Here is a 72089-nt window from a genome sequence, read left to right on the forward strand (position 1 = left end):
GGCGCTCAACGCTGAGCCACCCAGGGATCCCCCTGTATTTCATTTCTACTGAGTACTTTGCAATTTCACTCAAAATGCCCTCAGTTCCCGTCTTCATTAGCCCTTAACTATCTGCTCCGAACTATGTGCTACGATAAAATTAATTTACGACTTCTACCCTCCACTGGTAATTTCATTGCAAAATTTTACTCAATAGTATGATCTTAGTGGTGTTTATATTTGTGATTGGTCACTATTCCAACTACTTGATTTCTCAGCCGTAAGTTGTATCCATTGAATCTTGCTATCATAGCTGATTGCATTTTGCACCTTCTTTTTCCTTTGCTTCCTGATTTTTGTTAGTTGTTTCGTTTCTACATTGACTGAGCATATAACAAAAATCATTCCATTCTGTTGCCTTTATTCTCACTTCTTTTCAGTCTTAAATTCTCAGTTAATAACATTCATAGCTCCAATCAATCCTTTTCATGTTTCTCTTTTATTACTTGCATGTTTGAAGATTCTCGTCTAGGATCATGTACATTCAATTTAAGATTTCTGATATTTTTAAAAAAGATTTCTGATATATTGGCATAAAATGGTAGCAAATGTGCTCTTATTATCCTTGTATCCTGTATTCTTATCTCTACTTGTGTCTTTTGGTAGTGATTATTTTTGTCTTCTTTATTTGTTTTTATTTTGTTAATCTTGCCAGAAGTTTATCAGTTTTATTGATATTGTTTTTGTTTTGTTTTGCTTTGTTTTTGAGAAATAAATTATTAAAAACAACAGGTCTGCAATGCATTTGCTCTCCTGGCCAGAGGAGGAGATGCCCTGGAAATAAAAGAAGGCAAACACCCTAGTTTAATCTCCTTGTAAACATACCAGTGACAGACTTCATAGCAAACAGACTAAATGGTTTTTTAGAAGGAGAGGCCTTGTTATGAAAGGCTTTTTAGCAGGTGTGCCTGGCTATTTAGAATTGCATAAGGAACCTGGAGTCTATAGATTTATAGGATATGATGGCCTGAAAAATACCGTGTAAGCTATAACTATCTGAGTATAAAGCACAGATGATTTATGACCTAAGAAGCTCCTTCAGTATGGGTGCTCTGGGCCAAAGAATTTCCGATATAGTTTTTTAAAAAGATCTGAGAATGCCCACTGAAGAAGAAGTGCTAGACTTTTCCACAGATTGACTATGCTTTTTTATTATTTGCATCCTTGATATTTTTAATAAAGTTTGATCTCTTGTGTCAGTCTTATTTGACAATCCGATCCTTTTTTAAAATTATTTTTTGTAGAAGTATAGTTTACAATGCTATACTAGTGTCAGGAGCATAACACAGTAATTTGACAACTGTATTAAGTTACGCTCACCATAATAAGTGGGTCACCATCTGTCACCATACAAAGCCATTACAATATTTTGGACTATATTTCCCATAATACATCTTCATCTCCATAACTTATCCATTCTGTAACTGGAAGTTTGTATCTCTTAACCCCTTTCACCTATTTCACCCATCTCCTTAGCTATCTCCTCTCTGGTAAACACTAGTTCTCTGTATTTACGGGTCTGTTTCTGGTTTTGTTTGTTTGTTCATCTTGTTTCTTAAATTCCACATAAAATTGAAATCTGATGGCATTTGTCTTTCTCACCTGACTTATTTCACTTAGCACAATACCTCCTTAAGTCCATATGTATTGTGGCAAATGGCAAGATCTCATCCTTTTTATGGTTAATATTACATTGTATATGTATACTACATCTTTATCCATTCATCTATTGATGAACCCTTAAGTCGCTTTCATATCTTGGACAATGTAAATAATGCTGCAATAAACATAGGGGTGTTTTTGTTAGTGTTAGTGTTTTTGTTTTCTTTGGGTAAATTCACAGTAGTGGAATTGCTGGATCATATAATATTTTATTTTAATTTTTTGAAGATCCTGTATATTTTTTCCACAGTGGTTGCACCAGCTTATATTCCTACAACAGTACAGGAGAGTTCCTTTTTTTCTCATATTCTTACCAACACTTTTTTTTTATTTTAGTCACTCTGACAGGTATAGAGTGATATCTCATTGTGGTTTTGATTTGTATTTCTCTGATGATGAGTGATGTTGAATATATTTTCATGTTTGTTGGCCATCTGTATTTTTTCTTTGGAAAAATGTCTATCAAGTCCTTTGCCTATTTTTAATTGGATTGATTTTTTTATGTTGAGTTGTATAAATTCTTTATATATTTTGCATATAGCCCCTTATCAGATATATCATTTGCAAATATCTTCTTTCACTCAATAGATTGCCTTTTTGTTTTGTTGATGGTTTCCATCATTGTTCAAAAGCTTTTTATTTTGGTATACTCCCAATAGTTTGTTTTTGCTTTTATTTTCTTTGCCTGAGGAGTCCTATACAGAAAAAATGTTTTTAAGGCCAATGTTCAAGAAATTACTGCCTATGCTTTCTTTTTTTTTTTTTTTTTTTTGCCTATGCTTTCTTTAAGGAGTTTTATTTTCAAGTCTTACATTTAGGTCCTTAATCCATTTTGAGTTTATTTTTGTGTATAGTATAAGAAAGAGGTCCAGTTTTATTCTTTTGCATGTAGCTGTCCAGTTTTCCCAGCACCACTTACTGAAGACTGTCTTTCCCCCTATTGTATATTCTTGCTTCTTTTATCATAGATTAATTAATCATATAAGTTTTTTTTTTTCTGTGTTCTCTGTCCTGTTCCATTGATCCTGACCCATCGTGCTAGTACCATATTATTTTGATTTCTATATCTTGGTAGTATAACTTGAAATCTGGGATTGTGATACCTTCATCTTTGTTTTTATTTTTCTTTTCTCTTTTAAAGAGTTATTTATTTACTCATGAGACACACACACACACACACACAGAGAGAGAGAGAAAGAGAGAGAGAGAGAGAGAGGCAGAGACATAGGCAGAGGGAGAAAGGGAGAAGCAGGCTCTTTGCAGGAGCCTGATGCAAGACTCGATCCTAGATCCAGGGATCACGACCTAAGCCCAAGGCAGCCGCCCAACCACTGAGCCACCCAGGAGTGCCTGTTTTTATTTTTCAAGCCCAAGGCAGCCGCCCAAATACTGAGCCACCCAGGCGTCCCTGTTTTTATTTTTATTGATTACTTTGGCATCAATCTTCAATTCTTAACTTGGATGTCAACTAAGTTAAGCCTTTTTTTAAAAAAAAATATTTTATTTATTTATTCATGAGAGACAGAGAGAGAGAGAGAGAGAGAGAGAGAGAGAGGAAGAAGCAGGCTTCTTGCAGGGAGCCCCATGTGGGACTCAATCCCAGGACTGCAGGATCACACCCTGGGCCAAAGGCAGGTGCTAAACCACTGAGCCATCCAGGGATCCCTAAGTTAAGCCTTTAACTTGGATGCTCAAATAAGTTAAGCCTTTCATATTTTCTAATATATACATTAAATACTAACCTTTTTTTCCTATATACATCTTAGTTGCTTTCTACAAGATTTGATAGGTATTTTCATCATTATTCATTTCAAAATATTTTTAAATTTACAATTTCTTTCTGACTCAGTGTTTCTTTAAATTTTCAAACAAAAGTGATTTTTTATTTAACTTTTTATTGCTGACTAACTTAACTGTATTCTTTTCAAAGAATGTTACTTATATGATATCAATACCTTAAAGTTGGTTGAATCTTGCTTTGGTTAGGTGGTAATATTCATTAATGTATGCTTTAGAACAGAGATCAGGAAACTATGGCACACAGGCTAAATCCAGCCAGCCATTTGTTTCTCTAAATCAATTATTGGAATACAACCAAATTCCTCTGTTTATATGTTTTCTGTGGCTGTTTTACACTACAATGGTAGAGTTGACCAGTTGTGGTAGAAACTGTATGTCCTGCAAAGTCTAAAATATTTATCATCTGGCCTTTTGTAGAGAAAGTTTGGTGACCCCTACTTTAAATTCTTGTGTATTCTGCAGTTTGGGGGGAGGGTCCCTGGTGTCCATTGGATACAATTTGTATTAACTTTGAATTGTTTAAACAGTCTACATATCCTTAGTGATTTTTTCTGTTTTGATCTAGCAATTATTGAGAGAAGTATATCAAGATTTCCCCTATAGTATATTTGTTCATTTATCCTTATAATTCTGTTAAATTTTTCAGTTTTGCTATAAATAAATAAGGATAGATAACCTGTTCTTAGGTACCAGTTTAGAATAGTTACATTTTCCTGCTAAATTTATTTTTACAATTTCAATAGTGGATGGAATTTTGGCCTTATATACTAAAAAGATATACTACCTAAAGATATACTTTCTTTGGAAATAAAACTGCCTGGCATGTATTTCAGTTCTTTTATAGTCAATCTTTCTATTTATTTATGTTTTAGATTTGTCTGCTGAACAGCAAAGAGCTAGAATTTATTATTTATTTCAGAAAGATAATGTTTATCTTTAAAGTTTTTTCCAAGTCCACTTAATGTAATAACCATTAAATTTGTTTTTATCAGCTTTTATTATGCTTTCTATTTGTCTGGCTTTTGTATCTTTTGACTAGTTTTTCTTCTTTTCTTGCCCTCATTTGAGTTATGTTTCTAATTTCATTTTTTTCCTCTTTGATTATTTGGAAACCAAACACTATATCTTTAATTTTTAGTAATTTCATTTAACCTAACAAAAGTAAATAACTTTAAAGTAAATAACTTTAGTTTCTTAGACTATTTTCATTGCAATCAACTTCTTTTCCATGTATATAAAATTTTTCAATTTAATTCTATTTTATTTTGACCCCTCCTAAGATTAGTATTGGGTTTTTTTGCATGAGTTTATTTGAATTTAACCACAGATTTATACTTTTTCAGTTCATTTTCTATAACATTTCAAATCTTCCATATGAAGCCATTTCAGCTAAGAAAGAAAGTTATGTACTTACAAAAGCAAGATGATGAAATTAATAAATATGAACCCCAAATTAATTTCTTTGGATACAAAAGCAGTATAAATTTTAGTTGAAAAATTGTTCATTTAAAAATCTAACAAAGTAGGCAAAGTCATAATTAAAGATAAAATAATGAAATTCACTCCTAAAAATATATGACATAAAATGTAATATTAAAAAATTTTAAAGCCTCCATAAAGTTACTTTAAAGGAAGATTTTGATTACTAAAATCAACCCAAGAAGATATAGAAAGCCTGAATAAATTAAAAGTCATAAATAAAATAGAAAAGGTTAAAGAATTTTCTTTAACAGCGTGCTATGCGTAGACAATTTAAAGTATGAGTTATTAAAATGCTCCAAAAATCAAATAAATAAACCTTATATTATGATTTTAAAAATCACAGCATTGAAAAATGATAGAACATTTTAAAATACACTTTTTTGTCTGGCATAACGTTAATGTCAAAATTTGACAGAGCATTAGAGAAAATTAGATTTAGAAAATTAGATTTAGACCAATTTTTTTTAAAAGTACCAAATAAATTCAACACTATACTTAAGTTTTATTATTCATAAAAGGCTTATATTTTAGAATTTGTAGATAAGTCTAAATTGATATATATTATCATATCAAAGTATCAAAGGAAGAATATTATATTTACATGCTGAAAATCTGTATAACTAGATCCATGATGTATTCTTGATATAAGGAAACCTAGTAAATTAGGAAGATGACTATACTTCATTAATCCGATAAATAATATTAATTTCAAACCTGCAGTCAATGCCATTATTAACTATAAAATACAAAAAATATATTGATAAAAGTCAGAAATGAGCATAAGTACTTTCCTTGCTATTAGGTGTAACTGTTTCTGAAAATTTCAGCCAATGCAACAAGGCAAGAAAAAGAATAAATTGTTTAGATATTGGCAATAGGAGATATATTGATTATTTGCAAATTTTGTGATTCACTCTGTGGAAAAACTTTAACACTCATTTGTTATGATATTATTTCAGTTAAGAAAGATTTAGTATTTGATTAATCAGAAAATAACTGATCCTAAAATCATAGCTTTTCTATTTAACAGTAATTAACAGTTAGAATATATGATTTTAAAACAGTTCAATTAATACAAACAACAAAACTTTAAAAAATGAAAAACAAATTTTAAATAGAAAAGATTTAAATGAATCATGATGTACTAAGGAATTTTTGGTTGTTATTCTAATATAACACCCAACCAGAGAGATCCGTGTACATTTCACCCCTTTCTTCATCTTTAAGATAGTCAAGGGTGCTCATTTTTGAAAGAAACAGGCTGATATTTAGGATTATCTTCCCTAATAGGAAGTGAGATGCATGGATTTATAGTAGCTGTCCTTGGAATGTTGTATCTACCACCATTACACGAAAGAGTTTTTTCCTCCTTTTATTTCCATAGAGTGTAATACATTATAGAATTCTGAGGAATTACTGGCACAGGCAAAACAGCCAGGGTTATATACATACCAGTTGAAACATGCCTGATTCCTTTCAGATGGCACCTCCAGGGAACACCTTCCAAAGAAGGTGACTGTGAGTGAGTCAGTAAGGCCTGGGTGTGCCTGAGTAATATATTCCTGACTCCAGTACTACTAAGCAGGATATGGATTCAGTGTGGGCCTACATTCCTTTGTAGGACCAGTTGATTTGGACAAGTGGCAAAGCAAAACAACCCCATTGTAGCACAAAGGAGCAAAGCAGAGTGCAGATGTTTGTTGATAGTGTATCCTGTTCCATAAAAGCATAAATAGGGCCCATGTACAGAGAAGCAACTTATCCCTGACTCTAAAGTTAAACGTCTAGAGTTATCATTTGCAACTGAAGAAGCCTCTCAGCTCCCAATAATCTTAAATTATCCCAAGTTAAGGGAAAGAATTTTCATAGGTTAGTATTGCACCTTCCACCTGTCTTGATGGAAGGTTCTAGAAAAACATCATAATACAATTTGATAAAATAAAGAAGATGGGAATATGACCCTAACTATATCCTTTATGTTATATATACTTATATTTTATGCAAATCCACTTAACGGTATGGGATTATTTTTAACTTGAAGAACACATTCTAAAATTTAAGAACTAATGTGTGCAAATAGTGAAGAAATTGCTTTTAAAAAGAAATAAAACAGGGGCCCCTGGGTAGCTCAGATGGTTAAGCACCTGCCTTTCACCTCAGATAGTGATCTCCGGCTCATGGGATCCAGCTCCACATTGAGTTCCATGTCAGATTCCTGGCTGAGTAGAGAATCTTCTTCTCCCTCTGCCTCTCCCCCACTGCTCATGCTCTTTCTCTTCGTCCCTCCCTCCCTCTGTCTGTCTCTCAAATGAATAAAATCTTTTTTAAAAAAAGAAATAAAACACTGTGATATTATTGTAAAACTTTATACAAATCCTTAGGAAAGAAAGTCAAGAAATAACCATTTATCTGTTTTTTAAGAAGGACAAATACCTGGCCTTTAGTAGGTAAATGCTTTAATACCTCTTAGGATTATTGACTTAACTTAGAACTATCCTTATTTTTAAAGATAATTGTCTCCTTGAAGCATAACACTTAATATTAAGCTAGCCTTGATTAGTAGTTATGAGAAGTGACATTTACCTACAAAGGTTGATTTTAAAAAATAACATTTTACCACATTTTATTATAGATAGCAATGTTTGTTCAAAAGTAGTAAATAGCTTTGGTGGTTCACTTAAAATTGTAGACTATATTTGAAACAAAAGTTTGTTTTTAGCAGGTAATAATTAAATTGATGAAATACCATCATTCATCTAGCTCCAATAAACTCAAGGAATATAAAAGGACTGAAGATGTATTAAAATTATAGCTGAACAACTCTATTTTTTATTCCTGTAAAAAACAATGTGTTTTACAAGTTATCTGAAAAGATTAACTTTAAAACACAATGCAAAATATCAATTTGTCATGAAAAATTATAGTGCTGTGATACAGATGAAAAATTTCCAGGAGAGGATGGCTAAGAACAAAGGGCAGACCTCTTCAGTATCAAGTATCAAAAGAATCATCTAAGCAAAACATGTAAGATTAATGAAGATTAACCTCCATTTTAATCTCAGAGGGGAACTGCTGGGCCTCTATTGCAAAACTCTAGTCTAGGACTATATCAATTTATATCTTTGCTTAAGAATCTATTAGCATCAAGTGCTAATAAATAATAATGATAATAATAATAATAATAAATAAGCTAAAGTTACAAATGCATTCACGGGTTAAGGAGCTTAGGTTCTGAAGGTAGTGTCAATATATAATTTATATTCTGTTTGCATTAAAAGATATGAATATAAAAAATAGGGTTAAAACAGAAAAGGAAACTATGTGGTTTTGAAAAGTTAAAATATTATTTCAGTTTTAGCATAATATTTTGGATTTCATATTTCCCTAGGATAATTCTTGATACTTAAATATTAACCTTTCCACACACCCTCCAAAGACTGTACAGATCCATAGAAGATCTAATAGAACCACCCAAAACTTACATACAGAACAAAACTAAGAGAAAGGATATGCAAATGTTCATTTACAGGTAACCGGGGAAATAGTATGAAGATAATACAGGAGAACAGAATATAGTAGTGTTCTGTAGCTGGTGAAACATGATAATGTTACCCCCCAAAAAAGAGGGCTTTATGTCAACAGGAATCTGAGGCCCCATGGATCAAAGCCACAGCCATTGATGGAGTTGGGAGAGAGAAGAGACGGGAAGTTGCAGAACCAGAAGTGGCTGTCTTGGAAATGTGAAGCTTAGGATGGCAGTGTGACAGCCCAAAGTAGATATCCTTTGAATGGAAGAAGGAAGAAAACTATGGAAAGCAAGAATCTCAGAGAAAGTAAAATAATCACAGAAAGTAGAAGATACATCATCATGCAAAACAGGCCTCATTTACTTCTGAGTACCAACAGAAGAGTATGTTCTTGAGCTAAGGAACCTAGTAGAAGCTCAAACCCCTCATAGTTCTCCAGAGAGATGCAGATTGTTGCTGACTTAGGAAAATCCAAGACATTTAAAAATGGTCAGAAAGTCAGACAACATCCTCACTAAGCTATAATAAAAAGAAAGGAAGACCCAATTTTTTCACTGGATGAAAGTATTCCTAAAAATGTAGCAGAGAAAAATTGTAACCCAGTGTTAAAATATAAAATCCATCATACTAAACTAGGAATGGCAGATAGGAGAATACACCATAAAACAAAGACTGAGAAATCAAGAATAAGAAATGACCTGAAGAAGAAATTAAGAATTGAAATGACAAAATGTAGAAGGATGAAAAACAGAATTGGTCAAACTCAGGAAAGAAATGGGAAAAAAATCATTTTAGAAATAAAGACAATTAGAAATTTTTCAGCAGAAAATAGCTTCAGCAGTAAAATAAGGGACATTTGAACAAAGAATGAAAAAAGCCAAGAGAACATGTACAAAATAGGAGGTGGGGGGGTGGGGAAGACCGAAAGAGAGAGGTATTCAAAAGAACAATTCTAGGGCAGCCTGAGTGGCTCAGCAGTTTATCACCGCCTTCCACCCAGGACCTGATCCTGGAGACCAGGGATCGAGTCCCAGGTCGGGCTCCCTGCATGGAGCCTGCTTCTCCCTCTGCCTGTGTCTCTGCCTTTCTCTCTCTCTTTCTCTCTCTCTGTGTGTGTGTGTCTCTCATTAATAAACAAATAAAATCTTTTAAAAAAAGAACAATTCTAGATACAGAAAATAAGCAAAGCCAGTAGTGTGTGTGTATAAATATATGTTGCAAGAAGAAAAACAGCTATGAAATTTGAATTTTGGTCAATTATGATATATTATCTAAAATTAAAGAAAAACCCTCTAGGGTTCCAGGCAAAAAGACTGTCAGAGAGGGAAAAATATCAGCAATATATTTCTGTTAAGTTTTTATTTTAATTCCAGTTAACTAGTTGGTACATTAGTTTCGGATGTACAATATAGCAATTCAGTTTTTCCATACACCACCCAGTGCTCTTCACTAGTGCACTCCTTAATCCCCATCACCAATTTAAACATCCCCCCAACCTACTTCCCCTCTGGTAACCATCAGTTTGCTCTCTGTAATTAAGAATAGGCTTCTTGATTTTTTTTCCCTCTCTCTTTTCCCCTGTTTTGTTTCTTAAATTCCATATTATAAGTGAAATCATATGGTATTTATGTTTCTCAGACTTATTTCGCTTAGCATTATATCCTCTATCTCCATCCATGTCCTTGCAAATGGCAAAATCGCAATTTTTTTTAAAGATTTTATTTATTTATTCATAGAGACACAGCTAGAGAGAGAGGCAGAGACACAGGCAGAGGGAGAAGTAGGCTCCACGCAGGGAGCCCGATGTGGGACTCAATCCCGGGGTCTCCAGGATCACGCCCTGGGCTGCAGGCGGCGCTAAACCGCTGCGCCACTGGGGCTGCCCAAGATCGCATTCTTTTTTATTGACTTAACATTATTTCATTGTATGAAATACACATCTTCTTTATATCTTTTCTTTATCCATTTCTTCTTTATATAGAAGAAATATATAAATTATATTTTTATATATCACATCTTTATCCATTCATCTAGGGATGAACACTTAGACTGCTTCTGTAATTGGCAATTGTAAATGATGCTGCTATAAACATATGAGTGCATATATCCCTTTGAATTAGTGTTCCTGTATTCTTTAGGTAAATACCCAGTGGTGCAATGCTGGATCATAAGGTGGGTCTATTTTTACTTTTTTGAGGAACCTCCATACTGTTTTCCAGAATGACTTCACCAGTTTGCATACCCACCAACAGTGCAAGAAGGTTCCTTTTTCTCCACATCCTCACCAACACCTGTTGTTTCTTGTGTTGTTGTATTTAGTCCTTCTGACAGGTGGGGGGTTGGATATCTCATTGTAGTTTTGATTTGCATTTCCCTGATGATAAGAGATGATGAACATCTTTTCTTACGACTGTTGGCCATCTGTGGATTTCCTTTGGAAAAATAACTGTTCTTCTGCCCATTTTTAATTGGATTATTTGGGGTTTTGGGGTGTTGAACTTTATAAGTTCCTTATATATTTTGGGTACTGGCCCTTTATTGTATATGTCACTTGCACATATCTCTTTCCATTCCTTAGGTTGCCTTTTAGTTTTCTTGATTGTTTCCTTTGCTTTGCAGAAGCTTTTTATGTTGATGAAATCCCAATAGTTCATTTTTGTTTTTGTTCCCCTTACCTCAGGAGACCTACCTAGAAAGAAGTTGCTGCTGCTGCTATCAAAAGAAGTTACTGCCTGCCTATGTACTATTCTAGAATATTTATAGTTTTGGGTCTCACATTTAAGTCTTTAATCCATATTGGATTTTTTTTTAATTTTTATTTATTCATGAGAGACACACAGAGAGAGGCAGAGACATAGGCAGAGGGAGAACCAGGTTCCCTGTAGGGAGCCTGATCCAGGGCTCACTCAATCCCAGGACCCCAGGATCACGACCTGAAGCAAAGGCAGACACTTAACCACAGAGCTACCCACGCACCCCCATACTGATTTTTTTCAAATTGTTTTTGTGTATGGTATAAGAATGTAGTTCAGTTTCATTCTTTTGCACGTTGCTGTCCAGTTTTCCCAACACCATTTATTGAAGAGAGTGTCTTTTTCTCATTGCATATTCTTTCCTACTTTGTCAAAGTTTAATTGACTATATAATTCTGGGTCTACTTCTGGATTTTTTCCATTTCTCTGGGTTATCTTCAGTTTCTTTCATCAGTGTTCTGTATACAGGTCTTTCACCTCTTTGGCTAGGTTTATTCCTAGGTATCTTATTATTTGGGGCGCAATTGTAAGTAGAACTGTTTTCTTAATTTCTCTTTCTGCTGCTTCAATATTAGTGTATAGAAATGCAACAGATTTCTGTACATTTATTTTGTATCCTGTGACTTCTGAATTCGTTTATCAGTTCTAGCAGGTTTTTGATGGAGTTTTGGCTTTTCTATGTACACTATCATATCATTTGCAAATAGCAAAAATTTTACTTTTTTCTTATTGATTTAGATGCCTTTTACTTCTTTTTGTTGTTTTATTGTGGCTAGGACTTCTGGTACCATGTGGAATGAAAGTGGTGATAGACATCCCTGTCTGGTTCCTGACCTTATGGGAAAAACTCTCAGGTCATTAAGGATGATGTTAGCTGTGGGTTTTTCACAGATGACCTTTATTATGTTGAGGTATGTTCATCCCTTTTAACCTACTTTATTGTGAGTTTTTATCATGAATGGATATTACACTTTGTCAAAAGCTTTTTCCACATCTAATTGAAATGATCCTATAATTCTTATCTGTTGCCTACCCAATAATATAGCTTCAAATTTTCTTTCTTTCCTATATCAGCCCTTTATTAGATCATTCCCCTCAGGGTATAAATATCTGTTATTTCTCCTAACATGTAAAAAAAGAAAAATGCTTGATCCCACTTCTAGGTGGCATAACTTTCCTTCACTCTCCTTTGCATCACAACTCCTTGAAAGAGATGTCTATAGGAAAGTCTCGAAGTGTGCCTTTTTCCTTCTCTTTCAAATTCACTCCATTCAGATTTGCATTCCTTCTATGTCACCTAAACTGCTTTTTCCAAGGTTATCAATGGTATCCTCATTGCTAAACTAATACTCAATTTCATTCCTCACCTTACTTATCAATGGTATCTGCTGCAGTTAATCATGCTCATCTCCTTGATATACTTTTATTATTTGGTTTCTAGGGAATAACACTCATTAGTTGCTCCTTCTCAGTTTCCATTGCATTCCATTGTATTTCCTTTCTTCCTTCTCTGAGGAGAAGGACTCAGAACACCTTGATGTGATAGTGCACCAGAGATCCATCCCTGCTTATATTCTCTACCTAGTTATTCCCTTGGTGATGGCATCCACTCTTAAGGCCAAAAACGTTGCCAGTCAACAGGTTCTCCTAAACTCCAGGTCACTAATACCAATTACACACTGAATTGGAGATCTAATAGGTTTCTCAAACCCAGCATGTCCAACACTGAACTTTCAATCTAACCCATAATATATGTTCCACCTATACCCTTCCCTTATCTCAGTCAATGATAATGCTATCCTTCCAGATTCTAGGGTAAAAATAAGAAACAAAACAAAAACCAACAACAAAAAACTTGGAATAAGTTCTAACTTATCATCTTGCAAATCTCACATTTGAACCTGTTTTTAAAAATATTTTTTCATAATGCTTTTTGAAACTGAGTTATAACTTACATACAGTAAAGTACAAAAAGTGTTTTTTTTTTTTTACTGATTTATGTCCCTACATAACCACCATCCAGATTGAGATACAGATTATTATCACCATCCCAGAAGCCTACCTCATTTCCTTTTAAGGTTAATACACTTTCTTCTGACCTTTATCAAAATAAAAAGTAACTACACTTCTGACCTTTATCATAATAGATTAGTTTTGCCTATTCTTGACCATTATATAAATGAAACTAGACCATATGTATGTTTTTTGCCTCAGTGTTATGTCTGCTAGATTTATCTACGTTGTGTTCAGTAGTTGGATTTTTTTCTCCCATTACTGGGTGTTATTTCATTCATTCACTATCAAGTTGATAGATAGTTGGAATGTTTCCAGAATTTTACTATTATGAATAAAGATAAAATGACTATTTTTACACATCATTTGATAGACATGTGCAATCATATTTCCGTTGCACATATACTTAGAAGTATAATTGCTGGGTAATATGGGTACGTGTATGGTCAGCATTAGTAGATTCTGCCAAAGAATTATCCAAAACGGTTCTATCAAATTGCATTCCTTTCAGCAATGTATGATATCCAGAGTTGCTGTACATCCTTGCCAACACTAGATATTATAAGTTCTTTTTCTTTTAAGATTTTTGTTTTGTTATTCATGAGAGACATACAGAGAGAGAGGGACAGAGAGAGAGAGAGAGAGAGAGAGGCAGAGACACAGGCAGGGGAAGAAGCAGGCCCCCCATGCAGGGAGCCTGATGCGGGACTCGATGCCGGGTCTCTGGGATCAGGCCCTGGGCTGAAGGTGGCACTAAACCGCTGAGCCACCCAGGCTGCATAAGTTCTTTTAATTTTAGTCATGCTTGCGGGTATGTAATGTTTTATTATGGCTTTCAAATGTATTCCTGATGGCTAATTCTGTTGATCACCTTTTCATATGCCTATCTGCAATTTGTACGTTCTTTTTACATAAAGCCTGTTCATATTTCTGTCCCATTATCTTTTTTATTGCTTTTTTCCCTGTTGATTTGTTAGAATTTTTTATCGTCTCGATAGGAGTTCTTTGTGTGCTATATGCACTGAAAATAACTTTTTCCATTGTTCAGTTTATTTCTTACTTTTAAAATCTCTTGATGAATAGAATATCTTTTTATGAAATACAATTCACCAATTATCTCTTTTAGTATGTTTTTTATTCCTGGTCCTTTGACTACCCCAGGTTCTGAAGATATTATCATACACTTTTTCCTGAGAGCTTTATAGTTTACCTTTCACATTTCAGTTCTTTTATTTTTAAGATTTTATTTATTTATTCATGAAAAACAGAGAGAAAGGCAGAGACATAGGCAGAGGGAGGAGAAGTAGGCTCCATACAGGAGAGGGATGTGGGATTCAATTCTGGAAGTCCGCGGCCACGTCCTGAGCCAAAGGCAGACGCTCAACCACTGAGACACCCAGGTGTCCTTTATGCCCTATTTCCAGTTGATTTTTGTTTATTGTGTAAGGTAAGCATTAAACTTCATTTTTTTTCACATGAATATTCAGTTGATTCATCACTGTTTATTTAGGTCTTTAATTTCTCTCAGCAATGAATGTGGTCTTCAGTGTCAAGTTCTTACACATTTTGTGTTACATTTATTTCTAGGCATTCAATTTCTTGGAAACTTATATATTGCACCTTTGCATCTCATTTCCTAATTGCTTGTTCTTGGTATGTAGAATACAATTTGTTTTTTTATATTGATCTTATATCCAATGACCTTGCTAAATTCACTTATGAATTCTAATCATTTGTAGATTCATTTTTATTTTCTAGATATTCAAGTATGTTACAGAAAATTATGATGGTTTTACTTTTTTCTGTCTGAATTTTATAGATTTTGTTATTCTCTTGAATTTTTATAACGTTTAGGAGTTCCAGTAAAATTTGAAAAGAATTGATAGCTTTGGAACAATTTGTCTTATTCCAAACTCATAGGGAAATTGTTCAATATTTATTTTTTTTTTTTTTAGATTTTATTTATTTATTCATGAGAGACACAGAAAGAGGCAGAGACATAGGCAGAGGGAGAAGCAGGCTCCTCGAGCAGCCTGATTTGGGACTCAATCCGGAGATTCCGGGACTAAGCACTGAGCCAGAGGCAGATGCTCAACCACTGAGCCACCCAGGCATCCCCAATATTTCATTATTAATTAGGGTATAACCATAGGTTTTTGTGGTCATCTTTTTCAGATGAAGGATTATCTCTTCTATTCCTATCTGTTGAGATTAGTTTTTTTTTATTATGAATTGATGTTCAATTTTATCAAATGCCTTTTCTGTATCTACTAAGATGATTGTATGATATTTGTCATTTATTTTGTTAAGGTGACCAGTTACAATTATTGATTATTCTTATGTTGAAAACCATCTTATGCCACTGGCATACACTTCACTTAGTTATGAGGTATTATATATATTATCAGATTTTATTTGGTAATATTTGCTCAAATTTTATGCATCTATTCATAAGGAAGAAATTGGCCTGTAATTTTGATTCCTTGCAATGTCCTTTCCAATTATTACTTTATGAGAAACACAAAAAATAGTGTTCCTTTTTTATTATTTGCTAAAAGTGATTTTGCAAATTAGGATTATTTCATGTTAAATCTCTGGAAGGCTGAAAATCGTGGCTTCAGCTTATTTAATGAATATAGGAATAATAAGAATTTCTATCTATTTTTATGTCAGTTTTAGAAGCAAGACCTCATGGGTATAGAGCCGAGAAGTCACATGCCCTTAGGAATGTCTTACATTTAATTTAATGCTTTATAGTCACCATATTTAAATTTTTTTATCAATGTTTGAACAAAGAAACTCTCATTTTGCACTGGACCCCTCAAATCATATAGTTATTCATGTCTTGTCATATGTGGTTTTATAAGTATTTGCTTATTTCATTTAAGTTATGAAATTTATTGGTATTAATTTGTTAATAACTGTTAACTCTGTTTTCAGTATCTTTCAGATTTGTTAAGTCTTTTTTTCTACTTATGATATTGATAATTTATGTTCTTTATCTTTCTTTCCTTTATTATCTTGGTATTAACAAATTATTTCATTAATCTTTTTTGAGAAACATTTTTTGCCTGTGTTTATTTTCTTTAAAATTATGTCTGCTTTCTGAATATTTTAATTACTGTTATCTATATTAACTTCCTTCTATTTTTTTTAACTTCCTTCTACTTTTTAAGGAGTACTTAAATATGTTTAATTTATAGTTAATTTTCTAGTTTCTTGAGATGGTAGATTGGAACATTTATTTTTCAACCTTTTTTCTTTTTCATTTTACTAATTTAGAGCTAAAAATTTCCATTTGGTCACCATTTTAACTGCATCTCAGAATTTCTGATATGTCATATTTGTTTCATTCAATTTAAAATATAATTCATTGTAATTTCTTTTTTGACACGTGTTATACAGTAGTGTGTTTAATTTCCAAACACCTAGAGATTTTCCAATAATCTTATTTTTTGATTTCTAGTTACATTTGTATTCAGAGAATATACTCTATAGGATTCCAATTCTTTGGAATGTACCCGTGTACATTACCTGCATAGATAAACAGACGATCCATTTGGTAAATATTCCAAATGCCCTTGAAAATGTTTATCCTGATTATGTTGAGTGTAGTGTTCATTGTGATGTTTAAATTTTCTATCTCTAATTTCTTTTTGTTCATTTACTAAAAAGTTTTAAAATATCAAATTACAATCATAGATTCGTGTGTATCTTTTTAGTTCCCTGTTTTCCTTCAGTTTATTAAGCTTTTTAAGATGTATAAACGTTTATAATTATTATTTCCTCCTGTTGATTAAATTGAACCTTTTATCACTGTGAAATGTTCTTCATATACTTTGTTACTTCTTGTCTCAAAGTCTTCCTTTTCTTCTGTTGATAAACAACAGCTTTATTTTGATTTTTGATTGCATGGTATGCATTTTTGCCTTTATTTGCTTTCAGATACTTGTAACTGTATATAAAGTATGTCTCTTGTAAACAGTATTGAGTTAGATTTTGAATTTTTGTTTTTCTGTTTCTTAATCTAACCTGACCATTCTCCCTTTAACTGGAATGTTTAGTCAATTTACATTTAATATTATTGAGATGATTGAGTTTAAATCAATCATCTTGCCATGGTTCTCTAATTGTTTCATCTTTGTTTCTTAATTTATCTTTCCTGGCCTTCCTTTGGATTAATCATTCTTCCATTTTTTTATCCATTATTTCCTCTATCAGCTTTTTAGCTATTTTGTTACTCTTTCATTGATTACTCTTAAAATCACTATATGAATTCTACATGGTAAATTGTAATGCTTCCCAAAGCACAAAAGAAACTAAAATAATTTAATTGTATTAGCCAAAACACCTTTGGTGCCATCAATTTCATTGTATTTTAAATATAAAGTTTTATATGCATAAGATAGAATAGTTAATGCTTTTTTTTTTTTTTTTTTAGTTAATGCTTTTAAACAGAATGTTCATTTATAGTTTTGTTGGGGGGGTCTTACTGGAAACAACAAACTTTATAGGAAACTGAAAAAGACGCAGAGTGAGAATTTCTCATGACAAATGAAAAGAGCATATACAATTATATCTTCAAGAATTTTAATGGAATTTTATGACCCATCAAACTAAGTTATCCCCATTCTCTAACAGAAATAAACTGAGAAAGAGCAGTATGAGAATATTCTAATGCAGGGCTGCCCAACATAACTTTCTGTGATGATGGAAATGTTCCATTATCTTTGTGCTGTCTAATATAGAATCTACAGGCCACATGAATACTCACAAAGTAGCTAATGTAATTGAGGAACTGAATTTTTAATAGAGTTTAAATAGCCACGTGCAGCTAGTGGTTATCAACTGAACAGCACAGTTCTAATGCCTCATGGCTCAAAACCTGTGGTTTCTTTCTTTCTTTCTTTCTTTCTTTCTTTCTTTCTTTCTTTCTTTCTTTCTTTCTTTTTTTAAAGATTTTATTTATTTACTCATGAGAGACACAGAGAGAGACAGAGACATAGGCAGAAAGAGAAGCAGGCTCCATGCAGGGAGCCTGATGTGGGACTTAATCCCGGGACTCCAGGATCATGCTCTGAGCCAAAGGCAGACATGCTTAACTGCTGAGCCACCCAGGCATCCCAAAACCAGTGGTTTCTTTGGGGGACTTTTCTAATCACTGCTAAAGGATGTAGAGGGTTGGAGATTGAAAGAGAGAAAAGTTAACAGATCTATTTAGCTACTTCAATAAGTTCTAAAACTCCACAGCTTTCAGAAGCAGGGGGTGAGGAAAGGACTTTAAGAGAGACCTGAGTATGCCCTTGAACTCCTAGCTACTGCCAATGGGAGTAAAAAGCCTATGATTTGGCTCACTCACATAGGAGGAGGCCTGTGGTGCCACACACAGAACCTGAGGCTTGGGCCATCTGTGTATGGAAAGCATTGCTGTGAGGAGATAGGGATGATCATTTCCAGACACTTTCCAGGACTAGAAGAGGATTTAGAGGTGGAGGGAGGGCCTGAGGGCCCTTTCTGGCCACCTGCAGGTTGGATAGGCCCTCTCTTTTTGGGGAGTAAAATCCTGTTCTTGCTCTTAAACTCTTTGCTGGGATCCAGCTTGTTCACAAAGGATTTGGTCTATTCTGCAAGCAGGTTTGGGTTGTAGGTGATAGGTTTATACATGTTGAACCATTGCTTGACCTGTGAGCTAAACCCATAGCTGGTGAAGGCATACTATAGCAGGCCCAGGTACATGATGAGCAAGTGATAGTAAGTGGTAAAGGTATCTGTGAGAAAATGCTGGTGTAACATTCTGTCTAGGAACCAGATCTCAGTGTCTTGTGAATGCTGGGTTTCCCCTATTATAGATAAAGCCAACCTTCCTATTCCCATTGCAAGGATCCAGTTCAAATATCACACTGTGAGAATCAAAGTGAGGCTTCTCTGGTTGTTCTCACTGGGCTTCAAGTGTATCAACTTCCAGGTCTGCCAGAGTTGGTGTATTAGGGAGCAAATACACAGAAGACTGGTTGAGTTGAGTCAGCTTTGAGATGCTGCTAATTGCCATGCTGCCCAGTTGGAATAGTGTGCTCATTCAACTTCATACTCCATGTCGTGTGGAAGCCATTGGTCATCGGGTAAAAATTCTGTAGCACAGGTATTTTTTCATTCCCATGAAGACATTATATGACATTCAACGGGTGACTTTTCTGTGATAGTGACTTCTGTCACACCTGATGAAGACTCTAGGATGCATGTGATCCTCAAAGTCAGCTTCTCCTGGTGCAGCTTGCTGCAGCCTGGGGGCAGCATCTCCTTCATGACTCGTGTCCTCGCTCCAGCTTTATTTACAGTTTTTGATGTTTACATCTTCAACTGCTCTCATTGCATTTTGCAGTTACGTGCTTCCATCTGGGATCAATTTCCTTCAGAACTCCCAATAATGTTTTTTTGTAGCACAGATCTGCTGGCAACGAATTCTCTCAGCTATGTTTTACTGTAAACATCTTTACTTATCCTTCAATTTTGAAGGATTTTTTGCTGGATATAGAATATTGGTTTGTAGGATTTGTTTGTTTTCTTTTTTTTAAAGATTTTGTTTCTTTATTCATGAAAGACCCAGAAAGAGAGGCAGAGACACAAGCAGAGGGAGAAGCAGGCTCCCCATGGGGAGCCCAATGAGGACTCAATCCAGGATACCAGGATCAGGTGCTTAATCACTGAGCCACCCAAGCGGCCCTGTTTGTTTTTCTTCAGTGCTTTAAAATGTTAATCTTTCAAAAAGGGTGTTGCCTGTGCTCTCCTCTAGGATTTTGATGGAATCTTGTCTCACATTTAGATCTTTCATCTATTTTGGGTTTATCTTTGTGTATGGTGAAAGAGAGTGGTCTAGTTTCATTCTTCTGCATGTGGATGTCCAATTTTCCCAGCACCATTTATTGAAGAGACTGTCTTTCTTCCAATGGATAGTCTTTCTTCCTTTATCGAATATTAGTTGACCATAAAGTTGAGGGTCCACTTCTGGGTTCTCTATTCTGTTCCATTGATCTATGTGCCTGTTTTTGTGCCAGTACCACACTGTCTTGATGACCACAGCTTTGTAGTACAACCTGAAATCTGGCATTGTGATGCCCCCAGCTATGGTTTTCTTTTTTAAAATTCCCCTGGCTATTCGGGGTCTTTTCTGATTCCACACAAATCTTAAAATAATTTGTTCTAACTCTCTGAAGAAAGTCCATGGTATTTTGATAGGGATTGCATTAAACGTGTAAATTGCCCTGGGTAACATTGACATTTTCACAATATTAATTCTGCCAATCCATGAGCATGGAATATTTTTCCATCTCTTTGTGTCTTCCTCAATTGCTTTCAGAAGTGTTCTATAGGTTTTAGGGTATAGAACCTTTACCTCTTTGGTTAGGTTTATTCCTAGGTATCTTACGCTTTTGGGTGCAATTGTAAATGGGATTGACTCATTAATTTCTCTTTCTTCAGTCTCATTGTTAATGTATAGATATGCCACTGATTTCTGGGCATTGATTTTGTATCCTGCCACGCTATCAAATTGCTGTATGAGTTCTAGCAATCTTGGGGTGAAGGCTTTTGGGTTTTCTTTTTTGTTAATAAATTAATTTTTTATTGGTGTTCAATTTACCAACATACAGAATAACACCCAGTGCTCATCCCATCAAGTGTCCCCCTCAGTGCCCATCACCCATTCACCCCCACCCCCCGCCCTCCTCCCGCTTTTGGGTTTTCTATGTAGACTATCATGTCATCAGTGAAGTCAGCCACAGTAACTTCTTGCAAGATACATCCACAAAGGCAAAAGAAACAAAAGGAAAAATGAACTATTGGGACTTCATCAAGATAAGAAGCTTCTGCACAGCAAAAGATACAGTCAACAAAACTAAAAGACAACCTACAGAATGGGAGATGATATTTGCAAATGACGTATCAGATAAAGGGCTAGTTTCCAAGATCTATAAAGAACTTCTTAAACTCAACACCAAAGAAACAAACAATCCGATCATGAAATGGGCAAAAGACATGAACAGAAATCTCACAGAGGAAGACATAGACATGGCCAACAAGCACATGAGAAAATTCTCTGCATCACTTGCCATCAGGGAAATACAAATCAAAACCACAATGAGATACCACCTCACACCAGTGAGAATGGGGAACATTAACAAGGCAGGAAACCACAAATGTTGGAGAGGATGCGGAGAAAAGGGAACCCTCTTACACTGTTGGTGGGAAAGTGAAATGGTGCAGCCACTCTGGAAAACTGTGTGGAGGTTCCTCAAAGAGTTAAAAATAGATCTGCCCTACGACCCAGCAATTGCACTGCTGGGGATTTACCCCAAAGATACAGATGCAATGAAACGCCGGGACACCTGCACCCCTATGTTTCTAGCAGCAATGTCCACAATAGCCAAACTGTGGAAGGAGCCTCGGTGTCCATTGAAAGATGAATGGATAAAGAAGATGTGGTCTATGTATACAATGGAATATTACTCAGCCATTAGAAACGACAAATACCCACCATTTGCTTCAACGTGGATGGAACTGGAGGGTATTATGTTGAGTGAAGTAAGTCAATCAGAGAAGGACAAACATTATATGGTCTCATTCATTTGGGGAATATAAATAATAGTGAAAGGGAATATAAGGGAAGGGAGAAGAAATGTGTGGGAAATATCAGAAAGGAAGACAGAACATAAAGACTCCTAACTCTGGGAAACGAACTAGGGGTGGTGGAAGGGGAGGAGGGCGAGGGGTAAGGGTGAATGGGTGATGGGCACTGAGGGGAGCACTTGATGGGATGAGCACTGAGTGTTATTCTGTATGTTGGTAAATTGAACACCAATAAAAAATAAATTTATTATAAAATAAATAAAAAATAAAATGTTAATCTTTCATTTTCTGACTTCCATAGTTCATTTTGAAATGTCAGTCATTAGTCTTTTTGATGCTCATTTGGAGATATTATCACTGTTTTTCTAGGCATGTGAATATTGTTTTTAGCTCTCAGAAGTTTGACTATCATGTGCCTATTTGTGTTTTGTTTGTTTTGTATTCTGTTTGGGGTATATAGGGCTTCTTGAATGCATAGTCACAGGTCTTTAATTAGTTTGGAGAAATTCTTAGCCAATATTTCTTCCAATATTTCTTTTTATATTCAATATAATATTTTTTATAGAGCATAAAATCTTCCTTATCTCTTCGTTAAAATGTCACTGTGTTTTACTGAGGAAATATCTCCTGATCTACTGGGCTTTGGCACAAATATCATAATTTCTGCTTTCTTGCAATGAGGTCACATAATCAATTTAGGAGTTGAGAAAGTGTTAAATTAACCCAGCTTTCTGACATTTCATACAATGATGCAACATCATAATCCAACAGGCAATAAAAACTTCAGTAATGCATAATGTCAAAAACTTGAAGACGTTTAATTCTTATATATTGCTGGCTACAGATATCTGTAAAGCAATTTGACAAAATAGAGTATGTTGAGTGAACATATCTTTAGCAGTCTCATTTTCATGTATATATATATATATGTATGTAGAATGAGCTATGTATATAAATATTGTTGTTTGTAATACCAAAACTAAATATCCATCAACAGAGAAATGAATACACTGTGCTATATTTATGTAATAGAATAATATAAAATATATGAAGCCGATCTTCATGAACAATATGGATTTATAGGGTATATCCAAAACATAATAGTAAAAATACATGATGGCAATAGATACACATGGTGTGACACCATTTAAGTAACTTTAAAACACATAGAACAATACTTCATATTGCTGTGGGTTATTATATGTATAATACAAGCACTAAAATATGCACATAATCCACTCCAACAACAGGGGAGCAGCTGCTTCTCATGAAAGTGAGAGGAAATAAGAAAGAGGTGCATTTTGAGTCTTGAGCTCTATTAAAATAGAAAAAGCACCTGAAATAAATTAGCAAACTCCTATCATGTTTTTTAAACTAGGTTGATTATACTAGTTTCTGTAATTTTCTAATTCATTTGAAACCTTTCATGATTAAAATTAAATTGTAAAATTTCAACTATATTTTTATGTTAAAAATTTTAAGCTAAATTTAAAGGGAAGTATTAACCTTTAATGAAAGAAAATATATAAAAATTTTAAAGATTCAACCTTATTAATAATCCTGGAAATGCCAATTAAAATAATGATGAGATATAAATTTATTATAAGAAAGAAATGAGTTGTTTTTCTGTTCATTTAAAACCCAATGACTTGGGCATTTGCATACATTCTTAGATTCTTAGATGGTGGTAAGCTGATATAACTTTGTAAAGTAATTTTTCAGTATATATTGAGACCATTAACATGTTCATACCTCTTGACTAAGTTATTTCTACTTCAAGGAAACAGAAAGGTAGTTGATTATCACTTAGTGGTGAAATTCTGGATTATTTTGTTTTTACCCTTTTATATACTTTTAATTTTTTATTCAGTATACAATATGCATAACTTTTTTAAGTCAAACTAATAAAAATAAAAATATAAAATATTTACAAATATTAAAAAAATCTATAATTGTAAAAATATAAAAATAAAAAACTAAAAGAAAAAACCACCAGCATAAACCAGCATTTCTCAAAGTATGACACACTCAGTGTACCTCCTAATCATCTGGAACCACTGTTTGTAATATACATCTATGCCAACTCAAATCCACTAAGTCAAAACTCCTGGGCATGGGGCATAGGAGCCTACCCTATCCCTGGCTCCCTGAATGGTTCTCAGGCACAAAATTTGTTAACTACATTACAAAAAAACAAAGCAGTATGACATTCTTTGGAAATTGACTATAATTTAGTGCAACTGAGTTGTAGCTTACAGGTGATGGTGGAATGGGGAAGATAAATCTGGAGAGGAATGGCATGGTCCTCTTGTAAGAAGAAGTCTTAAATGGCACACTAGGAACTTGGACAGTTAACATGAAGATTCAATAGGAAACCATTGAAGAGTTTTAAGAGAAGTAACCTGATAAGATTTTTTTTCAGAAAGATTACCCTGGCATCAGTGTGCATGACTGGATAGGGAGCAGACAGGCAGGAAGGAAACATGGGAGAATGTGTTAATTTTCGTGGAATAAAGCAGTAGTAGCATAGACTTGAATACATATACTTGGTGACCAATTGAATACTGAGTGAAGGGAGAAATAATTTGTAATGACTCAGATTCCCACATTTGCTTGCCTCCATTCCAGGCTTATAACAGAATACCTAGACAAAGAATATCTTAAAACTACAAACTGTACTTTTCTACCTTTCCTTATTTTTATCACAAGACCTGTATTTTGGGACAGTCCAGGTGGCTCAGAGGTTTAGTGCCGCCTTCAGCCCAGGGCCTGATCCTGGAGGCCCGGGATCGAGTCCCACGTCAAGCTCCCTGCATTGAGCCTGCTTCTCCCTGTCTGTGACTCTGCCTCTCTCTCTCTCTGTGTGTGTGTGTGTGTGTGTCTCCCATGAATAAATAAAATCTTTAAGAAAAAAAGACCTATATTTTACTGGAAACATGAAGCCTATGAAGATAAGCTTGTGCAGCCACTATAGTAATACAAGGACAGACACTCCAGAGGACATTCCCTTACTGAATAATATCATTAGCTAAATGTCTACAAGACTGTTGGCAGGGACAGCATGTATACTTGGAGATCCTGTGATCCAGGCAATCTTAAAGTTTCCATTGCAGTTTCTATGGTTAAACATGTGACGGTGTGTATGCATAGAGGAGGAATGAGTGAGTGGTGATCCAGAATAATTTCTTTTTCAATAAAAGACTATGTTATTAAAAGCCAACCCATTCTTTTTTGTGTCTTTTTGTGTCCCCGAATGAGACATTCCTTTTAATCAGTCTGTCTGGTGAAACCACAGCAGTGACTTGTCTTCAGGCTGATTGTGGCAAGAAGGAATTTCCCTTAGACTGTAGGATGACCTATGACAGCTTTATACATTTCTTCATTAAAATAAAATGGCAGAGGTTTGGGGGGTTAGAAATTTGTTTTCTAAAGGATCTAATTCTTGCCCAACCTGAACAGAGAGCTGCAGCTGGAGGCTGAATGTAGGCTGAGCAGTCTCCTGAGGGCTTTTGGCTGCAGGGGAGTTAAAGGCAGCAGCCACCAAATCAAGCTTTCCTGTAGCACTAGGAACCCCCAGAATTCCCAAAGGCTCTGGATCACATACCAGACAATCCCAGAATACAGAAAATCCTTCTGCAATAATCATTCTCAAAAACTACCAAAAGTAGTCACAAATACAGGCCTTATTCAGCCAAAACCTCTTAATGACATGCTGCTTTTTGTTACATCTCCTGTAAAAGCTATAAAATCACTGCCTCCTCCCCCCATTCCTTCAAAAAATTTCATTGGTTTCTTGAAGAACCTAAGCTGTTTGCCCTATACAGCAGCTAACATTATGGATTTGGCTGACTGACCTTCCCTGCATTCTTGTAACTTGTACCTTTATCCCCAATGTTGTCTCCTGATCTGGCAATATGATAGTGAGATTTAGAGGTTTGATTAACTTGAGGTTGAATTTTTTTTTTCTTCCTGCAAGATTCCTTCATGGGGTGGAGGTATGCACTACTTATTGCGTCATATCAAAAAGCAAATAATGTCTTCTGGTACATTTTTAGTAATGTTAAAATTATCCATGGATTCAAAGACATAAGCCTAATTCCTCCATCAACCATTCATTCCATCGCTTCAGCCTCCATAGATGATCATTACCCAGATGTATACTTTCATTTAGAGGTATCTTCTAACATTTTCATGTGTGTATTAGGTGAGATTCTTCTGTGAATAACTTTCACACATTATTTCATTTCTTGGTATAATTGTAAGGATAAGCAAAAAGGGATAAATGCTTTATTCTTTCTGTTAATTTATCATTTTTCAAAGGAATGAGAGAGTGCCCTAGGAACCTCCAAAAGTGATCAACATGTGTGTGTAATTATTTACTTGTTTCATATTCATTCTTATATATTTATATATATAGTTATTATTTGTTTTGATGTTCATATTGCCTCATTTTAGATCGCTGAAAAGCCCTTACTGTTACTCTATTTTTGTGACATAATTCATTAGTCTTTAATAGCTTCCTTGCTATCTGGTATAAGATGGCCTAGGTTCGTCTTATCTATTTCTTATCTATTGTCTCAGACCTGGATTCAATGATTTCTCTGAAGAGCCCTGTTTCCTTTTAATGAGAAATCATATTTACAGACCACAATCTGAATGCGAGGTATACTTACTGCTACTAGTTTGTCATTGCTTCAAGGACTTTTCAATGGGCAGGTGGAAATTCCATTTTTTTTTTTTGGAAGAGAAAATTTTGAGTTCATGCTAATATTTATATCTCAATTTAAGAGTTAAAGGTTTTTTTTCTAAATTTCTTAATTTTGTATTTATATTTTTTCTCTTAACATTGAAAATCTTGACTTCTAAAGAGATATAAATTCTTATATTTTCTTACAGAATATATAGTATAATGTAGCACTCTATATATGATAGGTTCAAAAATAACAATATCAATATTACTAATAAGTGTACCAAATGCAGGGGCAACAGGGTGGCTCAGTTGGTTAAGTGTCTGCCTTTGGCTAAGGTCATAATTCAATTTCCTGGGATCAAGCCCACGTAGGGCTCCCAGCTCAGTGGGGAGTCTGCTACTCCTTCTCACTTTCCCTCTGTCTTCTCTCTCTCTCTCAAATAAATAAATAAAATCTTAAAAAAAAAACCTACTAAATGCATTTTCAGATTTCTTCAAAATTTATTTGAGCCTTAGATTACATCTGTTAAAAGATAGTCAAAATATTGGCTTTGAAAGTCACCAGAAATAGTCATATTCTTTGTATTGTTAGGCCTCTGTCCTGCGATAGGTAACTATTTTTAATATCTTTATGTCCTTTGTGATATGTGTTTATTCATGTTCTAGACCCTGTTTTTTTTATTTTATTTTATTTATTTATTCATAGAGACAGATTGAGAGAGAGAGAGAGAGAGAGGCAGAAACACAGGCAGAGGGAGAAGCAGGCTCCATGCAGGGAGCCTGAGATGGGACTTGATCCTGGGTCTCCAGGATCATGCCCTGGACTGAAGGTGGTGCTAAACCACTGAGCCACCCGAGCTGCCCTAGACCCTGTTTTTAAAAACCTATTCTGAAGATCAGATGATATCCATATATAGATATTTTGCTCGTTTGTCATCCATTTCTTCAACCAATTCTCCTATTGATAATTTTCAACCAATTCCCTATTGAGGATTTGTTTCTAGTTGTTCCAAATAATATATCAGTGAATGTCCTCAGGGATATACCATTTTGTATTTTTGTCACCATACCTTTAGGATAGATTTTGAAAAGAGGGATTGCTTAAGCAAAGGGCAATGCACTTAAAATTTTGCTAGATTGGAGGCATACTTTTAAACATATTAATCTTGCCATGAAAATGTAGGAATTTTAAAAAATATTTTTATTAAAGAGAAGAAAACCATTTAACTGGAATGATCATTTTATCAAGAATAATTCAGTAGTGGAATTTATATTATTAAATTCATGCATGCTCTCTGGTGTAATATAAACAAATGCCTTGAACACCTCAAAAATGTTAACAATTTTAGTGGTCTCCAACCTATTATATCTTACAAAGTAATGTAAGATCTATATATATAAACAAATATATACATGTGAGTGGGGATAGATGGGTGGAAAAGTAGATAAAGAAAAAGAATCTTATCCCCAGAATAAAGCATTTCTGGTTTTAATAAATTTACTAACTTTTTATTCAAAAAATATAGTTTATTATCTTCCAAATGACACAGTACAAACAGAAGTTAGTCATGTCTGCATAATAGCACTTATTTCTAAAGTGTTTGTAAATTTGCAAGTTTTAGGTCCTTGGACCTAAAATATAATCCAACCGTTTATATGCAAAATGAAATGTGTTTGCTGGTCCTTTTTATGATCATGTGTTAAGAGAACATGATTATATTGTCTTATGCTTTTCAGTTATTATCACCTTCTGAAGTCAGGAAAAGCAACCCCAAGAACTGGGTGAGTCATATTTGCTTGTATACCTTTATGCACAGCAAGAATTCAACTTCATAAAACATAGGTGAACAGTAAATTAAAAATAGTAGATTCACATTTGAATAGCAGCTAGTTATGTATAAAAATACACAAAAAAGTAACCTGTAGCAATAAAAACTGGTGAATAAATCATTAATGATTTATTTACCCATGTTGCCATATTATTCTTCAGATCTAATCATAGAGGCGATAGCATTCACAAGATGACATATAGGGGAAAAAGTTAAGATTGCTTCTTCCAATTTTTCAGCCTTCTATTCACCAAGGAAAGCTTTGTCATCTTCTTATTCCTTTCCTTCTTCAAAGCTTAAAGTCAACAAAATAAAAATAAGTATATCTCCAGTCTATAGACTCCCTTTAAATCAACATTTCCAATATGCTTACAAACTCACCTCAACAATTTTTAATGTTCATAAAGTCAGTTTTACTCACTCTCCCCTCAAGTTAATGACTTTCTACCTTTAAAATGCAAGGATACAGCTACAGTCTGTTGTAGCTAGTCAGTAGAAGCATTAAATAAAACAGTTCAGTACTAAAGTGCTATTTATGTACAAGTAGTCTAGAAATGGTAATCTGCTATTAGGAAAATGGATACATAAAATATAATTGTGCTTATGAATTATTTATAAAATTAGTTTAAAAATGGAATATGAGAAAATCCACTACCTTTTACACAAACATTTTTGCAGTCCTTCATGCTAACAAAGTTATTGTCATTCCCTCCACAGCCAGTATAGGCGAATGCCTCACAGGTTCTATGTCTGGGATTAAAATAGTAGCGAGTCAAATTAGCAGAGCACAGTCCCTCATCTTTTGGACTGTAGCAAAACGATGGACCTTTATGAAAAAGAAAATAAAATTAGAAATGCAATAAATACCAAAATTAATAAACTGTGATGATTACTGAACTGACTGAAGAAAATCTAATCCCAGTGAAGCTTCATTCTGAATTCTAAATATCATACTAAACCGTTTAAAAAGTGTGTCTCGATTCTCAAGAAAGCTTACATGCCATAGTTTGCTGATTCTAAAATTTTTATAAACTGGAGACAATTTCTTCTGAAGCTATGTCCTTGTATCATTCGAATGTGTAAAGAAATTAAACCCAAAATCAGATATGGTCAGGCAGAAATCGGCGATGTATCAAGGGTCGGTATATGACATGCTTCAGTAAACTTGTTGGTAGGTTTATTTTCAATGTTTTTATCAGCTCTCCTTCCATCATTAGTTAAGGATACATGTATCTAAATTCCAAGTCGCCACTAGGACATTTACCTTTATACAAAAAAAAAATTTAAGGAAACACCAGCAACAACCACCTCCTCCTTAACTCAGGATTTTGCATGTTGACCACAGAGGTACATACAGAGCTTCCTCAAGTCGCTGCCAAAGCAAGATTCCTTGTTTGTTAAGATTTTCCTTATTTCTTGATGTATGTGTCTCTAATATGCCTAGAGAAAATGCCTGTATTATGTCTCTCTGCAAAAATATTGCCCAAGTAACGCATCATTTCAGGGACTGAGGGTGTGGGGATGTGGGGAAAGAAATCAGAGCAGAAAAGAGAAGAATAGAGATCTTTGTCCTGCAGTTTATAATTACTAAAAGTTGTAGAAATCTAACCAAAAACTTTAGAGAGAAATTTTCAAGATTCACATCTTACATCTGTACACAAGTGATTCCATACAAACCTGAGGTCATGGCATTCAGAATACTGTGATTTTTTTTTTTTTTTAAGATTTTGTTTTTTATTTGAGAGAGAAAGAGAGAGAGCAAGCAGAGGGGGGAGGGCAGAGGGAGAGGGAGAAAGAGAATCTCAATCTCCATGCTGGGCATGGAGGCCACCTTGAAGCTCAATCCCAGGACCCCGGAGATCATGAGCTGAGCCTAAATCAAGAGTCAGATACTGAACCAACTGAGGCACCCATGCACCCCCAGAATTCTGTAATTTTTGTGTGTAAATTGAGTAGATGAGAAATAGCTCTGAAGAAACCATATAGAACAGGAAGCAGAAACTTAAATCATACGTGGCTTTATGACTTTCCAGCCCTGAGAATTTGGCAAGTCATTAACTTCTGGTAGCCTGTATTCTCATATGTAACATGAGAATAATAATAATAACACTCCCTCACAGGGCAATAGTGTTAAGATTGAATCCTCCTATATGTGAAATCACCAGAACACAAGCCATGTCAATTACACATAAAATTATTGACTTTTTTTCATCCCAAAATCTTAAAGAAATGAAATAGAAGCCCCATAAAAAATAGTACTTACTTTTCTTTGGTGCACAGAAGTTCATACAAGTAGCCTCATCTGGGAACCTGTTCTCATTGCTGTGACAACCGCCAGATAGGAATTTTTCACATGTCATGGATGTTAGATTGAAGAAATACTCCTCTTTGTTCTCTCCACACTGCTCCTCATTGACTTCCAACCTGCAAATTTTGGGAACTTCTAGAAAAAGGAGGGCATAAAACAATGTCAGTCAAAAATTAGCTTTCTTAGTATTACTTCAAAACTACTGTATTTTCCAGAAACAACTGGGGAGATAAGAGTATCACATTTTGTCCTGGGATAGTAAATCCCCAAAAGACTTTTCATTAATCCAGTTATTTAGCTCTTTTTTAAATAGTGGCTCCAGACCTGAGTCAGCCAGATACAGTGGAAACTCTCTGTTCTCTCAGGGTCTTCTCATTTTTCTACATGTGAAGTTAATCAAACTTACTCACGGGAATACACATTTTCCCTTGGCTTAGCTCCTTGAATGGCAGAGTCTCTCTCATGTCTTGTTACTGGCCTCAACAGATACAGTAAATATGATTTAAATGAAATAAAAACCATGATCATGAATCTCCACTATATCCCTCTACTAACCCAAAATATGTTTGGGCATCGGGACAAAAGGAAAAGTGACGGTTAAGCTAAATCACACTTTAACAATAAAATCCGCTGACAGTATTTCAGAACGACGGATAATCGGCACTGAGGAAATGGTGCTCTCAAGGAGGCACAAAAACCATCAGCTCAGAACTAATGATAAAGACAAGTACTTGGGCAGCACCTAACACATTATGTGCCCCCTGCAGTACTGTGCCCTACAGTGAACCCTTGCCCTGAACCTGCACAGACCCTCTGAGTTATGATAAAGGCCACTTAGGCGAGAGATTCCTTAGCCCCTGTCAACTTGTGATTGCTTTCTGGAAATAATGAGTGAGCCTTACTTAATGTCTGGGAAGGATGCAGGCTAAAGCTCACTGCAGAAAAGGGGATCTGGGAAGTGGGGTTTAGGAGCAGCCCTTCTGCGGAAGGGGCCGCGCAAGAGCCGGGAGCTGGCCCACCGCGACTTACTCTCAATCCTCCTGCAAGCCTCATCGCAGGCCTCCCAAGTTTCGAAGTTGTTGGCGTTGCCCCGGCAGCCCCCATAGGTGAAGGGGAGGCAGCTCTGCGTGTACCTGTCGTAGTAGTAACTGGGGATCAGGGCCCGGCAGGGCCCCACGTCGGGCGGCAGGAGGCAGGTCTCCGCGCCGTTTCCCCCTGCAGGACCAGAGGGAGAGCCTGAGGGACGGAAGGGCGGCCGCCTGGCTCCGGGAAGGCAGCTGCTCCCCGGGTCCCCGGGAGAGCGGGGCCAGGCAGCGGGCGCAGGGGACCCCCGCGGCCGCAGCGCCCTCGCCGCGCCCCCGAGACGGGGCCCCGACCCGGCCGATACCTGGCGCGCCCGCACCGCCGTCGCCCAGCGCGGTCCCCATCAGGAGCAGCGGCAGCAGCAACACCCCGAAGGGGCCAGCGGGGTCCATGCGGTCGGGTCTGCGCGGCCCTCCGGGGGGGCGTTCCTGGAACGTGCCGGCGGGAAGAGGGTGCACGGAGTCCGGCCTCCGGGCAGCCTGGGTGCCGACGGGCTGGGTGCCTGCTTTATGTAGGGTGAGAGCGTCCGCCGACCCCGGACGGGGCGGGGCGTGCCGGTGCCGAGCCCGCCAGGCTGATTCATGCCCCACAGGCTGTGACCCGCCGCAGCCCGGGGTTGGGAAGCGAACGGGGGAGAGGAGTTCCCCGCCAGGTTGACCTGCCTCCCCAACTTTCTCCTGTCCCGGGCGGGGATGACTGGATGGGGCGTTGTGTCAGGAATGGGAAGTCAGCGAGCTAGGGGGAAGTGACCTGGGGGTGATTGCACAAGGTTCCAGCTTGCAGCATCACCCTGAAGCCTGAGTCCTCATTTGGAAAGCAGGACGTCCAAGTATTCCAAGGGCAGGGAGAAAATGTGAAATTCAGTGCGCTGCGGGGAGCCTGTGTCCTTGCAGTTGATCCCTTAATTAGATTAGAAATTTAAGTGCGTGTATTTATTTACAGTTATACATATGTGCCTATTTCGGTGGAGATTTAATTTACATTTAATAAAAGACTCATCATGTATCTTTGCAGTCAAGTATTAGAACACTTGCAGCACCCCAGCACATTCTCTCATACCCCTTCCCAGCCCATCCTTCCAATACCAGGCAGGGGCAACCGCTTCCGATTGCCAGAGGTTAATTTTGGCTGTTCTTGAATCTCATCCAAATGGAATAATAAAGAACATATTGGGGCAGCCGGGTGGCTCAGCGGTTTAGCGCCGCCTTCAGCCCAGGGCGTGATCCTGGAGACCTGGGATTGAGTCCCACATCCGGCTCCCTGCATGGAGCCTGCTTCTCCCTCTGCCTGTGTCTTTGCCTCTCTCTCTCTCTCTCTCTGTCTCTCATGAATAAATAAATAAAATCTTAAAAAAAAAAAAATAAAGTACATATTGTTTCTACTTCTTTTGCTCCACTACTCTTTTTTTTTTTTTTTTTTTTTAAGATTTTACTTATTTACTCAGAGAGACACAGAGAGAGAGGTAGAGACACAGGCAGAGGGGGAGAAGCAGGCTCCATGCAGAAAGCCGGGTGTGGGTCTCCATCCTGGGACTCCAGGGTCACACCCAGAGCCAAAGGCAGACGCTCAACTGCTGAGCCACCCAGGCGTCCCTGCTCCACTTTTTAAGACACACCGTATTATTGCAAAATTCATTTCTTTTAAATACTGAATCCATTCTTCCAATATGTGAATATATTACAAATGCCCTATTACTGGATAGTTCTAGTTTGGGACTGTTAGGAATAAAGCTGCTTTGTGCATACATACAGCTTTTATTACCCTTGGGTAAAATATTTATAAATGTTAAAAACTACCATCTTTCCGAAATGATTATACCATTTTATTTACCCTTCCTCCCATCAGCCGTATGTAAGTATTGTAGCTATGTTTTTTTGAGCTGGAACATGAAAATCCAAAGAGAAGTGGCCATGCAAGATCCCAGATCAACCCCTTCCTTCACATTTCCTAATCTTCAGTGTGTCTGTTAAAGTTCAGTTCTCCTCTGACATTTTAGCCTGATTCTACCTTTTTATTTATACAAAAAAAAAAAAAAACTGCCTATGCTCAGATTTCACATGAAATATTAAAGATATTTTTGGAGAACATTTTAATGGGTTCTCTTGATGAATGTGTCTTCCTTTCCTCCTCTTTTTCTTCTGTAATATTCTCAGGAGAATAATTATTCCTGGCTTCCCCTGAGGATCCGGAAGGAGTTTACAGGAGTTCTCTTGAAAGTTTCTGAGAAACCCTATGCTTACAGTGAGTTAATAGTCTGGAACAAAAACAACAACAACAAAAAAAAATAGTCTGGAACATTTTGCACACTATATCTTCTGTGCCAGTTTTCAGTTATACTGATGTCATGACATAGAATCATACTTCTAAGAAAACTAGCCTGGCTTGGACATATTCAGTGTTACTGATGCTGTTAGATTACCAGATATCTATGATTAAGACCAACAGTCTAAGATGTAAGGATAAATGTTTAATAACCAGCTCTCAGGAAGGGGGAAAAAGGAGGGAGCATGCTGATTTGTTTAGTTTACTGACTTCCATGGTGTCAGTACTCCCACTACAGCCTATTTCAAACTACCAGAATTGGAAATAGATAGGTACAAGCAGTTCACCGGAGCCAGTGTGAACTGGCTCTAGCACGCCAACCACTGAAATAGCCAGCTAGTTTTGGAAAGACACACTTATAGAAGAATCAGATTAGACCTTCCCAAACATTGATAGGGTAGGGAAAGTTTTATCAAACAGCCAGTATCACCTTCAAGATAAAAGTTAATTCAACTTCAAATTTTCATTCTTCCAAATATGATTTTCATTCTTCTGAAGATTATTAAGTATATCTCCCATATGGATTTAAATAAATTCAAGGACTGATTCAGACTTGTCATTCAGCATTGACTATTGTCACTTCTGTCCTTTGTTCTCGGGGGCTGGTACTTTCTGATCATCTTTTGCTTCATAGAAAAGTAGGAATCTCTTGAATTAGAGCAGGTTATTTTGGGAAATTGCATGACACAATGAGAAAATGAATTTTATTTCTTGCTCCTTTGGACAGTCATGTAAACTCTTTCTCTGAGCCTCAGTTTCCTTATCTGTAAAATGGATATAATGACTGTACTTTATAAGTGTTTGATGAGGACTATAGGACTAAGTACTTAAGTGCTCAAAGGGATGGGCTCTAGCTCCTTACACACAGGAACAGAATGCAGCCAGATTATCCACCTTCCGATTGCCATTGAGGGCCTTGGCACAAAACTTTGAGATGGACTATCAATGAAAATCAGGAAACAGCAACATGAACTGGCCTCGGGCATTGCTCTCACCAGCTCTCCTCTTTGGCTGAGCTCAGAGATCACCTCTCTGCCTAGGAAGGTGTCACCCAATCAGATACAACTTCATGATGGTTTCTTCTGGGGAAATGAGCTTAGGGTTCTTTCAGCCAAAGCAGAGTCCTCCATCCTAAGTGCTCAGGATGCAGGATCACACATGGAGGGGAAGGGGAATGGGGACAGGGCCCAAATCAAGCTTTTCACCCCTCTGTGGTGGGTGAAATTCATGTTCGGAGGTACTCCATAAATGTTAATATCCTTCCCTTATTCTCTGCCACCTAGGGTACATCTTTAACACCCCTGTGACCACTGAGCAGAGACAGGGAAAAAGAAATGAACAAGTGGGGACAGTTAGAAGTTTTGAGATTATCAAGCCAGGTTATCAGGAAGGAAATTACTCCTCTTAATTGAAAAACATTGAGTATCTTTCTATCCATGAAAAGGAAATCTTCCAATATACGGGGAATCTGAATTTTCTGGGACTACTTTAAATTACTGAATTTATCCTGAGGACCATGTGGACGAAGCCATGTGACCACTACAACCAGCCTCCATAGGGATGTCACAGTAGTTCTATATCCTGAAACCAGTATCTTACCCAAAAAGTTACCACATAGCAAAGGAAAAGAATTCCTTTATCCAAAGTCACAGGAAGTACAAGACTGGAGGCAAAGAATAGTCATCCAGATTGATTTGTCATTGTTATACCAAGTAATAGTTTTAGTGACTGTGACTAAAAATAGAAGTTCAAAAGAGTTTGGAGTTCTGTTAACTGAAGCATGGAGTTCTTATAATTTAAATGTTGCAGGAACTATAAATATTATCAATTCCACTATTTTCAATTTACAGAATTATAAATGGAGACCTAGTCATGTTTACTTACCTTAGTTGTCAGCAGAGCTGAGAGTAGGACCCAGGTTCCTGATATTCAGCTCTGTGTTCTTTCTGACATTCCCATACCTGGACTCTTTCTACTGTTCAAAGACCTGAGAGTAGAACATGAAATACCAGAATTAAAACCCAGTGACTTCAGAAGCACTTGTGCATGTGTCAGATCCTTATTTCTATTCTTTCTCATCACCCCCCTCTGGGCCTCATTAAAAAAAAATTAAAAAATGGATACAAAGTTGACTTGGAACACATTACTCCTTGAATTCCCCAGTCTTGAGTATGATGTTTTAGCTTCTAAGAGCCACACATGCTTGGACAGCGATCATGAATTTAAGTCAGACACCTTAGAGAGAAGTGGCATATTTAGCTCATGAATGAATGAGGAAAATTAATTGAGCCCAGTGACTTGGGGATATATATTATATAATACAGTCACACAAGGAGTTAGTTACATTGATAACTTCTTAATAAAATTCTAGCTGCCTGTTAGCTTAGGCCCTGTCAAAATAAAATCTGAAGTGAATCCAACTGGCACTAACAAGAACTTTAACATTTGATAAGAAAGGCAGTTAATCTCTTCTGAGAGATTAGGGATCACAAGGATTTTGTTCAAGTTTAGGCAACTCCTTCACCACCACGGAGGCATTCTTCTAGCGAGTTGGGTCATGTAGGAAATGTTTGCTCTAGTGCGCCCTCTGTCTGATATTCAGTGCATCTGTGAGCATTGGATAACAAGGTGGGGTCACATAAGAGGATGAGATATTCCCTATGCCTAATATTATTATTCTTGTTCTCCTTAGGAGGAATGAGATAATGGGATAATTAATGTGTCTCTTACCGTGGTCATCTTTTCATCCATATATTTTAAAAATAAGCAGAATTAATATTTAATATGTGCCAAACCTTGTGCTAGGATTTGGGATACAAAGATAAATACATTTAGGGATCTCACAGCGTAGTAGGGTAGACAGATGAACATCAAATAAGCCAGTTGCAGTGCGGTGTTTTTAGTACGATATTAAAGATATGTGCTTGGTTTTATGGGATCATGGAGGAGGAAATAAAATTTTAACAAGAGCTCAATTCAAAACAAAAACCAATCTACACAAACATATCTAACATATCTTCTATGCCTATGGGACACAGAGACTCATTCCTTCAATAGCTAGTTGCCTTGGTAGGTTTTTAAAGTTGCTTTGGTTCTAGTAAAGCATTGCCTTCTGCAGGAATGCAGAATCTGAGATGTCTGTTCTCTTCTACCTCGATATGTGTTCACTCAATTACCATGCCTACTTAAGAGTCAGACCATCTTTTCTCTTACTCAGATTGCTGTATACTTAACTATGCAGGGCACCCAGAAGGTTGGGACAAATTTTGGACCATTTTATCCAAGATGTTTTTGGCACAGTATAGCCTCACCACCTGCCCAAAATTCTAGCCTGGGCTACCAACCCACCAGAGAATGGCATGTCAGGAAGAGGGGAAGACCGAGAAAATTGCCTCTAATTCCTGCATAGCATGTGGGAATAGTAATAACTGTAATAATGAATTTGATGCTTATTGAGAATTTACATTGTACTTTGCATACATTAACTCATTAAATCTCCCACAGTAACCACTGATATAATACCTTAGTCTCCCCACTCTGCAAATGAGCACTGAAACTTTAGGCGAATGTGTGACTTGGCCAAAGCTACACAGCTAGCTCAGGCAGTCTGAATCCTGATCCACTGGTCTTACTCACTGTACAAATTTCTTCTTCTTACACATTAGTGGGGACCTAAGTCAGGCTAATTATTTATAACATGTGCTCATGACCTTAGTTCAGTACCTGGACAGCTATATTACAGATTTCTTTTTTATTCAAATATAAAGTATGTAATTGAGAACAAACACATTGAATGCATTGCTATAATGCTCTAAGAGAAACATCTGCCAATGTTAATAATCAGATTAGAGGATTGAGAGAGTTAATCACTAAAGTCCTTATTTTCAGGGTTATATTTAGCAGAAGGTAATGGACCTTGACCTTTTGAGTATAAAGACACTCTTTCATACACAAATATTGTCATTTTTATAACCGAGCCCAAATCTCATGTTAGTTATACATTATTTACTAAAGTGTCTGTCATAAACCCTCCATATGTTCATTTGTTCTAGTTTTACATGGAAAAACTTTCATATCTTAAATCACACAGGAGAGACAACCTGCCATTTGGGGGGAGGGGAAGGCCGTAGTTGCAGTTTGAAAGGGCAGTACATCTCCTAAGACTCTCACTATTTCACTGTTTTTTCCTCTCTCTCTCTCTCTCTCTCTCTCTCTCTCTCTCTCTCTTGACTATTACCCAAGGAAAAAATGGAGTCACACTAAAAGGTCTGTATTAGAAGAGAGTTGAGTACACTATATGGACTAGATATACTGAATGAGCCAGAGAAGTGTGAGTTGTTCCTACTGATCAGTGGGATCTCTGACATTCTCTTCCCTTCTGTGCAATAGAAGTCATGCTCTGGTCCAATCAGACACTAACTCCATAGCTACTGTTCTGTGTCCTTTCACCTCATGCCTTCTCAAGAACTTCACCCCTCTCACTCCTCTGCAACATCAGTTCTTTCAGTAGTTTCCATTTGGAGTGCTCCATCTCTGATTTTTTCTGTCTCAAACTTTAAATTCATATTTGACTCTCCATCCCTTTCCTGTTAGAGCCTTATTTCACTGCTCGCTTTTCCAGCAAAACTTATCAGAAGTGTTGTCTTCACTATCTGCCTTCCACTTCTTCATCTCCCCCTCCCCCCCTTTTTTTCCACATGGCACTCCATTCAACTTGCACATTGGGAAGAGGAAGAACAGAAAGTGCTCCCATCAAGGACACCTCATCCTGTTGCCACATCTTACTGGACCTCTCAATTCATATGACACCCAAAGCAGCTGCCTCTGTGGTCTTCAAGGACCACATTTTTCCATCTCAGCAGTATTTAACAATTTCAAATTCTTCCCTATTCTTGAAATGCTTTTCTTTTGGTTTTTACTTTACCATATTCTTCTGGTTTTCCCCTACTTAGTTGACTATTCTTTCTCAATCTCCTCAGCATGTCCATTAAAGGTGGGGTGACTCAAAGCTCAACCTTGAGTACTCTTGTCTAACTATATTTTATTCTTAAGTGATTTTAAGTATGTACACACACACATATACATACACATATAAATATATTTGTTTATAATCTTGACCTCACCTCTGAATTCCAAACACTTAACATCTACTTCATATCTCTACTTGGATATCTAACAGACATCTCAGATATATGTCTTAAACCAAAGTCTTGGTCAAATACTCCAATCCTCCTTCTTTCTGTCAATGACCCTTCTACTTAGACTTTCAAGCCCCAAACTATGTAATCACTCTTGATATCTCCCATCCCTTCATCACTCAATCCATCAGTAGTCCTGTCAATTCTACCTCCAAATCACATATTTAATCTTCCTAAATATCTTTATACCCATGGCCACCAATATTGTTCAAATCTATCTGCTCTTAAGGGACCATTATGTTAGGTTCTTACATAAACTCTCAGTTTCTACTTTTGTTCCCCTGCAACCCACACAGCAGAGTATTTTTAACCCATCAGGCCCTGTCACAACACCTCAATTCTTCAAAATAAATCAAAACCCTTCATTAGCACTTCATTTTATTCCTCACCATTCCTCTGAATGACTCTATGTGATTTGACTGTTGTCTCCCTTACTGACCTTATCCCATCACTCTCCCTTGATCTCACTATACTCGTTATACTGTGTTTACTATTCTTCTAGTACAACAAATTTGTTCCAACCTCAGGTCCTTTGCATGAGCTGTTCCCTCTGCTTAGCCCTTCTCCACACACGAAATGCTCATCTCCTGACCTTCACTGTCTCCTTCATGTCAGTCTTAGTACCACTGGCACTTCCTCCAATCAGTAGATGATGTTGCTTCACATCCTAGTCACTACTTATCATAAACTATAGCATTTGTCATTTGAAATCACTATGTTTATTCATTTTGTTTTACTTGTCTGACCCTCTCACTATTATATAAACTCTGTGACAGCAGGGAACTTATCTGCTATTTCCCAGTGCTAAGAGCAAGACTTGGAAAGTAGGATCTTATAAGTGACTGTGGAATAAACAAATTACTTATTATGCCTCCTCTAGCACTTATCACAATATAATATGTGGTACATTTTATCTTGTTTATTGTCTTTCTCCCTCATTAGAATGTATGTTCCTCATGGGCAACATTTTCTGTATTTTTCTATGCTCTACCCTCAAGCATCTAGCATAGTGTCTGGCATATAATAGCACTCAGTAAATATTTGTTGAATGAATGAATAAAATGTTAGCTATTTTTATAGTCCCAAGTATAATGTCAGGATAAAAAAGAACAGTACAAGATAAGAAAATTTATAGCTGTATGATTACAAATTTATTGTGCATAAAACAGTGGATTTGTTTCTGAAAATGTCAAATTAAATGTTTATAAATCAAAATATTCAAAGTGTACTAACAATATTTCTATTTCAAAGAATGTGCGATTGATCCTCTGTATAAAACAGAGGACTTCTGAAAATAATTTCAATAATTTTCCCTAATATAGCCCTTATAAGTTAAATATTTTGTCAAGTTGCCTTACTTCAAAATATGCTTATCTATAATATGTAAAAACAGAAAGCAGGTACCTTTTGAACTTCATACTAGCCCACTTTAATTCTAGAATAGATTAGCAAGAAAGCCAATGGAAAAAGTTAGTGAAACATTTAAGCTGGTCTACAAAGTTCTATCTTCCCTACATCCCTTATCCACACTAAAAAAACCTGAAAACCATAAATAACCTGACATATATTCAAAGGGCCCTGGAGGGGGCAGTATCGCCCCCCACAGAGAACCACTGCTCTATGAATGGGGTACAACTCTGAGATGCTTTCTCCCCATCCTCTTCTCTTTGCAATTTTGGACCTTACCTCCTCTGATAGTAGTGCAAGATGGAAGCAGTAAAAGGGCAAATATTTTCTACGTAAAGCGGTATGTTTCCCTTTGAGTTAGCTGTAATTGCTACCTTAGCTTGTTGGTCTGAGTCTTCAATCCTCCCCTCTTAACATTCTGCTGGAGCCAGGGTCAGGATGCTTGGTAATAGGGCCAGTAATATGATCTAGCTCCTCTTAGAACTTCCCATGGAAAGGTGGCTCAACTTGGAAGCTTTGAGCTGCCCAGGTATGAGGAGAAATATGGCACAGTGGCTTCGTGCCCTTTGGTTTTTTCATACTTTAGAATTACATAGAAAGAAAACAATTTGTTCTTTGACACTAATTTGAAAAGGGTAACAGAGAGAAGTGTGCTGAAGCTGGAAATACTCCAGACCAAAACCCAAACACCTGTGTTGTAACCCCAGCTCTGTTTCCATCTGTTTTATCATTTGGTCACTTCAATTCTCTGGACCACCTTTACCTCATCTGTAAAATGGGATAAGGGATAATTAGATTATGCCATATCTGGATTCTTTTAAACTTTTCAGGGCAACTCTGAGCCTCTAGACTCCATGCAGACAATATTCACTGCCCTTCTCTGTGTGTCTGGCAATCCTTGAGGGCAGTGAGAGTTTTGATCCTCACTCTCTGAATTTTCTCATACAAGTCCTGTGACATCAAATTTGGCAAGCATTCTCACATCTTCTAAGATTCACTTCCACCAAATGAAATGTGCTTTACTTAAGATATTATTAAATTTTAGAGTTCAGAAATCATTTGTTAATAAAGTTAGATACTTTGCACTTTTTTCTATGCCTAGGCGAATATTTATTACTTGCAAGTGACTTCATCCACACTTCATGATTCTGTTTTATGCATTGAACAATAGGCAGGAGTAAGGACTTAAAAGTTATGAAAGATATATGTGGTCTTATAAAGGTCCTTATAACCCACTGTGTCTTAGATTTCTGAGAATCAGAGCCTAAGACGGGGATCCTTGTCCAAGTGATTTATCAAGGGTGAGCTCTCACAAGAAATCTCTGAAGGAAGGTGGAAAGCAAGATGAAGTGGAAGTTAAGCAAAGGTGTGGTTTCAGATGTCTAGCTTATCCTGACCCTGTAGGGAGCTTTGGAGAGTTCTCAATTACAGGGTTTTTCAGTCCAAAGGCAGGTAGATCTGAGCTATTAACTATTAGGCATTATCAGCCAGCCATATGCTATACAGGTCACCCACAGGGGCCACCTAAAAGCATAGCCTCCTAGACATTACCAGTTGAAGTGGTTCCCATCAGCTAAGAACAAATCTATGCAGAAAGCTTGTCCCTGGAAGCCAATACATGTAGCTGCTGGGGAAATGAACACCCCACCCTGGAAAGGGGGATCTAGACAGGGGACCAGCAGTATCTGTTATGCATGACATTAAAGGAGCCAAATCATGCCCAAACGGTATCCCTTAAGAGCACTTATAAAGCTTTTCAGCGAGTGACATGTAAGGCAGCCACAGTTTGAAAGTCTAGAGGTACAGAATAAGTGAGTAACCCAGCTAACATGTACTGAACACTTGTTCTGTGCTACATGCCATTGTGTAATCTTTATTCCTCTCAAGAAATCTACAATGTAGGTAATCAAATTGCTCCTATTTCCTAGTAAACTGAGAAGTGAAGTAACTTCATCAGGGCCACACACCTAGCAAGAGCAAATGAGTCATCATTTTATTAGCAATAACATGGTAGGGAGTCTCTAAAACAGAGAAGTGAAATTCTAAGCCCTATTCCAGATCAAAACGTTTAGATTATGCTTATATTTTAATAAGTTCCTAACATGATTCTTATACACACTGAAGTGTCAGAGCCTTTGCCAAGTGGAATTAGTTTTCTGAGACGGAGAAAAATTGTGCAAAGGATAATGTCAACAACTAAAAATGATCAGCAAAGGTAGATATGCTTGTGAATGGTTACAGATGGTCTGAAGGCAGTGAGAAGGAAAGGAAGGATACACCTGCACATGGGCTCTCCAATACTACAATATATACTAAAATGTCTATTTCCCCATGAATATCAGTCCATTATAAGATTGAGAAGGGAAATAATATTTCCTCAAAGGTTTTGGAAATGATAGTATGATATAAATACAAGGAAATACATTAATTTCTGATAAGTTATTAGCAGAGTATTTTTAGGTAAATGTGTAATGTTTGCTGAAATAGCATGTGACTTAAATATGTCTACTTTCATAAAAATATGTCATTATAAAAATTGGACTGGGGAGACAAAGGAGAAAAACAGAAGACCAAAAAAGGAGAGATTATATGTGTGATGCCACTTGGCTACAATGAAATATTTTCCAGACAATTGCATGTGGGTACCACCAGCTACTGAACCATCTTCCCCCATTGATCTAATTAAGAAGAAGAGATTGCTGAGAGTGAAAATCTTTCTTTTACAATGTACATCAGTAGACCAGACCCACTGTGTCACATTTAACCTGCTACAGTTGCTCATCATTGCTTTCCAATGCATTGTGACAGTTATACACAACTTCCAGGTATTGTTTAGAGACACATCCTAAGTAAATATGCTAGTTTATTTCTGATTAGTGAGGTTGTTTGCTATATCTCCACTCTATTGGTTCATATTTCATAAAATCTATTATTTATAGAGAACTTACAATGACAGTTTTTGTATAGTTCTCTGTTAATACCAGATTAAATACTTTAGCGATTTAGGGGATTAATGGCCAGTCCTCAAAATGACCTCAAACTAACTTAAATGGCATAAATCATATGATGGAGGGGTTTGGTGTTGGAGATGAGGGTCAGAAACCCAAACTTTTACACCATGCAAAAAAAAAAAAAAGCAAGGAAGAGGAGAGGCTTTGGATGTTTAAGATTATATACTGACTAAACTGACCTCTCCCCACAAACCTACTAGCAGGTGTTTAGAGTCAAATGCTTGGTTTAATCATATTAGTGAAGATTATAAAGAGCTTTAAAGTTGCAAGGCTAGTGTGCAGTGCTAGAATCGTTCAGAGACCATTCATAAGAAATCAGTTATCATAGAAAGCTAAAGCAAAGAAACAGTTCACTTAGTAAGTTAAGTGCTGAGGGAAGGGTTGGCTAATATTGACTGAAGCATGCCCAGCAATTTGGGTGTATGAATTGTCTATTTTTTTCAGCAGGCAAAAGATGCCAGTGATTAATATTGAAGACTTGACAGAAAAGGACAAATTGAAGATGGAAGTTGACCAGCTCAAGAAAGAAGTGACCCTGGAAAGAATGCTGGTAAACTGCTGCTCTCTTTTGAATTTTATTTTAAACTATAGATATGGTAGGACTACCAGGTCAGAAACTGTTGCAGGGGAGCAGAATTTGCCACCCCAACATATACCTCCTTGACATAGGTATTATTTTAGGCTGATTATTTTTAAGAAACAGCAAATATTAGAGAATATCTGGAAATTAAGTAAAAGGTGCCCTTCTGTAAGAGATATTTACAATTATAAGACAAGTCTCCATTTATAAGGGTATCTCCCTCTCTGTACCAGGAAGAGAAGAATGACTCTAAATATTTAGAACCTCTTATAATTAGAGAAAGCTAAGACTTAAATATGGTTGATATAAGTGGAATTTTACTGACTACTTTTCCTGAAAACCTCCCATAATTGGCTTTCCCCCACCCAAGTTCCCAATATCTTTTGTCTTCAGCTGGAGATGATGTTTAAGGGGGTGTCTTAGGCCATTTCAGAGAGTTACTTTGTTTTCTTGGGTATCTCCTATGTACACAAGAGGTACACATGCTATTAAATTTCTATGTGTTTTTTTCTCCTGTTAATCTGCCTTTTTTACTAACAGCAGTGTCTCAACCAAAAGCCTAAAAGAGTAGAGGGAAAATGTTTTGTCCTCCCCCATGCCATTCACTGGAGAGGCTCAATGTAGTTAAAAATGAGTGGTTCAGGTAAAAAATTCATCAGGTATTAAGAAAATTAATCATATAATTATCTCTTGACTTAAACTCTAGAAGTTTGGCAAATTATTTTCCATGGGCCAAATCCAGCCCTTAGCCTGTTTTTTTTTTTTTTTTTTTTTTTTTTTTATGACCACTAAACTAAAAATGTTTTTCCAGTTTTGTGGAGTTGTCTTAAAAGAGAGAGAGAGAAAGAAAAAGGAAATGAAGAATGACACCAAGACTGTATTTTAAGCAGTAAAATGAAGCAATGCATATAGGCATTTTGTTTTTACTTTTCTAAACTAATAAGCTTCTCTTTATTTAATGCAATACTTTGATGTTTAAATACTTTTAGCCAAGACCTCATCTCCTCCAGCACTATCAGGGCTAGTCTGAATGAGTACATTCTATTCCTTCTTTGCAAATAAAAATGAGTTCAAGCACAAGAACTCCCTCATTCCTCCTAAAAACATCTAACAGATCTTGGAAATGGTTACCAAGAGTTCTCTGCCATTAAAAGGAGAGAAATGGCAAAGGAATAAGCTTCCTCCAAACAAACAGTGACAGAAGCTTGGAAAATAAAGATATGTATTTTAGATCTCTTCGTTTTAGGAAAGTAAGTAGAACAAAAACTCCTCCACGAGTGATAAGAGTATCTCATATATTTTTTCAAAAAATCATTTTATTAAGCCAAAGCAGAAAAAAAGGAATTTGTATTATCTTCATACTTTGCTCAAGACTCTTACTCCCAATAATAATTGGAATTTTGGCTTCTTTTCTATTTATGATTGTCTCAAACTTCCCTGTTGCTCTTTCCATACAGGCAAAACATTTTGATGTAAAAATAAAATTAAATATATACACAGCACTGGAAGCTTGGAACGCATAACAAAACAGTTAAAATCATTATCTTTATAATTTGGGAAAAATAAACTTTTGGGATAAATAAAGGAAAGTTATTTTTTTCTTCCTGACTTGAAAAATCCAAATGCTGTTTCATTATTTATTTACTCAGGATTGTTGTTTTGAAGGCAATTTGATTATATTCATGTTTATTATTCATTTGTGGCAAGCTTATCTGGGAATTTTTATTCTGTGTAAACATCACATACATCACTACCTATCAGTTTGAGGGTCCTTTTCCCTGCTACTCAAAATCTTCTTGCGTTTGGAAGTCAAACTAACTTAATACCAGACTGCCAAAACTACACACACACACACACACACACACACACACACACACACACACATTTTAGGTCCTGAACTTATAGTTCTGATGCAGGATGGCATAGCGTCCTTATAGTATGGTCCAGGTAGACACTGGAACCGTATCCCTGGTTCAGATTCTACTTCATAGCTTTCTCCCTGTGTAACACTCACCTGAGATATATTCTGCAAAACGGGAATAGTAACAACATCTAAGTCAGAGAGCAATTGGGAGGAATAAATGGAATAATATATACAAAGCTCCGAGAACAATACTTAGGACGTAGCAAGTACTTTCCACTATTATTATTACTTTTTAATTATTATTGATATATATATATCATAGTTCATACTATGCCTCAACTTATTTTGCTATTAAGGAACTAGTACTGTCAGAGTAACACATCTCATTGCATACAGTTTTTAAAGCTGACAGATTTACAATGAATGCATGTCAATGCAATAGGCAAAGACTAAAGATAATCTTTGTAGTAATAGCCAAAAATAGCTACCATTTGATCTAGCATTTGTTGTATGATAGGCACTTAATGCAACCAGTGTTGTTCTTCCTTTTTCATAGACAAAGTAACTAAACTGTAGAGGAACTCTCTTAATAAATGATGATAAACAGCCGATCCAACATTCAAACCGGGGATGCCCTGAATCCAGTGTCCATGCTTTCCACCATGCCATGTAATCCTACATTAAACTATAAATACTTATAATAAGCCTCACTGAAGTAATTTTTGAACACACACTCACATAGAATTTTAGGTAATTTATTGCTCCGTATAGCCTCGGATCCTAAGTAGACATTGTCAAAACCACCCCTCACTGACTGTAGAATTAGGACAGCAACTAAGCCTCTATTCCTGACACCTCGCTGGGGCCAAAGCAGTTGGTGTTTGGAGAAGTGGGAAAAAAGCAAACCTAAATCTTAATTTTGAATTTTGAGAAGGAAAAAATGTGAATCTAAATTACTGCATATTTCAGAATTGTGTAAACTACAAGTATCATCATATGAAGAAGCCGCCTAACCAATGCCTTGCTCCAGTTAGAAATGACGTTTCCTAATATGTCGATAGTGAATTTGCAGAGTTATAATCTTATGTTTAATGTTCCTGGAAATGTGCATACAAAAATTGCATAAATATTTTATTTAAAAAAAAACAATAAATCAGTTAGATAGCTTATAGAATGGTCACCTCGTGGACTGCCAGAAGTGAATTAGTTTCACGTCAATGTCATGAATCATAAGTTAAGTGAAAAGTTGAAAGTTAAAGGAAATGAATTATTTGCTCTTATGTGTATATACACATTTATATTTATGTATGTTATAGAACCTTGATTCTTTCTAAAACGTGTGTTAAGTAGCACATGGGCCATTTAAGCTCTGGCTGAGTCCATTAAAATACTAAAGCCTGGTTTTTCATGAAGTCATTACTACAATGGTGCAGATGATTGAGGAGCAAGTTCATAAACACAAATAATGATGTAGTTCAACAAATACTTGTTTACTGAGCACCAGCTGACTACAGTCTCTCTTCTAGATGCCTGGGTACATGTGAACAAATCAGCCAAAGGTCCTTGACCCATTGGAGCTCAACTTCTAATGTACTGTCATGATCAATCATTGTAAAAGACTTTAAAATAAAATTACATGTATATACTTCTGAGAATTCAGGAGTGGTGATAAGTCTGGAATTCAAAAATTATTCATTCCTTCCACCCTTACAGGTCACATTTTTGGAATGAGGAAAAAGATTTCATCAATGTTCACTCTGGTGACACTGTTGACTTCTGTTGCCAGCTATGTTCTGATCCATGTTCTGATCTCCTTTAGACAAGCTGGAGGCTGTGTCTACTGAGAGCCTTTAGCTGGAGTGTGACCAGATGGTTATCCTTTGCCTGAAGATGTCCAGGAGGACAGAAAGAAGAGCAGCTGTTTCTTCTTCTCTCCTAGAAAGTACATATGCATTGGTGGAAAGCAGAACCATGATTAAAAAGATCACAGAAATTATAACACGTTCTTGGATGCTATAGTATTCTGTATTAAACCAAATGTGTCATTTCTTTCTCCTTTCTTTTAAGGTCTCCAAATGTTGTGAAGAAGTAAGGGATTATGTTGAAGAAAGATCTGGGGAAGATCCACTAGTAAAGGGTATCCCAGAGGACAAAAATCCCTTCAAGGAGCTCAAAGGAGGCTGTGTGATTTCATAAGAAAAAAGAAAAAAAAGTTCCTTGGAATAGCTTGAGTTTTAATGACAGTACTAATTTTTGGTCATCTATAATAATACTATTAAGCATGTACATAACCCTTTAATTTATAAATATAAACTTTTAATAAAAATTGGGATGTGATAATGCACAAATCTATGTTTTTTCTTAAAGTATTTAGCACAGGGTTTAACACATAATTGACAATAAATATTGATTGACCCCTTTCTTTAAGAGTAACTACTATGGGGGCAGCTGGGTGGCTTAGTCAGTTAAGTGTCTGACCCCTACTTTTGGCTCAAGTCGAGATCTTAGAGTTGTAAATTGAACCCCACACTGGGCTCTGTGCTGGGTATGGAGCCTGTTGAGATTTTCTCTGTCCCCTTCTCTCTTCCCCTTCCCAGCGCTCTTTCTCACTCTCTCAAAAACAAGCAAAAAACCCACCAAAACCCAAACAAACAAAAACCAATAACTACTATGTTTTATGAATGAGTCTGTATTATTCCAGTTGCCAACATATAGTTAATGGTTCATGTTTCTTAACTTCTCTTTCAGCACTACTAATATTCCAGCAGGATATGTCATGGTTAGCCTTATATTTTTTCCAACCTTTCTCTTACTCAGAGAATTAGGAAGTCTATTCTTTTGACTCATGGAAGACCTACCTTGGCAGAATGTGTGCTCTGAAGATTTTCATTGTGGATGTTTTGCTTTCTGTTTCCCTTGTTCTCTCAAACCTCAGTCAGCAGTGAGGGTTTTAACATGACCTCTTCCGACATTCTTACCATTTTTACTTGTTACCGATGATGTAACTTTTTACCGAAATACCAACTGGATTAAGAGTAGGTCTGCGGTCTTAGGGCACAGTCGGTTTACCCAGCACCAGAGTCAAGGTTATAAGAAGCCAGAGAGTTCTGGCTCTAGCATTTTATTGCCTACCTGACTTTGAATAAATTACTTAATCTTTCTAAATCTCAGTTTCTTCCACAGTAGGATAGGAATAATGGTTCTATCCCCTTTTTCATAGGGGTTAAATATTACCTAGGGTGATTATGGTACTTAGCATATTGCATGACACAGAGGAAGACCCAGTAGGTGTAATTAGTATTGTTACCAAGAAAGAACCTGGATAAATAGCCAGAATCCTTTGAGATAACATGCTGTTCCATCCCATCCCTAAGAAGATCCTCATCAGTACTATCCTTTTTCCTACAGCAGTGCAAAAGCAAGATGATAGAAAAAAATAGCCATCTTCTGCATCATCCGGCTAATCAGTTTCCTCCTGGTGTCTTATTGAGTTGACACAAGCCAAAATTCACTACCATTGCACTAATGACTAAGATATTTTGCCTCTGCTTCTGTAACAAATGATGAGTACCAATTACCCCAACTCAGAAACTGTTTTTGTTGTTAGTGTTTCCTTGTTGCTAGTTCACATTTACAGTGCTGGCTGTGGATACGTCAGTGATCAGAATACAATGAAATGCTAATTGCTTGTCATCCTTTTTAAAAAGAAGAATTATCTAATATTTGGTCTGGAAGGGAATCTCCAGGTGGTCCCAAGTTTGGCTCCCAGCATAGTACTTTTGCACCCTGGCCGTAGTAAATGCTCAACAAAGATCTACTGACCCTTGTCCAACCCCTTTATTTTGAAACAGAAAATCTCGGCTCAAAGAAAGGAGTTGGCAAGTTTTTCAGGTGTAGACTCTGAGTCTCTGGCTGAGTGGTTAACAACACACTCTACCATATATCAAATGTGCTTTTAACAGATTCCAAGATCAACTTGGAGCTTCTTATTTTTTTCCTCAGGAGATGCTCTTTTCCCCTCTTTCAAATGACAAAACTCCTCTCCAACCATTCCTTAGCACTTCCTCTCTCCCCGTTCCACTCTCTTTTCTTCCATAGCACCCATCACCATCTAGCGTACTATACATTTTAGTTGTTAATTTGTTTAATTGTGGTCTATCTCAAAGATATTTCTATGTGCAATTTAGTGTTTATTAAGTGTTCCCTTTATTTTCTTTTTCCCCTGGTTAAAAAAAATACAGTCTTTGCCAGCATTTAGTAACATGTATGGTCCTACCCAAAAGCTCTAGCTTTTCTCTAACACTGGATAGATTTGGGAAGCAGATGATTCTAAGTCAAAACCCTGACTTGGCCATTTTTCTACTTCAACCCTGGGAACATCAGGGTGTTTTTCACATATGAAAAGAGAGAATAGAATGGATTCTTACATAAAAATTTAAAATCACTTAGGACAGATATAGATAAAAACCTAATAAATGTCCTCTATTATAATAAACCCTGGAGACTTTCTATAGTCAACAAACTTAAGTGTCAAATATCCTTGACTTGACACCTTATTTCCCCACCTTCTTCCATTTAGTCAGACTGACCTCTCCACCTGAAATGTCCCTCTGCTCTAACTCATTTCAGCCTTTTGAAATCCTACTCCTTTTCTGAGGCTTGCTATAAACTATCTCCTCTGTCCCTCACTCCATCCCAAGAGTATTCTGTGTATCTTGTAACCCATTTAACATTGCTTTGCCTTCTTTCATTATCATCTGTGTGGCTGTCTTACTCTCAATTCTGTATTGTAAATTTCCCAAGCCAGAAGCTCTGTTAATCTTTGAAATTGCCATATCAACTAATAAATTGTCTCTACAATTGAATTGACTTAGTAAGTGTTCAATTAAAAGCAGGAAAGGACAGTACTTTTTATATTAGATAATTCAGAATTCTTATTAGCTTAACTAGGGAATAAATCAAAAGTAGGATAACATTCCTGTTACTGAAAAATACAGACTGTTTGTAGGAGTTGGAATAAGAAAGGACATATATAAAGAAAGATAGTCTACGAAGAAGGATGTGAGATCATGACTATCCCACAGGCTATATAGCTACAACAGTGAGTGATTTTTCCCCCCAGAAGTTATTTCAGGGCCATGGATTACTAGGTTAAAAGGAATGAGGTAAGACTACAGAGAAACAAGAAACACTATACATAGCCTTAGCATTTGGCTTGTCCACAAAATTTCCTGGTACCAGTAAAGAGAATAGGTTACTATAATTTATCAGTTGAGATACTTGCACCTTGAGGTATTTTGTACACATAGGTGAGTTTAACCTTTAGCAAGAAAAAAAAAACTCTCACTATTATTTTAATTTGGATTTGATTTTACTCAGATTTCAAAACAAGGCTAATATCAAACTTGCTCAATTCTGAAAGAATGTATTAACATGAGGAAAAGAGTAAAACAGAGTAATAGGAATGACCAATTATAATGGAACTTAAAGTCTTGTAGAGCAGAATTGATAAATCATTTTGATATAAATTATAAGTAGCTGTTAAGGTGATTGGAGCATTGGATGACATAAATCATTCTGTAACTTCACATTATCTTCACCTAGGAAAGGATGCTATATACATAGTTTCATGGAATGGGTTAGATTGTGAAATGTTCCATGTGATTGTTATAAAAAATTGAACTAAAACAAAGTGAATTGAGTATATCAAATGTGTTAAATATGTTCCTTAAAAACCATCATTTTAATGGCCTGAACAGTCACCATTAACTTTGTAAATTCTAGAAGAGCAGAATTTGAGAAATAACCCAGTTTATTTACAACAACAAAACAAAGGCAGAGAGTACCTATGTCTTGCAAAAAAGATCACAAGATAGAGTAAGACCAGAACCCCGGTCTTTTTTATTTCAACCTAGAATTAAATCAACTACAATATAACTGCCCTCAATATTTTCTTGTACAGTTTCCTTTATATGGATTTTTTAACAACATACTAAATACATCAGAAAAGTGGTCAAGAATTGTATTGATTTTCTTTTTTCTTTTCTTTTTCTTTTTTTTTTGTATATCAAGGTAAATATTTCATAGTCTTTGCTCTTTCATACTTTAAAGGTAGAAATAACCACATGGTTAATTTTCTTAAGCAAATTTCTTTAAAACATTTGTCAAAAGACAGTGGGCTAAAAAAGGCTATTTTCTGATTATATCTGTTATTTTCATTGCAGAATGGTTTGTACACATACTATTTTGTAAAACAATTTTTATTACAGGTCATATGTAAAATATAAGTAAAAAAGCTAACATGACATTTGGATATAACTAGTATGGATTTCAAACTTTATCCAAGAAATTTTGATGATAGCACATTTCTGTGAGAATACACAAGAAATTGTTTACCATGGTTGCTCTCTAAGAGGTAAATTCCATGCTTAGGGATAGGGGCTACATGCTCTTCTAAAAAGAAAAGTGTTCTCATTATTTTACTATTTAAAACCAAACAAGACATTTTTCAGAATGCTGTGTGATCATGGGATTTCAGCATTTCCTAATTCATTTTAATCAGTTAACTTAATATATTAGAGACATGCATTATTTTATAAGAACAAAAACTAAAAATAGTATGCTAATATATAATTTCATCTCTAATTTAAGTCTCATAATATTGTGGAAGAAGTTAAATAACCACTACGGATTTATAACTATTTATCACTGCATGGAACTAGATGATTTCATACAGAAGAAATTTCCAGGCCAAAATAATTCTATTTTTATGATCTGGAACAGACAACATTAAGTTACTTAACCAACTTATTTAATTTGGGCACTGCACTTATTTAATTTGGGCCATGTTAACTACTTTCACTAACTTATTTAAGTTATTTTTAGCCAACTTTTAAAAACTAAGCAATGGGGAATCAAAAAATATGAATTGCTTTTGGAGACAGATGTGAGTTTTTTGTCTTGGCTCACCACTTACTAACAGGGGAAAACTCTGGCAGCTGACTTAACTTCTTTGAGCCTGGGAGATCCTGGAATGTGTGGTATTTCAAATACAGAAAAAGAAGCTCCTTAACAATTTTCTTTGTGAAAGTGATTTATCAGATGTGGACACATAAATACAATTAGAAACAAAACATACCTTAGCTAATTTGCTATTCTCCTTCCCCATCAATATTTTATAAATAAGAAAACCAAAATCCAGTAAAAACTAAGTGATTTTTCCAGTGATTGTCAGTGCCAAGCTGGGACTAGACCCAGAGTACTCATCAAGCAGCTCATTGTTCTTCTCCTTCCTATACATTCATTGAGGATAATCAAGTAGAATGTAGAGAGAAATGATGAACAAATAAAAATCTGTGCTGACGAAATAGGGAGTGGCTTTGGGTTCTAAGGCCAGGTACCCTGAAATACTGGGTTCATGCTACCACCTGTAACTTGAATTTGACTCCGTAGGCAGAAGGTGATCTCCAAAAAGAGAAATATTTGACTGCTGGGAAAGGTTTTTAACATTCATGCTTTATTTTTCTTCTAGTCTACTAAGTATCGTTAACAAGGTTTTAGTTTATGGTCAAAGGGAAACTTTATGTTGCAGGTAAACGCATGTCACATCAGACACTTTTCCTGCCCTTCCGAAATGGCAGCAAGATGAATCCTGCTTTGCAGATAGTGGAGACACCAACGCTGAGTGAAAGTGGAGACACCAACGCAGAGTGAGGGTAGAGACACCAACGCTGAGTGAGGGTAGAGACACCAACGCTGAGTGAGGGTAGAGACACCAGCGCTGAGTTAAAGTGGAGACACCAACGCTGAGTTAAAGTGGAGACACCAACACTGAGTGAGGGTAGAGACACCAGCGCTGAGTTAAAGTGGAGACACCAACGCTGAGTGAAAGTGGAGACACCAACACTGAGTGAGGGTAGAGACACCAGCGCTGAGTTAAAGTGGAGACACCAACGCTGAGTGAAAGTGGAGACACCAACGCTGAGTGAAGGTAGAGACACCAACGCTGAGTTAAAGTGGAGACACCAACGCTGAGTGAAAGTGGAGACACCAACACTGAGTGAGGGTAGAGACACCAGCGCTGAGTTAAAGTGGAGACACCAACGCTGAGTGAAAGTGGAGACACCAACGCTGAGTGAAGGTAGAGACACCAACGCTGAGTTAAAGTGGAGACACCAACGCTGAGTGAAAGTGGAGACACCAACACTGAGTGAGGGTAGAGACACCAGCGCTGAGTTAAAGTGGAGACACCAACGCTGAGTGAAAGTGGAGACACCAACGCTGAGTGAAGGTAGAGACACCAACGCTGAGTTAAAGTGGAGACACCAACGCTGAGTGAAAGTGGAGACACCAACACTGAGTGAGGGTAGAGACACCAGCGCTGAGTTAAAGTGGAGACACCAACGCTGAGTTAAAGTGGAGACACCAACGCTGAGAGAAGGTAGAGACACCAACGCAGAGTGAGGGTAGAGACACCAACGCTGAGTGAGGGTAGAGACACCAACGCTGAGTGAGGGTAGAGACACCAACGCTGAGTGAGGGTAGAGACACCAACGCTGAGTGAATCCGCTGCCTACACCCAGGGAGGTACTGGAGTCAGGAGTTCACAACCCTTGGTGTCAACTGTCACCCAAACCCCGGTTGATGGGAAGTGGAGACACACTTTGTGGTAAGAACTCTTAAGATTCCTGCTTCTGTCTTCTCTAGTATCATCCGTGTATCCTCCAAATCATCTCAAAACATTCCCCTGAAGAAACAGTAAGAACCCGCTCGTGGGCGATGCCGACGGTGTATCAACGTCAGCAAACGGCCGTGCAAGTGGTGGGCAGTGTTCGCGTCCCGATGCCCCCGTGACCCCAAAGGCGTCAGTGTTTCAGGCGTTTACCAGCCCCGATGGACGCACACCAACAGACCTGGTGGGTGGCTTCTGACATTGCAGCTCAGCTTCACTTTCCTCCTGGGCCTCTCCGTCAGCGTCCACATTTCCCACCGCGCAGAGGGCCGTAGCGGGCCATACCAGGCCGTGTGGCCGTGACTCTGGGAGGTGAAGGACGGTCATTTCCTGCCCGGTAGGGTCCTCCTTTTCTTGCTTCCAAACAAAACCCGGATGTGACTGGGTAACGGGGAGGGGAAAAAAAAAAAAGGAACAAAAAGTAAAACTTGTTTCTGCGGGAAAGTGGGCCCGCGCAGCCCCAAGCGGCGGCCGCAGCGCGGGGGGTCCCCGGGGGCGTGGCGGGCGCGGGCGGTGGCAGGGGCGGGGTCCGGCCGCGCGGGGTCGCTCGGGCTCCCCTCCCCCCCCCGGGCCGGCTGGGGCCGCGGGCGCGCGGAGGGAAAGCCCGGGCCGACCCGAGGCGGCGGGGCGCGGGGGGCGCGGGGGGCGCGGCGGGGCGCGCGGGGCGGGGCGGGGCGCGGCGGGGCGGGGCGCGCGGGTCCCGCAGTTCCTCCGGGACGCGCCCCGGGCTCGCTGCACTCGCAGCCTCTCCCCTTGCGGAGCGGTCCCCGGGCCGGGTCTGGGGCGACGATGCCGGCCCTTCACATCGAAGATCTGCCAGAAAAGGAAAAGCTGAAGATGGAAGTTGAGCAACTTCGCAAAGAAGTGAAGTTGCAGAGGCAGCAGGTAAAAGGGCTGCCCCGGAATATTTCCTTCCCTGAAATGAGCCAAGGGCAGTTTCCCCTGGTTTATTATAGTAAAACAGTACAGCTTTTTTTGTTTGTTTGTTTTGGTTTTTTGCTGTTTTGGGGTCCCTCCCCCAGCTTCCCTTGAAGTAGGGCTCCGGTGGGACCTGGGACTGCCAGCCGATGTGGGGGAACCTCAGGCGGTAAAGGAGAGGCAAGGGTCCGAGGAGAAAGGTCGGAACATCCGAGCCTCCCGTTGGGGAAATGCACGAAAAATGCTGCCTGCTGGTAGTTGGTTTTAAAAACTCAAATTGGAAAAAAATAATAATAATCATAAAAAATAAAAACGCAAATTGTAGGGAGAAGGCGGATGGCTGTTTAGTTCCTTGGTCTTTTTCATTATGGAGAGAATGGTCTGTTTGTGGGGTTTTTAAAATCACTATTTAATTCATCACAGTTGAGGTAATTTGAATGACACAATTTCGAATTTCACCAGGCCTCTCCAGAGGTATGCAATGAACTGCTCCTTGGGGCTTGGGAACAAAACATTACAATTTCTATCTTATTTGTTAACTCTCATCCCTTTTTTACTTTCCATTTTGTTTAGTAAGTATGCACAGTGAACTAACCCAGTAGGATCTGCATTTGTTTATAAATAATGAGAATGAGGTGCGTATGAAAATTCGTTTTAGTGATCATGATTAAAAATTTTAGAGGCCACTGAAGCGGATTACAAATTCAATGAGAACACATACGTTGGTGTTCAGAAGTCTCCACTGAAATTTGTTGGAGATTTTGTACTGTTTACGTCTTACTGGTAATATGAGCATGCATTTCTTCCTTTTTCCCCCTCAAATCAGGCAGTCCTGGAAGAGGTTTTTGTATAGAGATTTTTTAAAAGAAATGATCTACTCCTTTCTCCACAGCAAGAAAAAGTTAAACTAATTTCATTTCTCTATGGGTTAACACAAGAAAAAATTAAGAAAAACAATTGAAATTAAGCAGGTTTAGTAGATACGCTCCCTTACTTTCCTGATCCAGTTATGGTAATTCTATTTATGACAGAGTCTTGTCACTCAGAATGAACATTTTGAGTGATATTTGGAAGATGCCGTTGTTTCTGAGTTTTACTCTATACATATTTCTTTTCTGAAATTTAACCCTTCACTTCCAAATCCCTATTCTCCGTAGATTTTGGAATGCAAAGTTATTTCTATCCATTTTTTAAAGCTTTAAAAATACTATGTTTAAAGGAGTAAACAAAGTTACAGGACCCAAAGAATAGGGTAGTTTCTTGAAACTTTAAGAGACCCATTTTGTGGATGGCAAAGTGTTGGCCACTTGAGTTTTTTCACGCAATGTACCTTAGAGGTTACATATTAAACAGAGTCGCATATACCGAAGTGCAGCATTGAACAAAGTTGGAATACCCTGATACCGGAATGTGTAGAACTTACAGGAGAAAAAAGAGACAAGTGTCTTCTAGGTATTTTAAGCTTCAAATCAGAAATTGGACAGGGGCCTGGATGCAGCTGACAGTGTAGAAATTAAAGGTACCATTCATTAGCTGTTCCTCCCTGCCACACCCTGCTGGATCAGTTTTCCAGCTCCAAGTATATGCCAAAGGGAGGAAAAAAAGCCCTCAAAGATAGCCTTAGGGGATTACAAGGAGAGACTTCTAAATCCTAATAATAATATGCAAACATATATTATTACACACTTTGAATTATAGAGTATTAGTGCTTTACAATCATTATGGCTCTTAGGGATCATTCAGTGCTCTCACTTTTAAGGATGAATAACTTGAATTCCAAGGAGACTAAGTACCTCCTTATTCAAGACCTCAGAGATAATGATAGGGCATGTACTAAAACACATGCGTTCTGACGCCTAGTTCATTATTCTGTCAACAAATTGTTCATGGCTAAGATGTGTGCTCTGCTCAGGCCAAGGACACAGAATTCATAGGCTGAATTCTGGCTCCAGCTAATTGTTTTTCCAACATATCTTCTTGATCATGGAAGGAAATGCTCAGAGGAGTAATTATTCTCTAGGAGGTTACAGATCTCTTTGGGAAACTAATGAAGAAGGCTCTGTAAGAACAGATACTGGAACGCCTGGGTGGCTCCAAGGTTGAGTGTCTGCCTTAGGCTCGGGTCGTGATCCCCGAGTCCAGGGATCAAGTCCCACATCGGGCTCCCCACAGGGAGCCTGCTTCTCCTGCCTGTGTCTCTGCTTCTCTCTGTGTGTCTCTCTTGAATAAATAAATAATTTTTTTTTTAAAAAAAGAACAGATACAATTTGGGGGAACTCTAATCTTATCTACAAATATCTGGGGAGACAGACCCCAGGTTATGATTACCTTGCATCTGTACTTCTGACAACTCACATAAAATGTGTGCACTATAAATGTCAGCAACAAATCAGAGAGATTGTTACCTGAGAGAATGGCACCTGAAAAACCTTGAAAAGATTTTTATTTCACTACATTTTAAGTCATATAACTACCATCACCTAGTTTTAAATTTTAGAACAGTGGTCTTCACATTGTGTGTGAAGAGTATTTGGCGCATGGGAGTAAAATATTAAAATTTCTACTTTGGATTAGATTTAAATCTCATCTTTTGACAATTTCCAGTTTATGTTTTATAATTACACATTAGTTATTAACACAGTAGCATCTGTACTTATTTATAAGTAAATAATTACACATTATTTATAATTATAAACATTTTGGGATACATATGCAAACATATTTTAGTGATAACTATTAAAACAATTTGAGGATTGCTGATCTAGAGTATAAATTCTATGGGAACAGTTTCCTAGAGTTAAGAGGTCTCTATTAGAATTTGCTGGAGCTTCTGTTAATTTTACTTCTAATTTCTTCTTAGCAATGCAGGCCTTCATTAAGACACTAATCCTTTTTTTCCCTTTCTTTTTTATTGCTTTTTCTTTTTTAAACTCACTCTTGCAACCTATCTCTGAAGGACAGAGTTTTTGAAAAAACTTCTGAATCCTTTCTCCATTGCAGAAAGAGTTTCAACTAATTACATGAACACCAGAATCTCAGATAAGCCTAATAAACCTCAAATAAATCTTTCGTTATGATCATTGCCCTCAAGCAATAGGAAGGAATTCAGAATAGAGAAACAAATGGTATGATTGGGCAACTTCAACCTCCCAGATCAGACTTTCTCCAATGTTTGTATCATTTTGAAAAATTGCATAACATGGTATACACCCATAATAAGTGAGAATTTTGGCAGGACACAGCCCAAAACATTTTGGGATTATCTATTACTGCACCTGTTCATTAGCATGGGAAATTGAAAGTGGGATACCCCACTTTGATTTAGATCCTAAAATATTATGGACACATCATAATTGTGTTATAGTAGAGGAAGGAAATCATATGAGGCACAATGGATAGAAATTGCTGGGGAAGATCTATTCAGTACAGTGACTTTCAAGCTTTTTGACCCTCAACATAGAAATATATTTTACGTGACTCTGTCATTCATATATAGCATATATATGTTATACATGCTTTGTGCTAGTATCTTTATACTATTTCATTTTTTTAAATGCTAGCTGTACTCAATTATATTAATTTCACTAAAGGGTGGTAACAGAGTATAGACAATCCTCACCTAATTCATTCTTTTTTTTTTTTTTTCTCAAGGTGTCTAAATGTTCCGAAGAAATAAAGAACTACATTGAAGAACGTTCTGGAGAGGATCCTCTGGTGAAAGGAATTCCAGAAGACAAGAATCCTTTTAAAGAGAAAGGCAGCTGCATTATTTCATAAATAACTCTGGAGAGAAATTTCATCCTCAAGAAGAACTAGTTTGTTTTGGTTTTCTGAAATAAAATCGAAATTCCTTTCAGAGAAGGAAAACAAAATTTAAAGACTTTCTTAAACACTTATATTGTATGGTTATGTTTAAAAGCTGTATGCTTCTCATCTTTGCTCACTACGCACCCTTTTTAAGAGGCAGAAAGTATCAAATGTACAATTATGGAAATAAGGACATTACTTGTGCATGACTCACCTCTTTCAGTATATTGCTTGATGCCTTAAATAAAGTTTTATCTCTGGAAAATGAGTGTTGGCAATTTTAAAAAGCTTTTGTTTTTCATTTACTTTTATATTTTTCCCCATAACTTTCCATGTGTTTGGGACATATATCAAAAGATTAGGGGATTTGATAGATGAGTTCTCCCATCCAGCTATCTACTTCAGATCTCAGGAGGGTTTACAATGCTGAGTTCTGACTTCTGGAATGTTTCTGATCTAATTTTGACTCTTAGGGAACTGAGTGAGTAGAATTCCTAACATTGACTGGAGCTGGAGTATCTGAGTCAGGAACCACATTAGCACTTCCAGGTTTAATACCATATAGCCCTGTTCAAAGTGCTCCTGCAGTAGTGTACTTGGGGAAGAGCCATGGTTGGAGTCCGGGAGAAGCCACAGGAGGTCAGCCTCGGTATCTCCCACAGGATCTGCAGGTCCTGGGCATGGTGACCCTCCAGCTTTGTGGCATTGACACAGATGCTTGGTTCTGACCTACTCATACCAGCCTTTTCCAGCAAGCCCAGGCCAACCATAAGGCCTTTCCTTGTCCTCCAAAGGGACCAGTTCATCTTTTGCCCATTTCTAAAATTAGCTCCTTTTTTTTCTCCCCCTCATCTATTTGCAGGCATTCTTTGTATATTTTGGCCATTCAGCCTTTGTTGGTGATAGGTGTTGCAAATATTTTCTCCAGTCCATGGTTTAACGTTTCAGGGTGTGATGGTAGCTGCCCCAGGATTAGTGCCTGGGTGCAATGTGCCGAGGTTCATTACCCATTCTTGTTCTTTGTGAGAGCACCTGCAGCAGCCACCTCAAAGAAAGGGACCTTTCTTCTTCATATGAAGCATTTTCTCCCCTCTCTTTGTCTTTTGAATGTCAGTTATTCAAGGTTTGAGCCAAAAGAAAGACAAGCAAAACCCTTACAGGTAAATTCAGGTTCAGATGCACCCTGTGATTTTAAATGTGACACAAGAAGCCCAGGTTTGTCCTTGAGTAGGTTTTTCCTCCTGCTCAGACCCAGAAGTATACCTTACCAAGCCAGAGAGGTGCCTGTGTCTTCTAGCAGCTTCCTAGAGCATAACAGCATCCTCACTCTGAATGTACTTTCCTTTCCCTCTCTGCAAGGGAACAGGATGCCCCAGGCTTTTGAAAGAGCAGGTTACAGTCAACCAAGAGCAGGGACTATTTCCTCCAGTTTCCTGCCATTTTCAAGTGTTGACGTCAATTGGGATTACTGAGAGCCCAGGGATAATTTTAGCCCAAAGCATGCTCTACTTTAAGGTGAGATTTAAGAACAGTAAAGGCATACTTTTTCCAACCGCCATAGAACAGTTAGTATTGGAATGTGTTGCTACTGTTAGTCATTTCACACTTAAGGTGGCCTGGGATTTTAATACTATGGGGCTTATAAAGTTTGACTAATGAACAGCTTCATGTCTCTCAAGCCATGGAGTTCTCTTGTGTTGTATGAGGTATCAAGCATCTATTCTGGTCCTTGGTAAGGCAGATCAGATCACCAGCTTTTTTCATGGAGGGCAAAGTCAACACATTTATCCTTAACCTCTTCAGAGTAGTGGATTAGAAGATTGTATCCTGGGTTTCTGTTAGCTACATTCAGCTCTCCGTTCATGTATACCTTGAAGTCCTAGACTTTGCTTTTTAAGTGCTTTCAGCTGGATGACGGCTTGGCCCACTCTGGTTTTGCCTTAATAACTTCCCCATCTCATAGTTGTGTCTACTAAATCTAATTCTGTTCTTTTTTTTTCTTACTGTTTCATCATAGTAATTCAGCAAATAGGTAGAAGTGAAATAAAATCCTCTTGATTTTCAAGTGTTCAACTGCTGAAAATGTATTAGCTTGCATTAGGAAGAAAATGAAAAATATGGTAACTACATATTTGGGTGTATTATAAAAGTAACCATTAGTAAGTGGGAGTTTGTCAAGTAGATTTTTTTTTAAATTTTTTTTATTTATTTACGATAGGAACACACAGAGAGAGAGGCAGAGACATAGGCAGAGGGAGAAGCAGTCAAGTAGATTTTAAATCATGTGTTCAATTTCTTCCAAGTACATAGTCGTGTTAATCATTTGGCATCTGATTAAATAGTTATCATGCTTTGTGTATTGAGATTCAGGTTCTATGAACTCATTGAATTGGCAAAATTGGCTTTCCTACTTCTAGGCAGAATCTACATCATAAGTTCCCTCATACTTGGTATTTTAGGGTCAATGTTGGGTACAGCCAGGTGGTAAAAGAAGAGATTGAGACTTCTCAAAGAATATTCTTTTTATGAAGTTTTGATTATTGTACCCTGTAAATGTATTAACTACTTTAAGAAGTAAAATTAATTTTAAAATAAAAAATAGAAGCAAGTTTTCTATTACTATGTTTAGGCTTTGGAGAGTAAGTATATTTTGGTATTAGAGTCCTATGAATTCATAAATAAGTCTGTACAGTCAACATGATCTGATTAATAATATATTTGGATCTATTCAGCTTATTCCATGAAGTAAGACAGAAATGTTAAGTCAGTAGTAGTTATATTCCTCCCTTATCCCCTCTAACTGAGACTTAGAAGGATGATAAGCAATGAAAAATAAGCTCCTCTTTCTAGTTAATACTAGAAATACTAGTCTAGGAAAGTAGGGATCAATCAGAAGATATCTTTGATTTAATAGAGAGGAGTGAGATGGTCACAGAAGGAAAATGCTATGGGATTTCTCCTGTTAGAATAAACCCTGATATCCTTCTCTATTTGTTGGGCTGTCCTAATGAGGGAAGACCAGGGCATCATTAGCACCTTCCCCATTTGGGCTACATTCAGTCTGAGGGCATGAATCCACAGACCATTAAAAATCATCCACTGGTACTAGGAGAATGCAGAAACACATTGACGCCATTTCGTTCCTTTTTCTTTTGGCTCACATACACATTAAATGATGACCTCCTTTTTTTTAAACTTGATATTAAAGAGTACATAATTCCATTGAACATGAAATGGGCAGGAAGGATTAAAATAGGTGGATTATAAATTGCAGAATTGACCTCACTTAGAATGAAGGGAAACGAACAAGGGGTAGTGGAAAGGGAGATGGGCAGGGTGTTGGGGTGACTGGGTGACAGGCACTGAGGGGGGCACTTGGCGGGATAAGCACTAAGTGTTATGCTATATGTTGGCAAATTGAACTCCAATAAAAAACTAAAATAAAATAAAAATAAATAAATAAAAGAAGGGATAAAAAATAAAATGAAGGGAAAAGATCTTTGTAAAATTAACAGTCATGAAAAATAATTCACATTGGCATATATAAAAATGTATGCATTTGTTTATTCAAAACCAAAAATATTTGGAGCTCACTCTGTGCACTAGGCCCTGGTTTAGCCCCAAGGGATATAGAGGTGAATTACACAAAGTCCTTAACATCGTGAAATTTATAGAAGTTATAATTATTCAGATGTAGGTGGAAATTACAGAGTATATTATGATGTATATGTTAGGATAAATAGTAAAGGGTTTTTGTTTTTTTTTTACTTTTTAATGATGATGCTGATGATGGCATGATTATGATGATGGTGATGGTGATAGCTTGTACATATGAAGAGCTTAATACTTGTTGGGCACTGGAATAAGCCCTTTTACATAGATGATGTCTTTTAATTCTCACAACTACCTTGTATATATGGGGAAAGTAATTTACACAAAGTCATATAGCTACTGTAACTGGCAACATAGGGACTGTGATAAACAATATGTAGTACTACCTCTCTTGTAGAAGCCAATATATACGCAGTGAAAAGAACTGTTAGCTCAATAATTTTCTGAAGTGGTTTTTGGCAAACATAGCCAACTACTGTAGCCTCAGAAATTTTTAGCCCTGGTTTATGGCATAACGTTTTATAGTTGCTTATTTGAGTTGTTTCTACTGGTTGGTTGGTTGGTTGGTTTTCTGTAATCACAGCCTAATATAAAAATGTTAACCTTTACAAAGGGGGTGAATTTTGCTTCCTCAGTAAAAATCGTATCACAACCTAAATTTGTATAACACTGATAAACTCTAATTATATAGCAAATAGCACTTGCTCATTTGCTGAACAATATAATCTCTCAGTTTAGTACCAGAATTTATTTGATATAAGCTACTTGAATTATGGTAGAGAGTCTAGAAGAAATAAATCAGACGCTATAAGGACTTTCTTTATCAAAATTATTAAATCATAATTAGCCCTAGAGAGTTATGTATAGATACCAAAGAATCTTTGCTAAGAACTGTTAAACTCATTCCCTGCAGAAACTTGTGTATTTTCCTTAATAAAGTTAGCCCTAGGCTTTAGCTTATGTCATCTCAGCCTCTTTTTCCAGCTTGCCTGAGGCACAATGTGAATGACCTACTTCACAGAGTTGGTTTGGAAATTATTGAGCCTGATCTCCAGGTGAGGAGTAGAGCTCTTTAAATCCATAAAATGTCCTCATGTTTTGACATTGATCAGTATTTATCAGTAAATAACTTCAAATCCCTTTTGGAAGTAATCAGATTAAATGTAAATATCTAAAAATATTTATTCTGCAGAATTAGTGTATTCATTCAAACTTTCACAGCTCTGTTTGATGCAGCATAGGGAAAGAGAAAGGGCGTGGGTCTTGCCTTATTGAGCATTTTGAAATAGTATTGAAACTTGGATGTGTCTCACTCTAAGAGGGAAAAGTGAAGAGGAAAGAAGCATTTAAGCTTATATTAAATAATTCGAAAACATAATATAAAAACATAAATATTAACACAGTTCACTGATTACTTAACAGCAGTTCAAAGGCCATTGTTGCTAAATGTTTCATCTTTATAACTGAATTTATATCGTTAGCAATGAACACCACAACATGGATGTGGTGCTGTTTATGTATGTATGTATGTATGTATGTATGTATTTAGATCTTATTTATTTATTTGAGAGAGAGTACACGAGAGAGAGAATGAGCAGAGTGGGAGAGGAAGGAAAGGAAGAAGCAGACTCCTCACTGAACAGGGAACCTGATGTGGGACTCGATCCCAAGACCCTGGGATCATGACCTGAATCAAAGGCAAATGCTTAACAAACTGAGCCACCCAGGCACCCACCACTTTTTTTTTATTTTATTGTGGGTGCTCCCTAATTACTAACACTGAGACTTGTTTTTTGTTTGTTTGTTTTTTCTTTTTTGGTTTTAATTCATCTTTGAAAGATCACATGCATTGGACTTTCAGCTGATTCTTATTTACATACATTGATATAAAGGCAGATATAAAGTAGGATAAATTAATGTTTATTAACATTTTGATTGTTCAATTTGGGGCAGGAAATAATGAAGACATTTAAAAATAATTCGTTTTAATTTGATTCAACAAATGGATTAAGGGCCTATAAACATGACAGTCTTGGGCAGTTCAGCCAATATTGTTCCTACATTCTAGGAATTGGCAGTCGAAACAAATGGTAGTGACATTTATCAAGTCCAATTAATTAAATCAATTTATGTACAAGATGTAAGTGGATTAAGTGTTTGAGAAAAAGGGGATAATAAGTAGAATGATTAGAGTAAGACTAAGACATTTCCTACTTTTGGGGGGAACATTTCATGGAAATAGATACAATAGCTTAAGTGAAGGAAAATAATTTGTAAAGTATGAAACTAAGAGGAAGAAATTTCACTTACTGAATGCAGCTTAGCAGACTCAGACAGTATTTGCCAAATGTATAGAACAAGAGCAGAAAGAGCCTACAACTAATTGGGTACATTGTCTTTGGTTAAAAAAAAAAAGAAAAAGTCTTTGAAATGCTTTTTCAGTTATTGTGGGAAACAAATTACACCAAATTCAATGACTTAAAACAATACATTTTTATTGCTTATGAATCTACCAGTCAGTATATCTGGGCCTTGCTCTGTTGATCATAGTTGATTTCATTGATTCATGTGCTGTCAGTGGATGGATCTGCTGGGGACTAACTGGCTAGCTGGGTGTTGGCAGGGAATTAGTTAGGGCAAAGTTGGTGACTGGGTTATATGTCTTTTGTCCTTTAACAGACTTGCCTTGGCTTGTTCTCATAGCATGGCAGAGTTCTAAGAAGAGTGGAAAGGTAAAAGGTACCCTAAGGCCTAGAAAAAGAACTAGCACACAATCACTTCCACTGCATTCAACTGTGCAAAGGAAGGCATATGGCAAAGGCAAAGATACAAGGAAGGGTAGAAAGTTAAGGACAGTTTACAATCCACCCACCACATTGAGGGAGGATCTTGGCTTTAACCTGGAGCAGCAGAAAGCCAATAGGAATAACCTAGGGATACCTGGGAAAAGATTAGTTAGGATAAAAGTCAAAGGGTTCTGATGATAAAGGCAAAATGTAGGGATGGTCAAAAAGTTGGGAAGGGATAGATTAGATATCTGTTTTGAGAGGCAAAGCATCACAATGAACTTGAGACTTGACAAATCCTCACAGCCACTGTGGCAAATCCAAATTGCATCTAGGAGAAAGTGAGCAGCCACTCAAAAATTAATTTTACTGACTTAATTTATAAAATCATCAATTTCTAGAAGGCAGGAGACTACAGGTTCTGATTATGCCCTCTTCATCTTATGTTACAGAATAGAAAAGATTCCTACGACTCAATGACCTCTTTGTGCAGAGACTCATTTTCAATACAGTCAACTTCCCAGAAGTCACAAGATTTGTTCCCAGCACTGGCCAGCCAATCTGGTAAAGGTAAGGGCTATAATAAGCCATCCTTCCAATATTTCAGAAACTGATAATAATGTGCCATTATCTACCTCACCCTTCTAGCAGCTTACATTTTGTTCTAGTCTTTTCCTAATATTCAATCTTAAATGGCTGCAATGAGAGAGATGTCCAGAGAATTCTGTTTGCTGTTCAATTTATAGTTCACCTCCCGAATTTACTCTTGTTGTATTTCTTCTGAACACTCCACTTGAATCTGGACTTTAGAGAAACTTCTATTGATATTTCTTTGGGTATCTGTCTGTGTTGGATTTTTTTCTCTTGGCATAATACTTCTCTTACTAAAATTGAACTCCTTTTTAATCCTGATCAGTGTTTTCTGAAGCTTGGGCTTTTTTTTTTTTTTTTTTTTTTTTTTTTAATGCCAGAAGTTTCTCACATAATTCCTCATACTTTGTTGTAGTTGAAAAAATGCAGTGTATCTGGAAGGGAAGGAGTTTGCAAATACTTTTTGATTAATGAGTAACACGATCACAAGTTTGAGGGCATGCAAATCATGAGCTTAAAGTATTATACAGTCTTGCCGCATCCACTGCCTGGAAATAAGTGTTTCTTTTATCCTACTTAGAAGGACATTTCCCAGTGCAATGCTAGAGACTCTCCTCCACAAAATTTACTTGGGAACCTGTAATCTAAACTTTGTGTCATTACCATGCATTTTTATCAACCAAAAACTGGGTATAAGGTTATGTGTTTGTCATATACTAGAAGAGCTAGAAGGCAATATTATAAATATATGTTCCTGAGATCATAAGTCATATTGGTACATTACAGCAGAGGTTGTCGAACTTTTTCTCTAAAGAGCCAGAGAGTAACTATGTTAGCCTTTGCAAGCCATACTATCTCTGTGGCAACTACTCCAAAATGGAGACAGCCACATGCCATAGAGAACCAAATGGGTGTGGCTGTGTTCCAATAAAACCATTTTTATACAACAGGCAACTGGCTGCATCTGGCCCACAAGGCCCTGTTCTAGATCAATATTTCACTTAGTGATCAATTTAGTGGAATGTTACTAATAACTTAGAATAAAATATCAGCATACATTCCATATTGTAAAAGGGTAAGTATTTATCTTTTGAAACATAGATGTTCAAGTCAACATGTAAAAATTCATTTCTTTTTGTAGTTTTCAGTTGATAAAAATTTGAAAACTGTTAGTCCAGAGTGCTAGAGGTGAAAGTCTAGCTTTTGATAATACATAGTGAAGAATTTAACCTTACCCAAAGAGAGCCCTGACTTTTCCCCACCTGCCCCTGGGAGCTAATCTCTAACCCCTTTGAATGTCCTGCCTGGTAAGAGTGTCTTTATTTACCTGGGGATTTTGGACCATGCCAAGAAGTATAACAATGTGACTTATGGTGAGTCTTTGAATCTTGTGGTATCAGCTTGATCTCTGCAGAGGCTAGAGATTGAGATCAAGCATGTGGTAGTTGACTATGGAGCCCCAGTAAAGACTCTGGCTACCAAGGTTTTGATGAATTCCCCTGCTTGGCAATGCCCTTTGCTTATTGTCACACATAATTTCTAAGAGAAAGAGGTGTTGTCCATAATTCCATTGAGAGAGGGCAACTGGAAACTCCATCCTTGGAACATTCCTGGATTCTGCTCCATGCATCATTTCCCTTGGCTGATTTTAATCTGTCTCTTTTAGCTATAATGAACTGCAACTGTGAACATAAGGCTTTCGGTGAGTTCTGTGAGCTCTTCTAGCAAATTATTGACTCTAAGAGTGGTCTTGGGTACCCCTGAACTTGTAATTGGTATCAAAAGTAAAGGGAATACTGTGGACTATGTTCTTCTAGTTTCTAAAATGTGGAATCCATGGGTCAGTGACATTTGTAAAGATCGTGCAGCAAATTAGTGCAGAAAAACCACAATGAGAGTATCCGGTTTGTAGTCTCCTTATTTAGAAACTTCTTCCTATTTCTGTGCATATTCCTGATGCTTGTTGACATTTGTTGAGTTTATCTGACTTTGTGCCAACGGCCTTGTATACACTAACCTATTTTATCCTCACAAGGACCCTATAAGATTTGTACTAGTGATGCAGGCTGGCCAGGTCCAAGGTTTCTTAGGATCAGCCAAGAGGGTCCTTGGCTTCATATAGGATAGAAATCAAATGTGAGCTTAGAGGAAGTAGGAGCGGAGGTTACTGAAGTTTAGTGAAGACAGAGAATAGACAAGAGTACCTGAGAGTTTCAGAGAGGAAAGGAGAGAGTATTGTCTTTGCTTCGGGGTCTAGAGTTTTATAGGATGGTGGTCTGTGTACCTGTCCTCTCGAACGTCCAGAAACTGGTCAAAACAAGGATGAATGCTCAGGTGGCCTCCATAAGTCACTTACAGCCCTGGAGCCAGGGGTTTTCACATCAAGGCGTGAGTATGTAGTCTTGGAAAAGATACATGATGACCCCATCTGGTCACTCCTTAAGCATTATCAACTGTGCTGGAAGACTCCAAAGAAATCATTAACTCCTTGACCTTTACAAGGAAGACATTATTGGTACTCTAAACCATGGATAAGGTCGGGGTGCAGGTCCTGGCAAGAATAGAAGCAGGAAAAGAAGCAAAAAAGCAGTTATTTTTTCATAAGTTCCCTTAGTTTCTCTATCTCACTAGGATTACACCCATTTTGCAGCAACAAAACTGAGGTTTGGAGAGCTTAGGTAAATTTCCCAGAGTCATACAGGCTTTCTATGGTGAAACGAGGTTTCAAAGTCTGAGACTCTGTTTCTACCTGAATCTTATATTTTCATTGCTTAATATTGTTTCCTTGGATGTTGCACATTCCATTCTCTGGAGAAGCTGATGTTAACTTACTTCACACGAAACCATCAGGTTATCTGTTGCATATGTATATACAAAGACCTGCACCTTATACATCTTCTGTGTTTCCCCTTAGTACCTGGCATAGTTAACCCTTAGCAAAAGGAGAGTGAAAATGAATGAGGATAAAAGATAAAGGACATTGGATTAGAATCTCGTGTATCTTCTTGGTTTTCCACATTTTTGTGACACACTGGTTTTCTTTCTATGCATCTTTACCTTCTTTACCTCCTCTCTCACCTACTTTCCTCTTTCTCTTACTTCCTCTAATTCTCATCCTCCATCTCCATTATTTTCATTATTAGTAGTAAAATCATATTTGACTAATCTAAACCTCTGAATTTCTTTAAAACACTGAGTTAAGGGCATCCCTGCGTGGCTCAGTGGTTTAGCGCCTGCCTTTGGCCCAGGGCGCAATCCTGGAGTCCCGGGATGGAGTCCCACGTCAGGCTCCCAGCATGGAGCCTGCTTGTCCCTCCTCTTGTGTCTCTGCCTCTCTCTCTATATAATAAATAAATAAATAAATAAATAAATAAATAAATAAATAAATCTTTATTAAAAAAAAAAACTGAGTTAAGCCAAAATTGCAGCTGACTGGGGTATTTGGTTGGACTTTGCTCAAATAGATTTTTGCTATAATACTTTCTCTAACAGCGTTTCTCTGCTATTTACTACACAATGGAACCCAAATTTCCCTTTTCCCCCCTCAGGCATTTAGGGTAAGGATACCCAGAAAATGAAATCTGAAGAGAAGCAATTGAAAAATGGGCATTATAAAATTACTATTAGTATAATTTATAATGCTTTGAAATCTGAAGTCAAAAAGACTGTTCTAACCATCTAATTCATAATTTAGGCCACTTAGAGAATCTAAAGGAAATCTCCCTTTCAAAATTTATTTCCTTCCTTTTGAAATGTATTTTATTTCTTTTTCCAATCCTGATACCAGAACAGAGATGGGGAGATACACCATTTACTCACCAGTGGGAGAAAAAAGATGTTTTCCTGCTCCTCATGTATTCAATATTCTAGGAAAAGCTGGATTCTTGAGATGAATAAGCCAACAAGTAATAATATTAATAGTGTCTTCTACTTGTATGGTCTTTTGATACTTTCCATGCACCAAGACATTATTTCATTTGATCCTGAGAGGGAGATGATGTGGGAACAGAGGACTGGCTGAGGACAAAGCACATTGACAAGTCCTTAAAGCAAAGAGAGTGATATTCCTCTGCAGACTCAACTGCCTTGATGTTCATACTTTGCTAAGGACAGAAGGCAGTCTTAGCCTGACCCCCCAGGAGTCTGTAAGTCTACTTTAATATATAAAAATTCCTTTAGAAATTTCCTTTATCTCTACCCCCCAAAATACATGTTGGCAATCATCCCCCAAGCATATGGCCCACAGATATACATCTGAAGCGTCTCATGACTCAGATTTTATTAGACGGGGGTAAGTGACCTTTTCCCAATAATAGCTAGGCCCCTCAAGGTCCTGGAAACCTCACTCCCAAGATTCCTTAGAGAATATGCTATCCTTAAACCCCTCCCAACTCCAAGTATATAATCAGCCACCCCTCACAGGCCCCGGGCAGCAGCTCTTCCAGCCCAAAGCTCCTGTCCCCATGCTTTAATAAAACCATCCTTTTGCACCAAAGATGTCTCAAGAATTCTTTCTTGGTCGTCGGCTCCGGACCTGCCCCATGATAGGTCACCTAACTCCAACAAAACTTCATCAGGAGGCCGTATAAGTATTAAACCCCAGGGGATATTGTGATTTTATAAGTAAATATGTATTTGAGCTTCCTCTCCCTACTGGCAGAGCTCCTAAAACTCTCGGCATTTCCTGTGTGATGAGAGCAACAAAGGTGTCTGTTGCTATGTTAATGAGGTAACTTTTGGAAAACACCAAAGGATGGGGGCTGGTTGCCAGGAGAACCAACCCTGTGATTAGAGGATTGGAACTTTCAGCCCTACTCCCTGACCTGGGGGAGGGGAGAAGAGAGGGACTAGAGGTTGAATCAGCTGCCAAAAGCCAATGATTCAGTGGTGCCTAAATAACGAGGGCTTCATAAAAAATCAAAAGGCCAGAGTCTGGAGAGCTTCTGGGTTGGTGTACCAGTGGAAATTTAGGGACTGCGGTATGCTAGGAAAGAACATGGAAGCTCTGCAGCCTTTCCTCGTGCCTTGCTGTATGCATCTCCTCCACCGGGCTATACCTAAGTTATATCCTTTTATAATAGAGTTCTGTGAGTCTCTATAGCAAATTAATCAAACCCAAGGAGGGGGACATGGGAACTTCTGATTTATAGCCAGTCCGTCAAAAGTATAGGTAACAATCTGGTCTTGCAGCTGGCATCTGAGGTTGGGGGAGGTGGGGGACACAAATCTAGTGAACCCTTAACCTGTGAGATCTGACGCTATCTCAGATGGATAGTGTCAGAATTGAGTTGAATTCCGACACCCCACCCCGAGCTGACTTCCAAGAATTGCCTGGTTTTGTGTGGGAAACCTTCCTCCCCCCTCCCCCCACTTCAACATTAAAACTGGCCTCAGAACACCTAAAGACCTCATACTTATTTTCATCCTAGAGATGACAAAATTAAGCCCCTGAGG

At 37.2% G+C, this 72089-nt stretch overlaps 3 protein-coding genes and 1 pseudogene across 3 annotated transcripts; 2 read left to right on the plus strand and 2 right to left on the minus strand.

The window, feature by feature from the left end:
- Positions 1-18631: 18631 nt before the first annotated feature.
- Positions 18632-19579, minus strand: LOC112923851 (tubulin polyglutamylase complex subunit 2 pseudogene; annotated as a pseudogene).
- An 8192-nt stretch (positions 19580-27771) lies between these two features.
- TFPI2 (tissue factor pathway inhibitor 2) lies at positions 27772-32708 on the minus strand. The gene is made up of 5 exons (XM_026003715.2): positions 32113-32708; positions 31755-31940; positions 30681-30860; positions 29073-29243; positions 27772-28712 (listed from the first exon to the last, which is right to left on the minus strand). Exons 1-5 carry the CDS (start codon positions 32198-32200, stop codon positions 28630-28632), a joined length of 708 nt encoding a protein of 235 aa, XP_025859500.1. The 5' UTR covers positions 32201-32708; the 3' UTR covers positions 27772-28629.
- Positions 32709-44198: 11490 nt separating this feature from the next.
- On the plus strand, positions 44199-48465 carry GNGT1 (G protein subunit gamma transducin 1). The gene is made up of 2 exons (XM_026003716.2): positions 44199-44296; positions 48258-48465. Exons 1-2 carry the CDS (start codon positions 44201-44203, stop codon positions 48384-48386), a joined length of 225 nt encoding a protein of 74 aa, XP_025859501.1. The 5' UTR covers positions 44199-44200; the 3' UTR covers positions 48387-48465.
- Positions 48466-55595: 7130 nt separating this feature from the next.
- GNG11 (G protein subunit gamma 11) lies at positions 55596-59914 on the plus strand. Its single transcript, XM_072764283.1, has 2 exons — positions 55596-55806; positions 59491-59914. Exons 1-2 carry the CDS (start codon positions 55711-55713, stop codon positions 59614-59616), a joined length of 222 nt encoding a protein of 73 aa, XP_072620384.1. The 5' UTR covers positions 55596-55710; the 3' UTR covers positions 59617-59914.
- Positions 59915-72089: the final 12175 nt, after the last annotated feature.

The sequence above is a fragment of the Vulpes vulpes genome, chromosome 7, assembly GCF_048418805.1.
Source record: "Vulpes vulpes isolate BD-2025 chromosome 7, VulVul3, whole genome shotgun sequence".
In the NCBI taxonomy this organism is placed as follows: Eukaryota; Metazoa; Chordata; class Mammalia; order Carnivora; family Canidae; genus Vulpes; species Vulpes vulpes.

What these genes read in the sequence shown, in the direction of transcription:
- GNG11 (XM_072764283.1), top strand. Translation starts at nt 55,711, where the DNA reads ATGCCGGCCCTTCACATCGAAGATCTGCCAGAAAAGGAAAAGCTGAAG. An exon ending in TGAAGTTGCAGAGGCAGCAG is followed by an intron (nt 55,807 to 59,490) that starts GTAAAAGGGCTG and finishes TTTTTTCTCAAG; the next exon opens with GTGTCTAAATGTTCCGAAGA.
- TFPI2 (XM_026003715.2), bottom strand. Translation starts at nt 32,200, where the DNA reads ATGGACCCCGCTGGCCCCTTCGGGGTGTTGCTGCTGCCGCTGCTCCTG. An exon ending in CGGCGGTGCGGGCGCGCCAG is followed by an intron (nt 31,941 to 32,112) that starts GTATCGGCCGGG and finishes CTGGTCCTGCAG; the next exon opens with GGGGAAACGGCGCGGAGACC. An exon ending in CTTCTGTGCACCAAAGAAAA is followed by an intron (nt 29,244 to 30,680) that starts GTAAGTACTATT and finishes TTTTTCATAAAG; the next exon opens with GTCCATCGTTTTGCTACAGT.
- GNGT1 (XM_026003716.2), top strand. Translation starts at nt 44,201, where the DNA reads ATGCCAGTGATTAATATTGAAGACTTGACAGAAAAGGACAAATTGAAG. An exon ending in TGACCCTGGAAAGAATGCTG is followed by an intron (nt 44,297 to 48,257) that starts GTAAACTGCTGC and finishes CTTTCTTTTAAG; the next exon opens with GTCTCCAAATGTTGTGAAGA.